Here is a 72089-nt window from a genome sequence, read left to right as displayed (position 1 = left end):
ACACCCGGCTAATTTTTGTATTTTTAGTAGAGATGGGATTTCTTCATATTGGTCAGGCTGGTGTCGAACTCCTGATCTCAGGTGATCCGCCCACCTTGGCCTCCCAAAGTGCTGGGATTACAGGCATGAGCCACTGCGCCTGGCTGCGAATTTTTTTAAAAATGAAAAACATTGAAGAGGATGGGGAAGGAAAGAACTGACCTAAGTTATTTTGAAGAACAGTTACTTTGACTAGATCTTATATGATGAAAGACACAAGAACCTGCACACGGGGCATAGGTGAGCAGTTCTGTAACTACTTTATGTTTATACTAGGAACAAATAAGTATGGCTAATGAGAACCAGGTTTCTCACTGTTTGTGAAAGAAGCCACAAATAAGGAAAGGAGAAATCCTGGAATAAGCTTTGTGTTGTTGGACTGGAATCAGACATATTGGTGTGAACTCATGTTTTTTTCAATGGATACACAGGTATAGAATGTGTATGTGTGTGTGTGTGTGTGTGTGTGTGGTTTACACTTGATCTTAGCCAAAAGGCCGAGAAGCGATTGTGTGTGTGGTTTAATTCTAACTGTCCACTGAGTGGAACTTAATAGCAATGAACATGCCTGATTTCCAGACCTTGGTTTCTCCAATAAAAGGAACCAGAGTTCCACAGGAAAAATGGTAGATTCCAGGGTTTGGGTGCAGAAAATACAAAATGAGCTTGGAACATCATATGGTACCAGAAAAGAAGGAAGTGTTTCCAAAGGATAGGGATATGTCAAAATGACACAGGAACCCATCTGAAGGAGCAACCAATGGTCAAATCTAAACAATTTGAGCAAGAAAAAAATAATAGTACAATTGAGTTATAACCTATAGACTGAAACAAATATCCATGAGTCCATACTGATCTAAATAAATAATTGAATAAGTAAATAGGAGAGAAGAGATAGCTTTTCCTTACACAGTATTTCCACATCTAGTAATTCAAGGCTACAATCCTTGAATTTCTGGTTGTGGTAGACGGAAAAATGTCCCCCACTCCTCAAAGATGTCCATGCTCTAATCAACATGTTACCTTACATGGCAAAGGGATTTTACAGATGCGATTAAGTTAAGGCCTTTGAGATGAGGAGATTATCCTGAATTATCTGTGTGGGCCTAAGGTAATCACAACCATTCTTGGAATTAATGTTGCACATTTAGGGAACTCTTCAAAAAAATAAAAAATAACAGATTACATAACTAACAGACTAATGAAGGAGGCCAGTGGAATGGTAACAAACAAACAAAAACTTGATTAATCCTAAAGAGGGCAAAAGAGAACAGAAAAAGAAACAGAAAACAGGTAGGACAAAATAGAAAGGTAGCAAAATTAGAAAAATGGTAGATTTCAACCCAAGACATGGAATGAAGTGAATAAAGCAAGAGGCTGAACTCTACATCATTTAAGAAATCATTTTAGGCCATGCGTGGTAGCTCATGCCTATAATCCCAGCATTTTGGGAGGCTGAGGTGGGCAGATCACCTGAGGTCAGGAGTTCGAGACCAGCCTGACCAACATGGGGAAACCCCATCTCTACTAAAAATACAAAAATTAGCTGGGCATGGTTGTGGCACCTGTAATCCCAGCTACTCAGGAGGCTGAGGCTGGAGAATAGATTGAACCCAGAAGGTACAGGTTGCAGTGAGCCGAGGTTGTACTATTGCACTGTAGCCTGGGTGACAAGAGCAAAAATCTGTCAAAAAAAAAAAAAAGAAATTATTTTAATAGCTTTGTCAATTCTGTGAATATCTCTGGAAGAATACACAGTGTTTCCCTAGGGGCTCAGATGACAGGAAGCCTTCTCTTTCATTGTTTACCTTTATTTGAAATTTTGACCATGTGAATGTATTACATTCCCATTTTAAAAATGTTAATTAAAATAAATATTTGTTGAATGAGTATACTGGATATGAAAATTCATAGAACAGACTTATCTTTTTGGTTTATATTTAGATTTTCTGGTCCTTTCCCCTCCACCTAATTTTCTCTCTTCTAATTCTCTCTTCCTTTTTCCTTTTAACATTTTGTGCCTAATGGGGGGTTACAATGGCTTACAGCAAATATTGCAATTTAAGAAACATAATACACTCCACCCTTTATCTGGACTGGGCCGTGGCCCCCTGGCTCTGGAACAGAATCTGTCCAGGGATTTTTCCAAGACTCTGACCTCCTGGAACTGGCTGTCAAGACCTAAGAAGACTGATGATGAAACCAGTCCTCTGGCTACCTTAGCCATAGCCACCACAGCATGAGGAAGTGCCCCTACTTCCCCAGGAGCCTTCTTCACAGAATGGGAAATCCAGAGAATCTAGTTTCACTTTAAGAAATTAGTGGAGAAGACCAGCTTAGGCAACATGGAAAAATCCTGTCTCTATAGAAAATACAAAAATTAGCCAGGCATGGTAATACACACCTGTAGTCCCAGCTACTTGGGAGCTGAGGTGGGAGGATTGCTTGAGCCCAGGAGGTCAATGCTGCTGTGAGCCATGATTGTGCCATGGCACTCCAGCCTGGGCAACAGAGCAAGAACCTGTCTCCAAAAGAAAAGAAAAGAAAAGAAATTAGCAGAGGAATGAATTCAGAAGCTGCTGCCCTCAATCCAGGTCAAGTGTGTGTTTCTAGGATGTTGACTGTGTTTCCCTGGCTGTCAGCAGCAGCTGTGGTTGGGAGCCTGCTGTGCTGGGATGATGTCTCTGGGAGCATTACTCAGCAACTGCAGAAGTGTGCAGTAATAGACAACAAGGAGACAGAAGGGAGGGTTTCCCGAACAGGTACCGGAAAACATCCTGTACAGCCTCAGAAATGCTTTTCCGTAGCGGATCCCTGGTGGCTTAGCACGGGAGGCTGCCTCACCAAGGAGTGGGCTGCGCCTCAGAGCAGGCAGAAAACACCCAGGCAGAAAATGGCTTCCTCTTACTTTAAGCTTGAAATGCTCCTGGTTTGCAGGGGTTGGTCTCCGGTGATCTTTAAGACCAAACTTAAATGTCTGTATATATGAAATTTTTTCATTCAACAAGCTTTTAGTGGCTGTGTACTGTAAGCCAGTACCCTGGGCTTTGATTTATCAGTGTTTGGAGAAGGATAGGAAGAAAAGGCATATCAGGGAGGAGAGAGTTTTATAACCTCAGCTTCTCACCAGTAGGCAAGCAATATGGCAGTAAGACAAGGAGGAGTCCCAGAATTAATCGCTCTCATTTCTTTTCTGTGAGACCAGTTATTATAAACCAGGGATGGGCAAACTTCCTCCTATGGCCGAATCTGACTCACAAACAAATCCAGCTCATGGTCACTCTAGTTCACTGCATCCTTTTATGAATAAAATTTTATTGAACTGCAGCCACATACATTTGCTTACATATTGTCTATGGCTGCATTCACACTAAAATGGCAGAGTTGAATAGTTGAAATCACAACTGTATGGCTCTCAAAGCCTAAGATATTTATTCCCCAGCCACCGATGGAAAAAGTTTACTGAGTCCTGGCTGGGCGCGGTGGCTCACACCTGTAATCCCAGCACTTTGGGAGGCCGAGGCAGGTGCATCACGAGGTCAGGAGATCGAGACCATCCTGGCTAACACAGTGAAACCCCGTCTCTACTGAAAATACAAAAAATTAGCCGGGCGTGGTGGCAGGCACCTGTAGTCCCAGCTACTCGGGAAGCTGAGGCAGGAGAATGGCGTGAACCCAGGAGGCAGAGCTTGCAGTGAGCCAAGATCGCACCACTGCACTCCAGCCTGTGCAACAGAGCAAGACTCCATCTCAAAAACAAACAAACAAACAAACAAACAAAACAAAAACAAAAACAAAAACAAATTTACTGAGTCTTGTTATGAGCTTACATAGAGCAAGGATGGGTTCAATATGTCATCTGAACACATCCAGAACTAAACATTTCTCAGTAGGGATTGGTAGGCAGGAGAAACTTAGGGCCACATAGACTGGTGGCCAGTTTAGGATTGAACCTTGACAAAACTTAGTGTGTACTTTTTCTAGGAGAGCTCATGCTTTATAGCTGTACACACGAGGCAGAATGAATGATGCAATTCAGCAGTGATTAAAGGTGGAGCAGGTTCCTCCCGCATCTGCTTTTCTTGGACAACTGAATAGCAGTCACTGTGAAAGGTGATGGAAAATGTCATGGATTCAGGCCCTTGGAGGCAGCAATTAGAAGCACTGGATGTGATGAACACCTAGCTACTACATGAATGGATCATAAAACAAAATGTTGAATGAAAAAAGTAGGAAACAAAATGAGATCTATAATGCCAAACCATTTATGTTGATTACAAATATATGCATGCAAATCAACAATTTGCATTTTTTATACCACTTTATAAGCACAAAGATACACATTGAACACATTAAAATTGCCTTGTGAGGGAAGACAAAGGGAGTGGCTTTGGGAACTAAGAGTGAATCAATTAATAAATAAGATAATGGAGAGGCCTCTCATGGACAGATGATGATACTGCGATAAAGTGGTGATAACAACGGAGGACTTTAACTGACAGCACCTAAAGTCCAAGGACAATAAAGTAACAACTGGGAAGGAAGGAAGGAAGGAAGGAAAGAGGAAAGGAAGGTAAGGGAAGGAGGGAGAGAGGGAGAGATGGGAGAAAAGAAGGCAGGGAGAGAGAAAGAAAGAAAGAAGGAAGGGAGGAAGGGATGGAGGGCAAAGGAAAAGAGGGAGAGAGAAGGAAAGAAGAAAGGATAGAAAGGAGAAAAGGAGGGAGGGTGAGGGACAGAAGGAGGGAGAAGGAAGAAAGGAAGGAAAGAAGGGAGTGAGGAAGAAGGAGGGAAGAAAGGAGGAAACAAGGCTGGAAGAATCTGGAGATATACACTGCTTCTGTTATAGCTTTGACAACTCCATGGGTTTGGGACCCGTGATGACCTGTAAGGACTCAACCTTCAAACAATTCAGTGTCTTAATGGAGGCAGTGGTGGTAGTGATGGTGATGTGTATGTGTGTGTGTGTGTGTGTGTGTGTGTGTGTGTGTGTGTGTGTATGTGTGTGGCATAAGCAGGGTAGGGGTCAGAGCTGGGAAACCCAAGCCAAATGAGTTCAGTCTAGGGCTAGGTAGGATGTGAGCGTCCCAGGAAAGTTGAGATTCAAGCCCCAGTTGGAACTGACAGCCCAGTCAACCTGCTGCTCTGGCGATGGCGGGTGAGTATGGTGTGGGTTGGGGAGGGCTTTTGTGCTTTGGACAGTCACATGGGCATGTTGAGAGTGAGCTCTAATATAACACTAGCTTCTGTGTGGCCCAAGGACTGAGCAGAAGCCTTGGGCAACAACGGGTTAAAGGACTTCAGAGACAATCACCAGAGTCTGTAGGTGAATGTTCTCATCCTGTGCTTAATTTCCACAACTTGGTTTAATAATTTCTGTTCTACAGACACATGAAAAAATGCTCATCATCACTGGCCATCAGAGAAATGCAAATCAAAACCACAATGAGATACCATCTCACACCAGTTAGAATGGCGATCATTCAAAAGTCAGGAAACAACAGGTGCTGGAGAGGATGTGGAGAACAGAACACTTTACACTGTTGGTGGGATTGCAAACTAGTTCAACCCATTATGGAAACAGTATGGCGATTCCTCAAGGATCTTAGGAACTAGATGTACCCATATGACCAAGCTATCCCATTACTGGGTATATACCAAAGTGATTATAAATTATGCTGCTATAAAAGACACATGCACACGATGTTTATTGCGCACTATTCACAATAGCAAAGACTTGAATCAACCCAAATGTCCATCAGTGACAGATTGATTAAGAAAAATGGGCACATATACACCATGGAATACTATGCAGCCATAAAAAGGATGAGTTTGTGTCCTTTGTAGGGACATGGATGCAGCTGGAAACCATCATTCTTAGCAAACCATCACAAGAACAGAAAACCAAACACCGTGATGTTCTCTCACCATAGGTGGAAACTCGAACAATGAGATCACTTGACTCGAAGGGACATCAATACCACCGGGCCTATCATGGGGAGGTGGGGGGAGGGGGAGGGATTGTAACGGGAGTTATACCTGATGTAAAATGACGAGTTGATGGGTGACGGTAAGCTGGATGGGTGCAGCACACCCACATGGCACAAGCATACATATGTAATGAAACCTGCATGTTATGCACATGTACCCTAGAACTTAAAGTATAATAATAATAAATAAATTAAAAAAAATAATAATAATAAAAAAAAAGAAAACTGCTAAGTACTTCAATAAATGCAAATTTTTGATAAAAAAATAATTTCTGTTCTAATGCTTATGGGGTTGTTTTGCTGGTCAAATGAGATGGCTATGCATAAAAGAACCACGGAAAAATAAAGTACCCCTTACTTCAGTTATTAATATATCTAAGCAGTGTCTTAGAATATAATTTCTTCTTCCTATCCACCCATCAGCCCAGTTTGCTGGATAGAAAGAAAAAAAGGGAGCTATAGTAAAAATTCCAAGGAGCCATTTTACTCCACGAGATGTGAGAAAAACATAATAGCTTTTATGTTACTTTAGTTACCTTTTTCAAAAGGAACATGTATTAATACACATAATTTTGTCTTTCAACCTCAAAAACTAAATTAGCCCTTTTCCAAGGTTTTCAAGTGTCTCTAAGGTGCATCTCAGAACTGCCCAACCTACTGTTAACATCAATCATGCTGTCCTAGCTGCTGACACTAGAACTTTGTCCAGTCATAATATATCAGCGCCGGAAAAGAAGAAAAATGGAGACATTTCTAAAACTCACAAGTCAGTGGATTTTAGGTGTCAGGAAAGAAAAGGAAAGCCCGCTGTGAGAATGGTTCTTGCTAACCCAACTAAGATTGTATTTTTAAGGAATATGATAAATATGGTGGTATCATTTTCTATTATCAATAATTTAGATATGTTTCTAAAATAGTCTTTATCTCATTGTAAAATGATTTGGAAATTATATAGGATCTAACAAAAAAGTGAAACTTACCTGTAACCCACCAAACATTCAGGGAATACACATAGATACACACATGTATATATGTATATATATGTGCATATATTGCATCTATTATACTCATTTTTTGCAACAACAGGTTGCAAACTATATACACAGTACTGAGTTCTGCTATTTTTAAAATATAGCCTTACATCACTAGCCCCTTTTCGTGTTACTAAGTTTTTCTCAATAATGTAATTGTTAAGTACCAAATAATATTTCATTATATGAATATGCCATGGTTTATTGGAGCTTTTCTATATTTAGTTTACTTATAATAGTCATTACTATTAGCAATAGTAATTTTCATAAACTTTCTTTTATATAAATCTTTAATAGCATTACTAATTGTTTCCTAGTATAGATTCTTGAAATTGGAATTACTGGGACACAGTATGTTATCACTGTTAAGTCTCGCCATATATGGTTCTAAGTTGCTTTTTCAAACCACAGTAATAGTGTACTTCAATCAGCAGTCTATGTCCTTCCACACCCTCACCAGCACTGAGTTTCATCTTTAAAAAAATTGTGGCCAATTTGAAAAGTACAGTGAACAAATTGCTTAGTTCTTCGCAGCATCCCTTTGGGGGACCTTCTTTCTCCATTCCATAATCATTCGTATCAGACCTTGGAAGCATAGACAGTATTCAGTGATGGCATGTATATTGTATGCTTCCATGTGACACCACCACATATTTTATTGCTTAAATTGTCTTTGCATTATAAAAAAGGAAAACTCCTACAATCCATGTTATTTTAGAAAATATCTTATGCCAACAGCATCTTGCATACATATTACTATTCTAGAGGAAGTCAAGCTTTATTGGGTCAGGACTTCCCTTTCAGTGATAAAGAAAAAAAGCTCCCTAAGGTCTATTTTCTTTTTGGATATTTGACTCTACACAGTGTCAGCCCTCTTGTAGCCAATGCAAATTAAGCTATTTATAGCCCAGAGTGTGACACCTTATGGAAGGCATATAGGAAGAATAGGGTGGGCAGCCAGGATGAAGTAGGGAGGGAGGCGGTGAAAAACACTGTGCGACTCCACCCAAAATGGCAAGAGACAGAAATAATAAAAAAAAAAAAAAAACAGTGTATAGAACAAAGCAAACACGACGCAGTAGGAGGTGGTGTTTTCCAGGGCTTGAGGTATAATTCACTTTTAAACAAAAGCAGAGTGCCTTACATAAATGACACATTGCTTTTTCGCTGTCTAGCTTTTATTGAGTAGAGAGGCAAGAATAAACTCTGGGAAAAGAAAAAAAAAACACCCAGAAAGCTTTGGAGAACAGGATGAAAAACCTATGTGCACAAAACCTTGGGCTCAGGGATTTAGGTTCCAGAAACCTCTAGTTAAGACTTTTATATCTCTTACTGAATGAAGGTGGGCTCCTTCCAGGAGGCACCTGTAATTTACCTGTTCACATATTACTTTGTTCTGAGAGTCAACAGCAGTAGAGTCAAATAGTATATATATCTATATCTATATCTATCTATCTATAGATATAGATATAGATATAAATTTTTTGCTTATGAGTTCGGGAGATAATACCCAACACGGTTGTTTTGGTTGTTTTACTAAAGAGTTATGATGTTTAGGGGGAAAAACACACTTCAGTTTGGAGGCAAGTGCTTAAATCTCTCTCAACTAGCTATTCCTGAAAAAGAGTTTATTCATAACTCAAGGCTCCATGACTTCCCTTTGGCAGCTCCTAGAATTGTTTGCATCACGTCCGGATGGAAACAGCCAGTCTCTGTAGGGTTTCCCTGGCAAACATTACAGAGTAGTTGCTTCTGAGTCATCCCTGAGAAGGGATGCTGCAGGGGAAAGAAAAAGGCATAAACTAACTATTATAGGCTAAGAGAAATACCCCAATTAATTTCTTGTTTTAGCAAAAGTAGAAAGTGTATACTCTTTTAACCCACTACAATGAGCTTTCCAATTATTCAGGTATTATCTCTCACTCCAAACCCACTCCCTACATAATATTTTGTGATACTGAAGGTGAGACTCTGCAAAGCACACTTCTGCTTTGCTGGACGGCTCTCTACTGTACTTTGCAACAGGGGGTGCTACAGGGAGACTGTGATGCTGAGGAGGCAGGGGACTTGCTCTTACTTACTTTCTGCTGCTTCTTTTTCCTATCAGGGTTATCCCAGCCAGTTGGGCACCTAGCAGGGCTGCTCTCTGCAGTTGCTACCTCTGTGATACCACAGAATTCTCTTACTGTTCTTTCAGAGGCCTAGATAACAATTGTATATCCAGTTAACAATTCTTTACCGTGTGCCCAGCACAGAACTAGACTATGGGGACATGGTGATGACGAGACATCATCACTGCCCTCATGGTGTAATCGTTTAGTAGCTGATGAAAGATGACGCCTGTCTTAGTCCATTTTGTACGCTATAACAGAGTACCACAGATTGGGTAATTTATAAAGAACAGAACTTCATTTTCTCAGTTCTAGAGGTTTGAAAGTCCAAGATCCAGGTGCCAGCCTCTGGTTCCAAGATGGTGCCTTATCGCTGCACCCTCTGGAGAGGAGGGACATTGTGACCTCGCATGGCAGGACAGCAGGAGAGAGAGAACTCACTCCCATACATCCTTTTTATAGCGACATTGATCCACTCAGTAGGGCAGAGCCCTCATGACCAAAACACCTCTTATTAGGCCCCACCTCTCAATACTGTTGCAATGGGGGTTAAAAATACCCGTGACAGGAAGTACAGCCCACATGTTTCTGGTTGAATGTTGCATGTTCCACTCTTTAATTACAGTTTAAAGGTCATCTGTCTATCCTATCTATGTATCTATGTATCTATGTATCTATGTATCTATCTATCTATCTATCTATCTATCTATCTATCTATCTATCTATCTATCTATCTATCTATCATCTATCATCTCATCTCACTTATCTGTCTTTCCCACTAGTGTGATATGATGAGAGGTTAAGAGCTCCAGGCTCTGGAGTGAGACCACCAGTGTTCCTGGCTCTGTTCCTCATGAATTGTATGTCTAAGGACATGCTGCTTACCCACTCTAAGCCTTGATTTCCTTTTCTGTAAAATGGGAACACCAGTGTCTACTTCTAGCTCCTGGGGCTTTAAGGACTGTATGAGATAATGCATCTTACATGCTTAGCCTGGTACTTATTACCCATTAAGTACACATCCAACTTTGGCTGTCAAATCTGAGGCTCTCCCAGACCCCCAGGGTCAGCTGGCTAACTTTTCCTTTTGTGTTAAGAGGCAGGTTGGGGGAAAACATGGTTGTGAGCAAGATAGGAGGGAGAAAAATAGAGATCTATCGTGTGGTTCTCAGTAACAATGACAACACTACCACCGCCACCAACAGCAACAACGCAACAATTTCAATACTGGCATTATTCATCAGTCAAGAAGCCAGCACAGAGAATAGAAAACTGGGCTGGCCTCTCCTTTCTTAAGGCATCGAGTGGACTGGAATTAGGCTGAGAAACCTCACAATCAGAGATGTTAGTGGTGGAAGGTCAGAGCTGAGCAAATGAAGCATTAAGAGCTGGTGGGGAATAATGGAGACTTATAAAACAAACAAACAAACACGAACTGGGATGTGCCTGTTGGTCATGATGTGCTCTAAAGAAGCTGAAATTAGGAGCCTTGGAGCGTGAGCCCAGCCAACAGCTAGGGAAAGCAGCCAGTCCCCAAAGAGGAGAGGCAGGCTACTTTCAGTCCATCACTGAAAAATGTAAAAAAAGTTTTTGAAGAGTGTTTTGAAATGTATATTGCTAATGCCTCAGAGCAAAAGTATGCAATTCCTCTCTCCAAATAGCTGTAAATCTCTAAATCTCAATTTTTGTATCTTACATGTTTGTCAGAGGGATTTTATGAGTCCATTTCCTTACTCTGTGCACACTCTTCTATCAAGGTTCTTTCAAATTCAGTACTTTGCCATTCTCATCACTATCTATTATAGAATGCCCTCTAGAGCATTTGGCAAACTCTTAATGATCAATTCTCATGGCATCCTGTGTTGTTGAATTGCCCTGATTTCCCAAACAGTAAGTGGAGGGTAAGTGACTCCCGCTAGGGCTATGTTAAAAACAGGTCTCAAGAGGTGCTGGAGCGCTGGGGTTCTCTGAAGATTACTTGGCTTGGGAGGACCTCAAGAAGAGTTCCAGGAGTCCTCTATGCATGAAATACATGTTGATGAAGGAAGATGTGGCTGGACAGTAAGTGCCAAGAGAAGGAGAGAAAATCTGACTCTCATGTTTTAACAGTGGGATGGATTGGAGGAGGAGTGTTTGCCCAGTGGTCTCAGAGCGTGGTCTCAGCATCAGCAGCACCTGGGGACTTAGAAATGTACATTCCTGGGCTCCACCACAGCCCACTGATTCAGAGACTTCATGTGTGGGGCCCAGCAGCTTGTTTCAATAAGTTTTTCAGGGGATTCTGATCCGTGAACATGGGAAACCATGTGTCAGTGCATGGGTGACTTTTACAACCACCCTGTAAAGTAGCTGAAAGGGACTCGAAGGGTGTGCTGGCCTTAAAACGAGGATGTGACGGGAAATATCAAGCCTGCCTTTCATAGGAGGATAGAAAGGAAAAGGAGAAAATGCTGTTTCTCATTGTCCTTGAAATTACAGCTTCAAACTATGGAAAGCAGAGGTGGAAGGAACCTTCAGTTATGGAACCTAACTCCCTTATTTTACTTCCTGAGGAAGCTGAGGCCAGGTTGATGGAAGGAGCTGCCCAGGGGAGAGCCTGAGTCAAGACTGGAACCAGGGCTCCTGACTCCTCGCCCACAGCCCTTTCCCAGCACCAGCTGTGGGGTTCCTTGGAAGGTCACCTGCAGGCTCCCCTCCCTGTCCAGTCCAGACCCACATCACCTCCATCAGGATGGTTTCCAAATCCTCCCGGGCTGCTCTTTTCTTCACACCTCTCCTTGCCTTCCATATTCCTGATGTCACTCTCTTCCGGGTGTCCTATAATGGCTCATTTATTTATTTCTTTTGTGTCAGGTTTCCTCAGCCTCCATAATCTGATTCCTCTATTTCTCTTTACTTTAATATCTCTTTGTAAGCTTGATTGATGCTCTTCTTCCAGCAGGCCTACCCCTTTCTTTTCTAAACCAATGGCCACTACATTTTTTCTATAAAGGGCCAGATAGTAAATATGTAGGTTTTGTGGTCATATAGATTCTGTTACAACTGCTTAACTCTGCTGCTAACAGTGCAAAAGCAGCTGTAGACAATATGTAAATACATGAACATGGCTGTGCTCCAATAAAACTTTATACAAAAACAGGTAGTGGTAATAAAAATGTTCAGCAAACCAGGGATAGAAGAAAACTTCTTTAACTTGATAACGAGCATCTACAAAAAAACCACAGCTAATATCTTGCTTATGCTTTTCTTCTAAGATCAGAAAAGATCAGAAACCAGAGTAAGATGTCTGTTCTCACCACTTTGATTCAACATTGCACTGGAAGATTCCGCCTGGGCAATTATGCAAGAACAATAAGTAAAAGGCATCCAGACCGAAAAAGAAGAAATAAAACTATCTCTATTTGTAGATGACATAGTAAATAGAGATATGACATTTGCATATGGAATGTCCTAAAGAATCCATTAAACATGATTAGAATTAATACATAAATTTAGCAAGGTTGTGGCATACAAGATCAATTTACAGAAATGAACTGTATTTCTATACACTAACAATGACATTCCAAAACCAATTTCATTTACAACAGCATCACAGAGGATAAAATGCTTAGGAATAAATTTACCAATGTAAGTCCAGGACTTCTGAAAACTGCAAAACATTGTTGAAGAAATTCAGAAGATCTAAATAAATTGAAAGACAGTTCGTATGTATGAATTGAAAGACTTAATATTGTGAAGATGGCAATACTTCCCAAATTGATCTACAGATTCAAAGCAATCTCTGTCAAAATACCAGACAGCTTTTTTTGTTTATTTTCAGAAATTGACAGAGTGATCTTAAAATTTATATGGAAATGTCAGAGACCCAGGTAGGTAAAACAATCCTGAAGAAAAACTGAGTTGGAGGACTTACACTTTCTGATTTCAAAACTTACTACAAAGCTATAATAACCAAGGCAGTGTGGTACTGACATACAATAGAATTGAGAATCTAGAAATAAAACCATGTGTCTATAGTCAACTAATTTTTAACAAGAGCGGCAAGACCAATTAATAGAGAATGAAAAGTCTTCTAAACAAATGGTGCTGGAACAACTTGGATAACCACATGCAAAGGTTGAAGTTGGACCCTTACCTCTAACCATATACAAAAGTTAACACTAAATGGATCAAAGATATAAATGTTACAGCTGAAACTACAAAACTCTTAGAAGAAAACACAGGGATAAATCTGCATGACCTTGGATTTAGCAGTGTATTCTTAGATATGACACCAAAAGCACAAGCAACAAAGGAAAAAAAAGATAAATTGGATGTCATCAAAGCTAAAAGCTTTGTGCTTCAAAAGGTACTATCAAGAAAGTAAAAAGACAATCCCCAGAAGGATACAGAATATTTGCAAATCATATATCTGATATAGAACCTGCATCTAGAATATATGAAGAACTCTTAACAAGTCAACAATAAAAAGACAAGTAATCCAATGAATAAAATGGGCAAAGCATTTGATAGACATTTCTCCAAAGAAGATAAACATATGACCAACAACCACAAGAGAAGATGTTTAACATCATGAGTCATTAAGAGAAATGCAGGTGAAAACCACAACGAGATACCATTTCACACCCACTGGGATGGCTAGATTGAAAAAGACAATAACAAGTGATGGCAAGGATGTGGAGAAATTTGAATCCTCTTACAGGGCTGGTGGAAAAATAAAATGGTGCAGCCTTTTTGGAAGAGTCTGACAGCTCCTCAAATAATTAACAGAGAGTTACATATGATTCAGGAATTCCACTTCTAGGTATGTACTCATATATACTCAAGAGAAATGAAAATATATGTTCACGCAAATACTTGCACATATAATTTCATAGTAGCGTTATTCATAATAGCAAAAAGATAAAAAACCCAATATCCATCAAATGATAAATGAATAAACAAAGTGTAGTGTCTTTATATAATGGAATATGATTTGGCTTTAAAAAGCAGTACTGATACATGTATAACATGGGTGGATTTTTAAAAATTATGCTAAATGAAAGAAGTCAGTAACAAGGGCTTCCTATTGTATGATTCCATTTTTGTTCATTCTTCAATTCAAATTTTTAAATTTTCAGAAAAGGCAAATTTATAGCGATAGAAAGTAGACTAGCGGTTTCCTAGGATGGATGTGGGGGGACGAAAGGGGAAAGAGAGAAATGGGGACTGACTTCTAATGAGGTTTCTTGTATAGTCAATGAAAATACCAAAATTAGATTGTGGTGATGGTTGCACAACTGTGTATATTTAATAAAAGACTGAATTTTATACTTTAAATGGTGAATTGTGTGGTATCTAAATTATAATTTTAAAAGCTGTTAACAAACAAACAAACAAACAGATGGCAGGCTTTATTTGACCTGTAAGCTCTAGTTTGCTGATCCCTGCTCTAAACTTACTCAGATTTTACCCATCATTGAAGATTCATGTAAACCAAGCAAAAACACCCATCTATTGAGGCCTATGTTTCCCTGCTGTAGGTTCTGCTGTCTTAACTAGTTTACCAATATTTATTGAGGTCTATCATGTGTTAGAAACTATGCTAAGTATCTGGAATACAAAGATTACTTGGACACAATTCTCTTCCTAAGGAAGCTTAGGAAGAGATTCTTAAGGAATCTCTGGGATTCCTTATGATCAAGGAATGTGATACAAATCTGACAGGCCAAGAGATAGTCGAGCTGGTAACAGAAACAGGTGAAACCAATTAATCAATGTAAAGTGAGGTGATATAGACATCTCAAAACATGTTCTTGGTAGAAATAAGGGATATGTAAACTTTTTTTTTTGACAGCTGGGTGTTGAGGGAGTGCTGATCAGAGAAAATGGCAGAGTGGTGAATTCTAAAAGGATATATAGGCATTTGCCAGGTGGACAGAAGAAAGGGGCATTGCAGAGAGACAGAGAGAGAGAGAGAGCAGTGTGAACAAAGCCTGGAGGTATGCATCAACAGTGTGCATCTGAGGACCAAGTGGCTCTGTAGGCTGCAGAGCTGGGGGAGGCTGGAGATGGGAGGCTAGGCTAGCATGGGCTCCCTCTTTTTTATCTTGACATCTTACTTCTCTTTTCTCTCAAGCTGCTGTTTCCCTTTTGCCCCCAGTTCCAGGGTAAACTTTTTTGACCCACAGTGTTCTCCTTCTCCAGGCAGCCACATTTTCTCCTTTTCTTCTTGGTATCTTCCCCTTGCTTCTTCACTGTGATGGATTCAATAGAAAATGCTATCTATTCACTAGTCTTCTGCAAATCTCACATTACCTTCTGTTAAGTCTTTCCCATTGTTCTCACCAGTTTTGCAAAGAGTGTCCTGGCTCATCTCCTTGACCCATTAGCTTTCTTCAACTTTTCGATAGCTAAAAATCCACAGGTCAGCATTATGCTAAGTTCTGCTTTCTGCACTTGACCAAGGACAAGTGCTTATCAGAATTCCAGAAAGATTCATTCCTGTATTTTCTTCCTAATGTTTTGCTCTAATCAAGAGGACAGAGCGAGGGGGTCCTATGGCCAGGCCATCCATTAGACATGACTATCATCTTGTGGTTCCTGGAATCTCCCAGGTCAAGTGCCTTTTGCATGGATACCAAATTTGTCAAGTGATTGATGTGGTCCCCCGGTCAAGCGCTTTTTAGATTCTGCCCACTATGACACTGGCACTTCATCGTTTTAGACACAGGAAACCACATACCTTGGCTCTGGAATTACAAAACAAACACATCTGGCCCTGATGTGCTGCCGCCAAAGTATAATCTAATCCAAATCTTATTTGTGACCATAATAAGAATATTCTGTGGAATTAAGAGAGAATAAGAAGAGAAGTGACGAAGTGGCAGAGAAGGGAAAGAGTCATGGTAATCTGGGGGAGAAAAAGAGAGTTTAGGAATGTAATGTAAAACAGTGTATGCCAAGACCAAGATGTCTGTAGGGGGAAAATGTTGCTTTACCATTCATTGCTTTTAATGCTTCATGCCTTCCTAAAGCTGGTCATAAAAACTCTTGGAATAATAGGAAGAAAAGTGAGGTTGATATTTGTTGGGGATGATGTTGGGGTGGGCTTGCTGGTGACAGTTCAGCAGATCCCCGGACCAGAAGCCCAGCTTAGCTCACCACAGGTGGCCTTGACACCACTTCAAGGAGGGAGAGGGTGAGGCTGCTGGTCACAGGAGTGCATCTCAGCGCTGCAACATCAGGCTTTTAAAAAGGTACCAGGTCAGAAATGTGCATTTAATAGCTTGCTGGTAATTCATTTTAATTTTTTTCAATAAATCTCCATATCACAATCATTATTAAAAATCATAGAAATTAAAGTTTCTTTTTAAGTTGGGTCCCCAGTGTATTTGTCAGCATTATGAAATGGTTTTTTTTAATGAGTTTTAAGAGGGTGGTGAATGGGTGATCTCCCAGCTTGGAGAGGAGGAGCTGGAGGCAGTGGTGGAGTCATTCCCAGCTGTGTGAGTAAGAGCTGATGGTTTGAGACTTTCCTTCCGCCAGCAGCACTCTAGGGCCTATGCTGACTGTCTCTGTTTCCTCTTTTTTTTTTTTTTTCCTGTCAAAAAGATAATGCTGATCATCTCAAATATCTCTTGGCCTGTCAGATTTGCATCACATTCTAAGTACAAAACCTCTGAGCCAGAAAGGGCATCACACCTTTCCCTGGCCTTCCTTTTACTTGAATCTCCTCCCCCCACCCCCTGGCCCCAACTCCCTCTTTTTCTCAGGAACCACAGCAAAGCCCTCAGTCACCAAGCAAGCACTCATGAGCTCTCATGGCGACCCGAGCTGGCGGTTGTCTACAGCAGCAGAGTCTGAAACCCAAATTCAGTCAGCCAAATGTTTTGCTGGGTCTACCATCTCTGATTTTACCTCCCTCTATCCTTAACCATGAAATAAACCACCCTGTGACAAACCCAGGCATGCCTCCAAATGTGGCATCAATGAAGGGATTTAATTTCTCCCACTGCCAAGCTGAGGGCCTTCCTGAATCTCTGAAAACTAAAGGCTCAGGGCCTCAAAGAGGTCATGTCTCTCTTCCCTGGGAGTTGTTGACATAATATTTTTTTCAATTATTCTGCAAGGGCTGCAGCCCAGTGTAGCCCACTGGGAGGGTGAAAATCTTATTTTTGAATTTCTAATTAATATTTCTTCTCACTTTCTAGGGGGCCTCCTCTGGGAGGCTCCATCAGTTCTGGTTAGAGGGCAGCTGGCCTCACTGCGTGAACACTACCTGGAAATGTTGTGATCCCAGAGCTGACTTTGGTGGAGTTCAGTGATGAGCTGCATCATGCAAAGTGCAGCCTTATCCAGGACGCTTCCCTACTCACCAAGAGCTGTAACTGAGGAGGCCACTGGAGCCATTAAAAGGAAACAAAGACAGGAAGCCAGGTTACTTACGCCTCCCTATTTCCAAGGGCTCTGGCAATGCCTCTAGTCAAATTCCCTGTCCTGCCCACCCCCTCAGTAGGAGGGATTCACAGGGCAGTGTGGTCTCATGAATATTTCTTGCATTAAGTTCATTAAACTTCAGATTCCTCAAGGTAAACAGCAAATGGGGAAGGAGAGTTTCCTGCCTGGAAGACGCTGAGGTTAAACATGGAGCAATAAAGCCATTCACTGATTTCAAACTTTTCTTGTTGTTTCTTTGACTTTTGCTCAAGACTTCCATATGTTTAATGCTAGATGTGGGGATGTGGGGATTCGGGGTGGGTGGTGTGTGTGTGAAGGTCTAGGGAGGGAATATAGGGTGGGACAAATTGGCAGGTCCTGGCTCCTCTTTTATTACAACCCCAAGACTAATTTGAGGCACTTCATGGGGAGCCATTAGTAGACAAAGCTGCCCCTAGGTCCTTCAGCTTCTCTCTGAAGCAGGGGCTGAAAGTTTGCCTACAGGTAACTGATCAAAATGAACAGACCAACACTGTCAGGGTGTGGCATGGATGCCAGGCTGACTCCTGCCTCAGATTTGCAGGATGAGGGCTGGACTGCCATCTTGTCCTGGACCCTGAAGCTGCTTTCCAGTGTCTAAGGCAGTGCTTAAGGTACCTCACTGCTCCACAGCTGTAAGATGTGTGGCAACTAATTTCTTATAACATTTATAATGAAATTTGTTGACTGTTTACTTAAGAAATGTTTTCCTTATTGTCCCTAGAATATTGTCCCTGATATTTACCCATATTTGAATATGCTCTCTGGCATAGGAGAGGGCAGTCGAGTCAAAACTAGCATACTAGGTGTCCGATGTGTGTGAGTAGCATCCATCAGACAGTGAGGCCTAATGATCCAAGATAGGCATTTCACCGTTCACTATGCAGGATACTGAAAAGGCTAAAACAACAACAAATGCAACTATTTGTTGCATGGGCAAAGACGGGCAAAGGTTGAACATGGTAAGGGGATTCTATCTCTTATACCAACTCTGATTGGTGGAGGCTCCCTGTAGAGAGGCATTTTGGGGCTGTGTCTGGGCTTAATGAGCAAGAACATCATGATCTATTGATGAGGGTGGTGGTCACCCTCATGTATTTGACATAAGCATAAGCAAAGTGTAGGGTGGTTTCCTAATCAACTTCATTTCCACTTGCCCTAGTCCCTTTTCTTAAACTGCTCCCCCAGGAAGAGGCAAGCAACAGCGAGACTCACAAGTGTCCATTTCTGTCTCCACCAGCCCAGGAGGAAGAATTTCCATGAACTTTGGCCCCCTATGCACTGCGGCAAGCATGACAAGGGCCTCTCAGGCAGCAAGGCCAGTCCCTTAGTATCCCTTCCACCCCATCTCCCTCCCACCTCTTGTGGTCCTTTGTTGAAATTAAAGCTTAGGAACAGGCATATCTTCTCTAGATCTGTAAAATCCTGAGGAAATTTCAGTAGTGGCACTGGTGACAGCTGTGCCAGGCTTGGGAAAGACATTTTGGTGTGTGTATATATATATATATATATACACACACACACACACATATATATATGTCTCATACAAATTATATGTTCATATTTTAGCTCCAGACTTTCTTTGGTAAATGCCTAGAGAGATAAGAAAAAGGACAGGGAGTGATAAATTGCTTCAAATACTCAAGAACCTCCAAATTCCTCACTAGCTGAAAAGCAAATTAAGGATCCTTGACAGGTTAAAATTCAAGTGTTTGGGGTTTCTTCACTGGAGCGAATGAATTTCCAGTTTAATCTTAGAATTCCCCCTGCTACTCTATACTGTGATCCTTTCAACAACATGAGCTTATTCCTGGTATGTGTCATGAGTTTTAAATATGACAGTGGCTTTTAATTAAATCCTTGTTTATCATGCAGTTAATGGGCTAAAACTAATGACCAAAGGAAAAACAGGCTTTCAGTGATTTTCTCGCCTATCATATGATAGGCGAGAAAAACAGTAAAGTTATTTACTTGAGGGTGAGTCCGTATAAATGTCATTTCCCCTATTTGTTCTTGTACGTGAGTTCTGGAATGATTTGCAACAGCCAATCAGTCTGCCTGGGTACATCAAGAAATTACTATAAATCTGTCCGCAGGAGCTTAGAGATTCAACATCTCCCTTTAGCCAAGAGCTGCTGCTAGGTCTGGGCATGCCGCCATCTGCAATGCGATCCTTGAAATTTGAGATGACAAATCATCAGGGTCACCTTTCTCTCTTTTCTCTTTTTCAGTAGTGGAAATAGAATTAAAGTGTTTACTTTAAGAACTTTGAGCACGTACCTGCTAAACACACAGTCACTAGCCTGATTTACCTGGCCTCATTTCTGTGTGTGTCTGCCTTCCGCACCCTTCCGCATCATTGACCCCTCCTCACCCACAATTTCTAAATACTGAATAGGATTTTGAATGTCGTGAGCACCGAGTTACCTTCTCTGCAGTATTGCTGTGTGACCTTGGGACGGTCACTCAATCACTTGGTACTTCATTGTTGTTTCCAGCTATAAAACAGGGATAATCATTCTGCTCTTGAACAACCAAAATGAGGTGTTCTGACAATCAGTTTTGGAAGTGAATGTTTAAAATGAAAGGAAGAAGCCACAAGTTCCTGACTCTCTTGGATATTCCTGGGTGTAATCCCCTGAGTCGTGGGCAGGAAGGTGCCACATAGACAGACACAAGGTAGATGGTGGGGATGCTCATGGTCATTAGCACGGGTACACAGAAAACTCATTGACTCCAGGGCACTGTAGTGAGAACGCACTAGAAGTAGCGTTCCCAAGTTGACCATGATGGCCATCAAAATGTTTCTAATTTTCCTTACTTAATCCAAGCCAGCAATCTCAAATTTCTTCATTGGTCATGGAGGAGGGAGATATGATTCAGTCCTGAGGATTTTTGAAGCCTCTAGACTGAGAGGTCTACGTGGGTGGTCCCATGGATTCCATGGATAAAATTAAATGGTTTGTGAACTTGGGAAAAAATGTCTTTATTTTTACTAGCTTTTAACTGAAATTAAGTATTTTTCTGTTACTGTAAATGTGGGCATAAACCCCACAATAGTATTAGCAGTACCTAGGTCTCTCTCACTGTCAGAAACTGAAGATATTTTCATGGCATTACTATTGTTGCACATACCTTCAAGTATCATTTACACCAATCACTGCTTTGAAACTGCAAAAGTTATTAGACCAGCTGCTAGATCGGGTTAATAAAGAGGCACATGTGTAACGGTATTTCACACATTTGATTAAAAATATTTTTAATTTCAATATAATTGGTTTTCATTGAAACCCTATGTATTTGACTTTGTGTATCTAAAAACATTACTCTGGCTGTGTGCAGTGGCTCACGCCTATAATCCCAGCACTGTGGGAGGCTGAAGCGGGAGGATTGCTTGAGCCCAGGAGTTTGTGACCAGCTTGGGCAACATAGGGAGACCCTGTCTCCACAAAAAAATTAAAAAATAAAATTAGCTGAGCATGGTGACACGTGCCTGTAGTCCCAGCTACTAGGGAGGTTGAGGTGGGAGGGTGGCTTGGATCCAGGAGGTTGAGGCTGCAGTGAGCCATGATTGCACCACTGTACTTCAGCCTGGGCAACAGAGCGAGACACTGTCTCAAAAAAACCCATTATTCTATAAGCGGTCATAGGAGTTCAAGGCATGGAAAGGTTGAGATTGCCTGTCTGCATCTATCTGCTGCCTCTTAGGAACTGAGGCAAAAGCTTTGAGCAGAAGACAGAGCCCAGGCCTCCCAGTCAGAAGGCCTGGGTCTGAGCCTTGGGTCCATTTTGGTCTAACTGGGGGCTCACTTAGCTTCTATGAGTTTCCATTCCCCCCACCTCATTAAAAAGAGACGGTAATAATTTCCCATATGGTTGATGGGAGTGGGGATTAAATGAAATAACAAATGTCAGGATGTTTTGTAAACTGTAAAGTCCTGTGCAAATGCCAGGTATTAATATTCAGTGGTTCCAGGCACTTTTACTTAGCATTTCTAACATCAAGCCAGTAATGAAAGGGAAATGGAAAAACAAAACAAAACAAAACAAAACAATCTGGAGGCCAGATGCTTTGTGTGCAAGAAACAGGAGGAGAAAAGTACATTTGTGGCTTGAATTATGGAACATTCATGTGTGTGGTTAAGGATATAATGAAATGAGATAGATCTGGGTAAAAATCATTTCTTCTGCTGAGTGTTTCTGGCAAGTTTTTAAAACTTCTGAACCTTAGTTTGTTCATCTGGAAAATGGGAATTCTAGCTATCTCATAGGGTTGTTGGTAAAGATTAAATAATGCTTATTCCTATGCCAGCACAAAGGGTTTAAGGGCCATGTTTGGATACTTTTCCAAACCCATCATTTTTTTAATTAACTAAAATTAAGCAAAATTTAAAATTCCATTTCTTAGTTGCAATAGTCACATTTCAGATGCTCTGTAGCCACATGTGGCTAGTGGCTACCACAGAATTGGAGAACATTTCCATTATTATGCAAATGTCATTGGACAGCACTGTGACTGTCTGTGAAGGGTTAAATCTGCCCTAAAAGCACAGCCTAGCTGACAGTGGGTTATTTATTTATTTATTTTTTTGAGACGCAGTCTTGCTGTGTTGCCCAGGCTGGAGTGCAGTGGCATGATCTCAGCTCACTTGAAACTCCTCCTTTGGGGTTCAAGCAATTCTCCTGTCTCAACCTCCTGAGTAGCTGGGACTACAGGCGCATGCCACCATACCCGGCTAACTTTTATATTTTTAGTACAGACCAGGTTTCACCATATTGGTCAGGCTGGTCTCGAACTCCTTACCTCAAGTGATCCACCCGCCTTGGCCTCCCAAAGTGCTGGGATTACAGGCATGAGCCACCACACCTGGCCTACGGTGGGTTAATTTTATAAAACAAGGCAACAAACAACCTGGGATCTACCCTTCTGACACCCTCCAACCTTCCCCACAAACCCTTCTAAATCTTAGCAGGCTCCAGGTATGGAAAGTGCCCATTCAAGGCCTGTTTGCTCAGAGCATTGAGCATGTCTCCAGTGCCCCCAACACAGTCTCTGGACCTCACGATGATTCTCAAGGGATGGTCAATGCAAGAAAAAGGAGCATTCTTTCTGTGGAATCCTGTTCCTCCTCTTCCACTCCTCCTACCCATGTCTTCATAACATCTCTGATTATTCTCCCAGCGTGGTGCTTTGTTCCCATCCTCTGTAATCTCCCCTACTTCTGGATTTATCTAATTAGAATTTAAATTAGGAAAGGATTGTAGGAAAAGTGGTGATTTCAGTGTGCCTTTTCTCTTTGTGTGCTTCATGGTACAGTAGTCCCTCCTTATCCACAGTTTCACTTTCCCAAGTTTCAGTTACCTTTGGTCAATCATTGTCTGAAAATATGCAATGAAAAATTCTTGAAAAAAACAATTCATAAGTTTTAAATTGCATGCCATTCCAAGAGTGTGATGAAATCTCTCACTCTCCCTCTCTGTCCCACCTGGGACTTGAATCATTTCTTTGTCTAGCACATCCATGCTGTACATATCCCCTCCTATAAGTCACTTAGGAGCTGGCTGTTATCTGATCAAGTGTCAAGGTATCGTACAGCTTGTGTTCAAGTCACCCTTATTTTACTTAATAATGGCCTCAAAGCACAAGATGTGTGATGCTGGCAATTAGGATATGCCAAAGAGAAGCTGTGAAGTGCCTACTTTAAGTGAAAACGTTCTTGACTTATAAGGAAATTTTAAAATTTTAAAAATCATATCCTGAGGTTGCTTAGACATTAAATAGGAATGAATCTTCTATCTGAAACTGTGAAAAAGGAAAGTGAAATTCATGCAATATATATATATATATTATATATATATACTATCCATGGTTTCAATCATCCAGACTAAACCTTAGGCACTTCAGACCGCCAGGATATGGGGGTCTTGGAACACATATGCCATGGATAAGGGGGATTGCTGTAGAGGAGAACCTGATACCTACTTCCTTTTTTTTGTTTGTTTGTTTTTTACCTACTTCCTTTTTTTTGTTTTTGTTTTTGTTTTTGTTTTTGAGATGGAGTCTTGCTCTGTCACCCAGGCTGGAGTGCAATGGCGCAATCTCGGCTCACTGCAACCTCCACCTCCCAGGTTCAAGCGATTCTCCTGCTTCAGCCTCCCGAGTAGCTGGGACTACAGGTGCACGCCACAATGCCTGGCTAATTTTTTTGTATTTTTCGTAGAGATGGTGTTTCACCGTGTTAGCCAGGATGATCTCAATCTCCTGACCTCGTGGTCTGCCCGCCTCGGCCTCCCAAAGTGCTGGGATTACAGGTGTGAGCCACCGCGCCCGGCCACCTTCTTCCTTTGATAGGGCAATAGCACCGGTCTTATTTGCACAGTCTCATTAAGCTGGTAGAATGGGGGTCACAAAACCAGCAGCCCTGATTTGAAGGATTTCTCAGCAAAGCATTCACCATGCCTCAGTTTCTCCTTTATAAGATGGTAATGCCACTTCTCACCACTCATCACTTTCCAAACATACTGGAAGCACTATAAAGAAGAGGCTTATAAAATCACTCTTACCAACTAAGAAGCTTAAAATCTCTTTCAAGATGCTTTTCATCTGCTTTTCTTTTCTCAACATATTCTTGGAAGAGATAACCTTCTCTCTCACTTAACTTGTGTGTTTTCTAAAACTAATGAACTAATTTCCATTCATTCCAAAAACATCTTTGTATATACAATATATGGGTCATTGGAAGGGAGGAAGAAACTATAACTTAGAGAAACCTGTCCCCTATTACTTCTTAAATATGAAGATTTATTAGTTAAGTAATGCTAGCTGGTTGTAACAGACAAATTCCCAAATATCAGTGGTTTAACACAACGGAAGTTTATTTTTTGCTCACACCTTGTGTTTCATGAGAGGCTTTCCATGATCAATCTTGCATACACAAAAGAACCTTCTTTAGTGTCTCTACCTGTTAGATCTTCTAATAGGCCAGCACATTGGATAAGAGAGAATGAAGGCTAGAGCAGAAGGTTTGTGCAGGTGAGGCTGGAAGTAAGGCACAGCACCTCTTCCTTGCTGAACACACTCTCTGCAACCTGTCCCACTACATGGGGACTTGCTGCGATGGGACTTATTAAAAATTATTCTAGGCAGATAGAGAGGAAAAGGGGTCCTTGGAAAGTTTTCATCTCTTTTAAAGCATTTCCAGAAACGTTTCTTGTCTAGCAGGAAAGCCCTGGTTCTTAGAGCCGGGCAGGCAACCTTTGATATGCAAACGTTGGCCATTAGAAACTGGGTCCAAGGAAACAAGGCCATTCCTGCCGCCTTCTTCCCCTTGCCCCACATGTTCCTGGCAATATGGCTGCCTCCACATATCCCCACGTGTGTAGAACATCATGGCGCCCTGTATTTGCATATTAAAAGGCTAGGGTGGGAGAGCCAGTTTTTTCCAGGGCTATGTGAATGACATGCCTGGTCAAACCAATCCTCTGAGCACTATGCAAATCAGACACTGCTTCCTCCAGCCTCTCCATATACCTGGCTGGTTTCTGCGCACCTGGGGTCTGGTCTCTCGGCTTTGGAACCGCCCCCCACTCCGCCTTCTCTGTACAGGGGAGCTGCTTCTTTCTTTCTTTTCTCTTCTTTCTTGCCTATTAAACTCTCCAGTCCTTAAAACCACTCCACGTGTGTCAGTGTTATTTTACCTAATTTGACTTGAGACGAAGAACCCTGCTGTTCTTCCACTCATCGGAGCCGTATCATTGCTATGGCAAAGTTTGACTTTCATGCACGACTTTCTTTTGCCAGCACAAGAGCTGGGAGGGCTTGTAAAACCCCACCAACCTCAATGTCTGTTGTTCATTTAGGCCAGAACTTCAAGTCTTAGCTGGGTGGAGTTGGTAAGATCCACAATTATTGACAAAGCTCCTCATCTCCACAAGAGAATCCTGGCTAAAGAGGATGGGAGGTCTCCGGCCAAGCACAGAGACCCCGTCCTAGATTTCATTTCTCTGTTGATAAAGTGATCATTAGGATCTGTGAGTTTGGAGAGACATCTTCTTCAGTGAGCCACAATAATTCCCCCTGAAAACTGATCAGTGACATCTTTGCCAGCCAGAAGTACCTTCTGTAAGAAAGGAAAGGAAAGGAGCCCCAAGTAACCCTCAGCTCTTGGAGTCCTCAAAGACCATCCCCCTACAGGACCTTGGCCCCAGATGTTTCATATCAGATCAGATTTTCCTCTCCCCAGGGCTCTCTCTAATCATCTCTCACCACCCAAGGCAGTGTTGGCTCAGGCAAGGCAAACTAATTTTAATCCAAGGGCAAGTAAAAATATAATTAAGAAGGTAAATCTGTTTCCCAAATAGCATGCAGTTCGCTGTTGACTGTGCATTTTTTAAAGTGTCTGTAAAGACAAAAGACATTCATTCATCAATACAGATACAGCTTCTCATTTGTGCAGTTTGCAATGAAATATAATCGCTTGTTTTTAAGAACCCAGCTTCTGCTGCCCAGTGAGATCTATTTTGGAGGGCAAGAGAGGAAAGAATTCTAACACAAACCATGGCGCAGAGGGAAATAAAACCCTGCGCAGGCACAGAATTCCTTTTAAATAGGAATGTGGATGAGAAAGACCTAGGATCTAAATTGTCCCCCAGGGTGGAGCTGCTTTTTGCTTGATGTTATCTCAGCACCTTCACCTCACTGATGAAGCCAACAGATCAAGATGAATAAGCTTTCTTAGTTGCCTTGTTATTTAAACCCACAAGCAGGCCCCTGCCCTTTCCTGGAAGGCTGCGGTGTAACACCTTAGCTGTCGCCTGGCATGCTGCTATGTAAACAAACCAGGCTCCAGATCGTTATTTCAGCAGGTGATTCACAATGAAGGAGCGGGAGGCTGGGTCCCCAGAGCACCGGGTCCTTTCCTGTCCATCCCCCTTTTCTGGAGGGCGGGAAGCTCTTTAGTATGCCCTGCTTAGCTCCAAATACAAAGAAGGTCGCTCTGTTCCCAAGAAGCCATTCAGTCATAATAGATATGGTTAGAATGATAGCCCAGAGGCTGTGGGTTAGGAAAACACATTTACTAGAGAAGGATCCCTTTCATAATAATTAAGTGACACAAATGAATGCAAGTTAATGAAATCTCAATGGGATTGAATGTGCTCAACCATGGCCCCCACCCCCTGCCCTGGGCAGCAGTAGCAGAGCACGAAGACTCAGGAGGCACAATGGGACCCCATTCTCTCTCTCTCCTGAAATTCTCCTCATCTCCTCCCAATGCTGATCTGAGAGGTAGACCCCTCAAACTCTCCTGGAAGGTGAATCCTGAAGGAGAGGGATGCAAGGACATGGATTGCTGCATTCTGTCCCCTTCTGGTGTGATTCTGGATGGTCTTTCTATACTTCAGCCTCAGGGTTTGCCAGATCCAGAATCCTCCCCAGGATATTTTGAAAAACACGAAGTGATTTTTTTTTTTAAAAGCATTGAAACAAAAATAAAAAGCACTGAAGATGACTGCAATAATACACTTACACAATTTTATCATCCATCCATCCATCCATTCAACAAAAACTTATTGGGTATCTCCCTATATCAGGCGCTGGGGTTATAGCAGTCAATGATAATAATAATGATGGTGATGATAACAACAATAACAATAATAGAACTAACAATTGCTCCTGATGTTTTCCAGGCACTGTTCTAAGTGCTTCACCTACATGTCACCCATTCATCCTCGCAACAACCCAATACTACCCAAGACAAGTAAACAAGGCATAGACCCTTTCGGGAAAGAGCACGTAGCCCACAGGAGAGGGAGAAAGCCAGGAGTTGAGCACAGGTGGGGGCCTTAGCTCTCTGGAAGGCTTTGAAGGTCTCTAGAGGGAGTGTTCCCAGCTGAGCTGAGGCAGCAGAAGGAATGGCTTGGAGCCCAGAAGCATGCTTAGAGGGGACTGCAGAGACCATAGTCCCTCTGGCTGGAGTTTAGGGTAATGGTAAGAGATGCTGTGGGGTGGAGAAGAGGCTGGGAAAGACTTCCTAAAGGAGGTGACAAGTGACCTAAACGATGTGTAGAGTTGGCTACGAAAGGGTTTGGGGCTGGGGAGGCTGAGAGCCCTGGGGGGTCTAAAGGGAGCTGGACCACAGGGCGTTCAGCCAATAGGTCCCATCGGGTGGTGGGGGCAAGAGAAGTGGCTGGGGGTGGGAGTAAGCCCACCACACAGCTTTGAAGCTGTATGCAGGAAGTTGGATATGATTGTGGAGAGCACTCTAGCTGCAGCATGGAGCATAAATCCCAGAGGGCTAAAGGGGCATCGACAGTGGGGAATGTGACTCCTAGGAGTCTGGGTGACTGTTGAGGGCCAGGGCGGTGGGAAGGCGGCAAGAGGGAGATGATGTGTGGGATAACCAGAAAGCAGGGTGGAGAGAGGATGGGGTCCAGGGCGATTTCCAGGAACCCAACAGATCTGCAGAGCGGTGGCAGGCACACCGCTGTGAGGTCTGCAGCCTTCCTGTCTGAGTTCAGGTCACACTTCCCTGACTTCCTTTACTTACAGGGGGAGGGCTTCTTCACCAAAGGGAAATGACTGCTGCTGTGGGCTGCTCTGCTCCTTCCCTGCTGTCCCCCGACCCCAACTATACCCCACTGCCCACTTTGGTCCTTGGCGTCTAGCACATACCACTGGTAGGTGTCCACATAACTCTATAGCCACAGGGGGGCCACTTTTGGATACACATTCTACATTGCCAGGCTGGGGCCTTAGGGCCCATTTGGCTGGGCTCAGTGTCTGAGCTTTATGCGCATGCTTCCAGATGGTCTCTGACACCAAGCCGTGTCATCTGTGGGCTTTTCCTTCTCCTATAAAAGATTCTTAATCTGGGATCACAGACTCCTTCAGGATCTGTGGACTCCAAGGGAGTCCAGGATCACCCTGGGATAATATCTAGAGTTTTATGTGAATGTGAGGGTTTTTTTTGGGAGAATGTTTATAGCTATCAGATTCTCTGAGGGATTTGTGATCCCCAAAAACTTAAGACCCATTGTTTTGGGCTCTGATTTTCAAGATTAAAATTTTCCTGGCTAATTTTCCTTCTTATTCTCACCATTGCCTCCCAATGCTAAAGCCCTTGGATAGCGTTCACCTCATCTCTTCACAGTATTGCCAGGAATTCAAAATCAGCATCTGCCTTTTAAAGCCTATCTCCATTTTGCCCTGAAAAGCCTCCTCTATTCTGCATTATATATTTTTAAATGCTTGGGTGGGCACAGTGGCTCATGCCTGTAATCCCAGCATTTTCGGAGGTCCATGTGGGGGAATCACTTGAGCTCAAGAGTTCGAGATAAACTTGGGCAAAATGGCAAGACCCTGTCTTTATCAAAAGTACAAAAAATTAGCCAGGCATGGTGGCATGCACCTGGGGACCCAACTACTCGGGAGGCTGAGGTGGGAGGATTGCTTAAGTCTGAAAGGTGGAGGTTGCAGTGAGCCAAGATCATGCCACAGCACTCTAGCCTGGTGACAGAGTTGAGACCTCATCTCAAAAATAAATAAATAAATACTTATTCTGCATATTTATAGTTTATTGTATTAATAGAAAAAATTCTTATTATGGGGTCCTTCTTCTTGCAGATCTCCATCACTTTTGAAGAGGGGCAAGCTTGCCATGCTTTTGCCTGATTTCAGGCCTTCTGACTTGGTAATGACAATGGCTAACATTGGCTGGGAGCTTGTTATAAGTCAGACACTATGCTAAGCACTTGCATTATCTAATTTAAAACCCTTAACAATGCCATGAAATAGACATTACTATTATCCCAATTTTAAAATAAGAAAACGGGGCACAGGCAGTATAGCAGGAAGGACGTGGCCGACCCAGAACTCAGAACCCAGAACTGGAACTCAGGTAGCAGAGTTCCAGAGCCTCATGTTAGCCTCCCAATCCACAGATTCACTTCATCTGTTCACTATTGGAGAAGGTCACTGTCTAGCTTGCTCCCTAGCCTGGAATCAATAACTTGGAGTCAATGTCATCTGAAGTCAGATCCTAACCCCTCTCACTGATGTCCCTTTTGGACAAGAGCTGTTCCACAGAGGAAGTGGTAGCTTTTGAATGATAGGAACACTGTAGCCAACATCAGTATCTCTTGTCAAGAGGTGATGTGAATGGCCAGGGAAGGTTCTGCTACTGTCTCTCAAATACTTTCCTAACCTAGAATTTCCTAGTATCTGAAATTCCAGCATTAGAGATTAACTCCTTTGGATTGGTTTTGTCCTACCCAATCCTACTCCAACATACACTTGAGTCTCTTAAAAAGTAGGAATCACCTGACATATGAATCATGGAGGCCCATGCGCTATGGCATTAGCCCTGAACAAGTTTGAAATCAGAGGATGTTCAATAAGTGAGGCAAATATGTAAAAGGATACTATTGAAGGTGTTGCCAACGACCAGCCCTGCCTCTGCACCATATTGGAAGGAGTTTCATGTACTAGGCTCATCACAGGATCTTCCGATACTAACTCCCTAGTGCCTTGGCTTTGCTTCTGCAGCTAAGAGAGACTGAAGAAGGACCACCCAGCACCGTCCAAGGCTCTTCGGGGGTAAGTTCTCTTGCCTTTCTCCTTTGTGAGGTTGGGGAGCAAGTGACCTGTCACCTCTGGGAAGTCAGTCAGTGGCCTGACATTTCCTGACATTAGAAGGATCAGCTCTGGTTTCTGAGAAAGGTGGTCCTATGATTATCACAGGGGCAACATTACCCCCGGAGGGTTGCAGTGCAAGTGCGTGTAGCTAATGGCATGAGGACAGGTAGAACCCCAAGATACTTCCCCTGGGCATCAGTGTCAAACAGCAGCTTCTCCTTTTTCCTGTAGGGGGATGTCTAGACTTTCATGTGTAAGAGGCTGTAGTAGGGGCTGCATTGTGTCCTTCCCCGCCACCACCAGATTCATATGTCCTTATAATAAAAGGAAATACAGGCTGGGCACAGTGGCTCATGCCTGTAATCCCAGAACTTTGGGAGGCCGAGGTGAGCAAATTACTTGACGTCAGGAGTTTGAGACCAGCCTGGTCAACATGGTGAAACCCCATCTCTACAAAAAATACAAAAATTAGCTGGGTGTGGTGGCGCATGCCTGTAATCCCAGCTACTCAAGAGGCTGAGGCGTGAGAATCGCTTGAACCTGGGAGGCAAAGGTTGCAGTGAGCTGGGATTGTGCTACTGCACTCTAGCCTGGGCGACAGAGCAAGACTCCATTCAAAAATAAGCTAACTAACTAACTAAATAATAAAAGGAAATGTGGAAACACAGAGAGACACCAGGGGTGTGCAGGCACAGAAGGAGACCATGTGAAAATGCAGCAGGAGGGTGCCCTTCTGCAAGCCAAGAAGCACAACCTCACCAGAAACCAACCCTGCTGGCACCTTGCTCTTGAACTTCCAGCTCCCAGAAGTGTGAGAAAATGATTTTCTGTTGTTTAAGCCACCCACTCTGTGGGATCTTGTTATGGTAGCCAAGCTGATTAATACAGGTTCCATGAGAGTTAGAGCAGGCATCTTCAGAATGAGATGGACCTAGATGATCTTTTGAGATGAAGGAAGAAAACATGGTAGGATTTATTTCTATTGATTTTTATCTGACTCTATGCTAGTTTCAATTTCTTGTATATGTTTTAAAATGTACCTAATAGATGAAGATGGAAAGACATGCATAAAATGTATAGACACATGCCACACTGGGGGATGTGTGCTGAAACAAATTTTACGGATGGGGTAAAAAACCCAAAGGTGTGGAGACCACTGAGCCCAGATAGGTGGCCCTCTGTGTATGTCTAAATCGTAAAGACAAATAAGAATAATTTCTATTTTTATAATTACAAGTGCCCTAAAGAGTTTATCATCTATTCCCTCAGCTTACTGAACATGTCCGAGGAGCTACTCCTTGCCTATATCAGGGGAGATTTATGTTGTTGTTACTCTAATTGTTATCTGTGAGTGCTCGTGAATAATGGTTCATAGAATTGTATTCTTTCGAACAGACTAGAGGCAACAGAAAATTGATCCATTAAAAACAGTGCTTCTCTTAAACTTCTCAATTTGACCCATCTCCTTTTTTCTTTCTGCACTTGAAGACAGCAATTTAGGATCCTAAAGTTGCCAAAATTACTGAGCACTAATAGTATTAGGGAAAGGCATTTGGCAGATCTCAGCAACTTTCCCTCCCAGTCCTACCCAGTTGTATTCAGGCCCAAATTCTGGTCTCAGACCAGACTTCAAAGAGCCTGGCCAGACTGAGGGAGTTGAGTCTCATTAACCCCTGTCTCCAACCACAGGGACTCTGCTCATGACCCATTGAAAATCTGTCAATAGGGAAGGTAAGTGTACATATCCCCATTTTTTTTTTTTTTAAAGTAATTGTGGATCTAAGACTCTGGACGTCAAAGAGAAATCCTATCAGGCCTTATGGTCCCCTGAGGAGGTCATGGTCTACTTCAGGCCTGACAGCATCTTGGCCAAGTTCACTCTTTGCTTGGTGATTAGGCAAGAACCATTTATCTCCATTTTAAGGGGGAAGATCCCCTGCTGGGATGCTGAAGTGGGCCAGTTTGTCCTGGCTCAGCTGAGCTCAGACTTACTCAATGGTCTTGTAATTAAGCAGGACTTAAAAGCTCTTTGGAGTGACTTCCCCTGGCAGATATTGCTGAAATATGAGAGAGTATTTCTGGTATACATGGTAGCCTTGCATCAAATTATGCCAGCAAATGTTTGAAATGGAAAAAGTCAATGCTATGTTGGTGACATTAAAATTGTCTCTTTGGCTGAGTGTTAATCTTCTTTCATTGTTTAAATGTGCCTACCAGGCCCAGGAGAGTCACAAATCTGCATGAAGGGGAACGCTGCTCTTAGAATTAGCTGGCAGATACATGGCTTTCCTGACTGCTGGTGAGGAGGCTGTGCAGGCTGTGCATTACTTATGCCATCAATACTTGGGAGTCACCATGACCCATGTCCTAAATAGGCGCCCCTTTGACAGGAGCATAAGCAGAATTGGCCCCCAAAGTCACATTGCTTTTGAGACCAATCAGGCCATTTCTAGTTTGACCTCTCCATGGTGAAATGGAACATAATATCATTTCAGGACAACACCGGTCACCCACAGAGCCATGTAAAAGGCCTGACAGCCTTGCTCAGACCACACATAGTTAGATTTGTTTCTCAGCTTTCTGGAATACATGGAATGTGACTATGTAGCAAAAGCAAAAGCAAAAAGGTGTGGGATACTGACTCTTCTTTTTTATGGATGTGAGATCTTAGGTTAAGTAACAACATTTCTCTGGGTCTTGGTTATCTATTATATATAATAGAGTTACAAGTATGTATATAAAGGTATTTATTATAAAGGTATTTATACATATATATACACACATATACGTGTGTGTGTCTGTGTGTGTGTATATATATATATAAAGGTATTTATTCTTTTCAGATTTCTTCCAAGAAAGAATATAAAAGTATACATATGCTGTATATGTATACATACATACATACATATATGTATACACATAATGCCTTTATATATGTAAATACCTATTACCTTTATATAGGTATATATAAAGATATTTTTTATATATAAAGGTATTTATAATATATATAAAGGGATTTATTATAAAGGGATTTATTTTAAAGGTTACAAAGATTTATTCCAAAATTTGACTAGAGTATATCATTGCCAAGTTATCTTAGCATAAAGTTTGAAACAATCTAGACCCCCAAAATAGTAGATTTTTAAATATATATGTATATACAAACATATGTATATATGTAATACCTTTCTATATATAAAATAACATATATAATACCTTTATATAATATACACTTATATATATATGTGTATATATATCTGAGTTATAAAACTAAGAATGATTTTTACTGCCTTTTCCTGTTTAATTTTACCACACATTCTAAGGAAAAATCACAAGAAAATAGAGCTTTCATATGAAAAGATGGTCAACATTATTAGTCATTAGGAAAATGCACATCAAAACCACAGTGAAATACCACTTCACATCCACTAGGACAGCTATTATCAAAAAGATAGATGATAACAAGTATCTTCGAGGATGTGAAGTAATCAGAAGCCTTATACATTGCTGGCACAGTCATCTTGGAAAACAGTTTGAGAGTCTCTCAAAAAGTTAAACATAGAGCTTCCATATGCCCCAGAAATTCCGCCCCCAGGTATGTATCCGAGAGAAATAAAAGCATACATCCATAAAAATCTTGTACACAAATGTCATAGCAGCATTATTCGTAATAGCCAAAAAGTGGAAACAATCCAACTGTCCATCAGCTGAAGAATGAATACACAAAATGTGGTCTACCTATACTACAGAAGATTATTTGGCTGTAAAAGGAATGACATATCAATGCATGCTACAGCACAGATAAACCTTGAAAACATTTTGCTAAGTGAAAGAAGCCAAACACGAAAGGCTCCATACTGTAGGATTCCATTTATATGACATGTCCAAATATGCAAGTTCATATAGATAGAAAGTAGATTAGTGATTGCCAGGGGCTGAAGGTAGGAAGAACAGCGGGTGACTGCTAATTGGTACAGAATTTCTTTCTGGGGTGATGAAAATATTCTTGAATTAGATGGTGGTGATGGTTACACAATTTGTGAGTATGCTAAAAACTACTGAATTGTACACTTATCCCCAAACCCCCCAAAAGTAGGGCTTTCCCCTCTGCCATTAACTCTTTCACATACTAACGAGTCACAGTCAAGGTTTCCCCACATACGTGAGACCAGTACCCCGGAAGCCCTTTCTCTGTCTTCAGAACCACAGGAAGTACAAAGTTCAAAATGTATGAACACTGTGTTTTTATTTTCTGTATTTGGATGCTTTGACATCTTGGGATTTTGCTAACCCTGTAGGGACTGCCTCTCCCAGGGCTACCTAATTCCTAGAGAGAGTAAACAAATAGCCCATGAGCATGCCTTTCATACACAAACCAGCCCATCCAGAGCCCACACCCCAGCCTCTTCCTTTATGGCTCTCACATTCTGGGCCACTCTCCCTTTCCCTAATCATCCCAGAGCCAAGTACCAAAATACCAGGCAAGGCTATTCCCCAGAGCCTGCTGAAATTATTCAAACTAGCCAATCCTAAACCTGCTCGCCTCGCCTTGCTTGTTTCTTCCTGCGAAAACCACAATAGAAGCTCTTGCCCACCGCGTGTTCCCTTGCTCCTGTTTCCTCCTGTTCCCCTGGTGCCTCCTGTTTTTAGAGCTCTGTGAGTATAACAAACTTCTCCCTTCGTGGCAGTCATTTCCATGTCTGTGTGTCTTACCATACTTGATTAAAACAAATCTTGGGTAACCTTAAGTCAATGTACTTCTGGATGCCTGTTAAGCCCTGGCCTGATACATTGCAGGAAGTCACATGACAATCATAGACATCAGTGCTTCTAGGAGATAAGTAACAGAAAAGGCAATAACTGGTGTTGTTGGAATCTTCCTCCAGGACTCCTGAATCCCATGGTTAGGGACTGATTTTTCACATCCACTTTGTCCACACATAGCAATTACACATTTCTACCCCATTATGTGTTACTCATGGAAACCCAGGTCTTAAAGTTTCCACATAAACACACACACACACGCGCATGCATAAATCTATCACACACATATATCCCAGTATCTTATTGGTATGTGTGTGTGTGTGTGTGTGTGTGTGTGTGTTTCACATCTGTGGTGGAGTAGGAAGTAGGAAATGGTTGATTTGGGTTTGCTCTGAATTACCACATCTAACTTGACAAAATTAAAACGGTCCATCTTTCATCCTCTTCTTTCTCAAAGTCTGACTGGCCAACTAAGACATAAAATGGGATTAACCCTTAAGGTACTAGAAACAATCCCCTGACAAAGGTGATTGTCCCTGCAAATATGTAGCACACTGCCACACAATAGACCCCAGCTCCCTTTCCCTCAAACAACACAAGAAGTTTCATTTTTATGGAATACTAGTATATAATTAAGATACAAACAACTAAATTGGTTGAGCACAGAAGTTGTAAAAGTGCCCCCAAGGTCTTGAAGAAGTAAATGCAAATTGTGTACCCTGGGAGACAGGGAAGAGAAGAAAATCAGCCTTGAGAAGGCAAACCCAAACCTGGCATGAGAGACAGTCATTCCAGGCTGTTTGTGGTCTGAATTCAGCTGATAATACATGAGTACCCTGTACATCCTGCCTGTTTTTTCCATAGCCCTTGGAGAATCATCCTTGCCTGACCAGATCCACCAAATAGGAATAAAACCAAATCACACAAAATGCAACACCAAAACTGGATAAGCCTGTACTGTCTTTGATGAAGATCTTTCTTCTCAGACTTACTAAATGAATGTGGATCAATGGAATCAGAAACAGTCACCAAGATCTCACAGAATTCTTCACCTGAGGTCAATATAGTAGGTCTTCGCTTGACATCCTCAGTGGGTTCTTGGAAACTGTGACTTTAAGTGAAACAAGATATATTAAAAACAAACTTTTTTTCCTCATCAACTTCATGATGAAACCCAATGACATTATTGCAGGAAACGACATTATTCGATGACCTACTGTATCTTTTGCTTTAAGTCACATTTTACGAATAAGGATTTACTGTATCTTTGTTTGGAGTATGAGCCTCCTTATCTCTTAAATAGGGGTAGTAATAATAACTATTTTATAGAAATACTGGGAATAATAACAAGGTAGTGCATCTAAAACCTTGACACATACCGAAGGAAGGAAAGACAATGTCCTAAGCTCATACGACCTGTTAGAAAACTGAGACTCATTTCTGCTCCTTTAAGAAAAAAAAAGATAAAGGAAGAAGAAGGTACAATCTATTTCAAATGATTAGTCGTCACATCATTTTCCTTCTAAAGAACACTTCTCCTTCTGGTTTTATTTTGGATCCACTACTAATGTGCAATTCCAATCCAGTTTCCCTTCAGCCACTCTCCAGAAGTGCAATATTGGTTCTTTGTCTTAGGGATATTTCATTTCCTCAATCATGTTAAATCAAACAAACCTTCCATACCAGCAAACAGAAAGGAGCAGCTCTGGGCCTCTGAACTAATTTGCACTAGCAAAACTGATCAGGTCCTCCTCCAGTGTCTTAATTAGGAGTCTTAATCCTTTTGATTTAAAACTGGAAGAAATACAGGACATGGTAGGAAATTCTTAGCATATTTATTCAATACAGACAAACAGGGCTTAGAAAGTTCACTTCATATACAGTGTCAACAGAAATATATGTCCCTTTCTTTCTAATAATTCTTCCAGGATAAAGTGTGGCTCACTCTCAGATTGGAACCATCAGTTTTCATGTTCTCTTTCATTTAAAGAGACAGTTATTTCCAAACCACTCCGTGTTTCCAGAGATTTTTGACTGGTTTGCTTTAATTTCTCCTCTGACATAAGGAGAGAGTGGCTCAGAGAATATATGCAATATTATTCACATTGAATTTTTAAAAATGTGATGAATGGGTGGTGGTTGATGGAGGTTGAATGCAAGAAAATGAAAATAGAATAACAATGATTATGAACTATCTCTGCAGACTCGAATAAGTCTTTCAATACAGAAGCCAAAATGCCTCGGATTTGGTATAAGGTAGGTTCTACTTGAACCCTATCCAAGCTGGTTCAGTTCTGGAGGAAACAAAAGGATGTTGTCAAGGTACACTGATATGGTGCTTCCAAGGGAGTGGCAACATGTATGTTCAGTAAATAGGACAGCAGGGGACTCAGGTCAGCATCAGTGACATCATCCATTTACATAATTGTTCAGGCTTCTGGGCAGCTTACTTTTTACAAGACCATGTGCATATGGGTATTTATTAAAAACTAGGCAAGAGTGTTGATGACTGCGTGAACTGCAGACAGTTTCAAAAGGTTTATGTGAAAGAGATTCCACGGCTGTGTGGTTCCAGTGCCCTGCCCAGGCCGTCAAGCCATTTTCTCCTACAGAAAAGTGGTCAGATCCTCAGAAACCACAGCTTCTTAAGAAGAGCACCCATAATTTTGGATGCATCTCAGCATTGAACCCAAGGGATAGTCATTCATGGAATCATTCCTAGGATACTCTAGAGGAGCCTCAATACCTTGATCTAGCATAGTCTCTAATCATACTTAATAATCAATGCCCTTGGTGCAAACTACCTGGGCTCAGGTTCACATTGGAATCAGTGGCGTCACGTTCCTTTTCATGTAAAAAGGCAGTCTTTTCAGATCTAATTGTTCATGAATGGAAATATAGCCTAAGTTAATCTATGTTAATAAATCTTAAAAGAATTAATTTGATTACTTTTAGGAACATGGGGAGTAAGCCTAATAGGCAAATTGTAAAAAATAAAATAAAATAAAAAATTAACCACAGGTATTTAAAATACTCTCTTTAATGTGTAAAATAATGAGCTGACACACTACTTTTTACATTTAAAAGCTACTGTCATATCTTTTATTTCCTCTTATTATTCTTACAGTACCCCTAGGAAGTTGACAGGCCATATTTCTATTTTGCAGAAAAACAAAATAAAACAAAACCGACTCAGAAGGAAAGCTAAGTAACCTGTCTAGGGAAATACAGATGCAGGATTGGAGTTTTTTCTTTCTACTATCAGACTCTAGAAGGATTTGCAAGGAACATATTGGCTGTCTGTGTGTCACTGGGCACTTCTAAAAGACTGACAGGTGATACTGAAAAAATGTAACCCTCTGAAATATCTTAAACATCCACCCCTGCAGTTTTGTTTACGACCTGAAGCTGCACCATCCTTTAGGCAATGATCTGCTTGAGAAAAGACAAACTTCAAAAATTCACATTCCATCCAAGTTATCAGTAATTCTGAAACTGGTAAAATCTAAGCCAATAAGATTTTATCGTTTACTGCTCCTTGGCACATAACCACTACACACACTCTAAAGCCTGATATTACACAATTATCCTATAAAGTGGGCATTTTTTGGTCTCCCAAAAGTGCTGCTCGGCTCCACATCAAGTGGGTGAAAGCAGGAACATAAAAAAGAGCCTCATGTAACTGTGGGTAACATCTCACCTGCAGAGATGGGGAGGGCTGAGCAGGTTTGGATGTTGGCAAATACATTCCCCAGTTTCCCCAACGATGCTATTGATTAGTCTGCTGCAGACCCCAATCATGGGAAGAGACAAGCTGCATAAGCATATGAAACAATTACAGATCAGCACACCCAGCCGGCTGTCAGCACAGAAAACTGCAAGCACCGCTGAATAATTATGGCTTGAGCTATTGATTGAGACCACGGAAGAGCTTCATCCAAATGCTTTTAATTTGCCAAACAGGGAGAAGTGTGCTGGAGAGAGGTTGCTTCCAATAACTGGTATTTCTTCCCACTTAAGGGAGAACTAACAAGGTGGTGTGGGATTGTTTTAAATCTCGCTGCTAAATCAATGGTCATCAGAAAGGCAGGTGAAAGAGAGATGAAGGGCTTGCCTTACATGGCTTAAATCAAGTGGTCTGGGATGAGTGTGGATCCTATGGAAGGCCCTAGGCTGGTCAAGAACCCAAGACCGTCACTGGTCAGAGTGGCCTGGGCGCTCGCCTCGGTAAAAGAGATGATGGCCCTAAGGCTGAGACAGCAGCTGAGATGATGGCCCTAAGCTGAGACAGCAGCTGGAGATGATGGCCCTAAGGCTGAGACAGCAGCTGGAGATGATGGCCCTAAGGCTGAGACAGCAGCTGGAGATGATGGCCCTAAGGCTGAGACAGCAGCTGGAGGCTGAGCAGAGTCAAGGTCTCCTCCTTGGGTTCATACACTTTTGCTTCCCCACTGTGAGGTTTGTCTATCCCTTAGTCTCTTCCATCCTTGGGCCTCATCCTTGATGAAGAACATTATTACCCAATTGGAGCTGATGGGTGATTTAAAAAAAAAAATTATTATTAACTGAAGTTTATAATTTATTTAGACTGCCTTAGTTTTGACTTAAGGTCCTTATTCTGTTCCACTCATCCAGGATGCCACAGTACATGTAGTCATCATATCTCCTTAGGCTCCTCTAGGCTGTGACAGTTTCTTTGATAATGTTGGCAGCTTTGAGGATTACTGGTCAGGTATATTGCAGGATGCTATTGGAATTTTTCTGATGTTTGTCTCATGCTTAGACAAATAAAAAGCACAGGATAAAGTTGGCATAACCAAGGCGAGGAGGTAAAATTAACTATGGATAACAAATGTATGCAATAATTCCCCTTCCTCAAGCATACCACCCCCTTCCCCTGACACACAAACATTTTGTATTCCAAGTGGTTTCGATAGCTGGATAATTTTTTTCTCTACTGCCACCTCTCCTACTATTCTTACGTATTAATATCATTTTAAGTCTTTCAATGGGTATTAATCAAGTTTTTATTATAACACAATAAAACTCATGACAATATGTCTTCACTTTTGTTTTAAGCGCTTCACATGTGACCCCACATGGTCATAATTGTCTTAAGATCCCAGTACTACTGGGATTTTAAGATTTGAACAAACTCTTCTCAGAGGTTACAATATACTAAGCTCCTAAGACAACTCCACCTATTTGTACCTCTCAAGAACAGCTTTTAAACTTCAAAAACTGTCAGATATTCTACCAGATGAAGTGCCCATCATAAAAAGAATAAAAAGTTAAATAGAGCTGGAGTTGCTTAATGTAGAGAAGAAAAGACTATGGGTGACCTAACTACAGTCTTCTTGAATTATGGAAGATTGAAAAGAGTCACACAGACTTGGGTTCTAGTCCTGGCTCTGCCACAAACTAGCTGTATGACCATGGACAAGTTACTTGACCTCTCTGTGCTTCAGTTTCCCATCTGGAAAATAAGTAATGTAATGCTTACCTGGGAGGGCTGTGGTAGGTTTACAGTATGTAATGTATGTAATGTGCTTAGCACAGTTCCTGGAACAGGCTGTGTTATTCAATAAAATTTAGCTTCCACCTCACCTGCTACATGATATTATTACCTATGATGAAAACAAAACCACTTAATATTTTTATGAGACTTGATAGCTTAGAAAGCACTTTCTCATAATTTAGGGTGACAAACACTGTCCTAGCCCTTCAAAGCCCAAATAAGAGGAAGTGGATTTTAATTCAAGGTAATACTGATTTTGGTTAGACAAAGAACATTTTTTGGCCATGGAGATAATAAAACTCAAGAACAAGTTTTCTGGGGGCTGTGGACTCTGTCCTTGGGGGAGATTCAAAAGGGAGTGGGTGTCTCAGGGCACGCAGCCTTGATTTCACCCCCACCCAACTGCTATCACATTCCTGGCTGGCGGGAATAACATTGTGAAGTTCTGGGATGCAGAGGAGGTGAATGAATCACTCACTGTGCATCCTCTGGACACTCTAAACCTATTTCCTGCCTCTGGGAATCTTCCAAGTTCTGCCTCCTAAGCCCACAGTTTCCTGGAGTTACATTTGTGTGGTGGAAATAAATCTTAGTGTATAACCCAGTGTGAAAATAATATCTTTTTTCTGTATTTAAAAAAAATAAATCTAAATCCAACTCTGATCCTCCTAGCCGGGCTTGTGAGAAACTCAGTTTCAGTCATTTACAGGCTGCTCCCCAGGGTTGCGCCAAGACTCTGGGGTTCCACCTGGTGTTAAAGCACTGGGAAGGCTCTCTGGTCCTGCAAAACCTCCAGGCTGTGTTACGGGTCCCTGGCCTTATCACAATCACAGTATTAACCATGCAGATTGCAGTTGTCTGGTCAGGTGTCTGTCTCTCCTTTTAAAGAGTGAGTCACTTTGTGGGAAAGGGTGGTGTCTTTTATCATGAACCAGTCCCAGATCCCTGGGACTGGTTCATGGACTATTAGGTAGCAGGGTGTGGTGAATGAACAAATGTTTCCTTTATAGGGGTTAGTCCATTATGTGCTACTGTAACAAAATACCACAAATGGGGCAATTTATAAAAAGAAATTTAGTGACTCACAGTTCCAGGTGCTGGGAAATTCAAGATCAAGGTGCGGGCAGCTTTAGTGATTCTGATTCCAAGATGGCACCCTGAATGTTTCGTCCCCAGTGAGGAGAGGAATGCTTCATCTTCACATGGCAGAAGGAGGGAGTGCAAACAGGCAAAAGAAGGCTGAACTCCCCCTTTTATAATGGCATTCATGCCGCCCATGAGGGAAGGTAGAACTTTCACGGCTTAACCACCTCTTAAAGGTCCTACTCAACCTGTTACATTTTAACGTGAGTTTTAGAGGGGACAAACATTTAAACCATCACAAGCACCTAGTACATTTGATGGCTTTTTCCCCTAACACCATGACCTTCCCCTAAGACCTGACCATGAGGGAGAGGACGGTACTATTACATCTATTTCCTTAATGCGTGTAGGCCTTAATAAGTGTTCCTTGAGTAAATGATTGAATACTGCTACTTTTCCTGCCCAGTGCGTTGTCGTGGTTTGTTGGTCTGCACACTGCATTGCTCATGGGCAGGGCTCTGTCTTAATCACTCTAACAGACTGTCAACTGTTCCCACACCTGTTTTCTCTTTCATAGAGCCCGTGAATTTTAGCTGGGCACTCTTACAGAGACAGTGTTTTCCAGGCTTTCTTGAAAGGTCACATGACTAAGTTCTGGCGGAACAGATACCAGCAGCAGTGATGGACACAGCTCACGGGATTCCTTACGCCCACTGACTAGGGTGCAGATGTGATGGGAATTTGTCCTTGACCAAATTCCCCTTGTCCTTGAGAGGAACACCCTAGGAATAGTAGAGCAACAAGAGAGGAGGAGGCTGGGTCCCCAGCACTTTGGGTCTTCCATGTTGGATCCAGGCTGTTGGGTGCAAGAGAAATCACTTCTACCTTATTTAAGCCACTGTACTTGCTGTCTCTATGAGAGCAGCCAAATCTTAATCCCGAATAATACCTTCATCTTGGTACCCTCATTGCCCGCAGCCCAGTGCCTGCCAGCAGCAGGCCACCGTGGCTCAGGACCCCTTCCTGTCCTCCTGTTCACTTTCATGTTTTCATCCCACCATGGGGAACTCCCAGGGAAGGCTGCACAGAAGCCAGAAGGCAGCACCCTTTGCAGCTCCAGCCTGAGTCGGCAACAGTTTTCAGTTTAATGAGATGACACTAATGATTGTGCCTTTCTGGGATGAGCGGGCCTGCCCTCCCTAAAGACCTGTGGAAGGTCTGGCATTTTTATCATTCCTGAACTTGAAGGTCAAGGGAAAGGCAGGCATCTCAGAAAGGAGCAGGACCCACAGAACATGCATTTGCTGCCCTAGAATCAAGTCTGAACTTCAGTGAAAGGGGTTGAGCAGTACCTGGGCCTGCTTCACTCTGGCAGGCGCCACTGAAAATGCTCCTTCTCCATCCTCTGCATTTGCCAGGACACGCCACACAGGACACCTGAAAAGCGCTGTTTGCTTGGCCTCTAATGATTCTTATGGCTTTATCAGCACACGGCCCATCGACTTCTAGCCCTCATGCAGCCTCCACAGCCCTGATGCCCTGGGGGTGACAGCTGTAGCTCATCCTGATTTCTTCCCTGCTCTGGGTTCTCAAGGGAAGCCATAGACCCTACTTCATGGGTCCCTGCCCCACAGACCCCTGCCCCAGAGGTCCTTACTCTCCAATCTCTACCCAATGAACCCCCATTCCTCAGACTCCTTCCCCAAGGATCCCTGCTTACTCCTCAGCCACACTGCAGCCATTCAATTCATGGACCCTCCATGGAGCTCTGCTCCTCCTTTCTGAACCTGGGTGCCCAGGACAGAGAAAGGCACTATTATTCTAACCATTTTGATTTTGTATTTTTGGAGGTGTGGGGAGTAAGCATCCATTTCTCATTCATGAAGATCAGTAGGGTCTTGGGGGGCTGACTTTCTTATTTTATCCAACATCTGTTGACCACTTACTGTGGGTCAGGTGCTTTGCTAAGCACTTACATTGTAAATCAGCTCAGGGAATTCTCTCAGCTACCTTGTGAGGCTGGTGCTATTATAATCCCCATTTTACAGATGAAGAGGTATAGGCTGGGGGAGATTCCGGAACTCACCCTGGTAATCCAGTTCATAGCAGATAAACCCCAGGACTAGGATTCAGACCCGAGGAGTCTCACCCAGGCGCCTCCTCCTTTCCCGCTGCCTCAGGTGCATCCCCGGCATTCTAAAGCAGGCAGTCTCTGTCACAGATGCAAATGATCTTCAGTGAGGGGAGTAGTCTGGGAGGGACCAGCTGATTAGTATCATGTGTCAGCTACACCAGACAAGCGGTAGAGCTGGACACAGAGCGTGAGATCAGAGGTCAGCTTCCAGGGTGACCAGGAACAGGTTAGACTAATGGAGTGCAAGGCATGTGGGACAGAATGGGGCGGGAGAGGGCAGGATATAGCTGAGAGTAAGGCAGGAGGTTAGGCACTCTCTGTTATTGAGTTTTGGCCACCTGGGTCAAAGAGAGGCCATGTGAGTCGGGGAGCAGTCACCTGGCTTACAGATACTGGTAGGGGCCTGGCATGGGGAAAGGCTGAGGGGTAGGTAGAATGTTAGCACCTCTTCCCGATAGTGAAATTAGCTGCTTCTTACTGCTCCTCTCCCTGCAACCCCAACCTTCAGATTCCAGAAGCAGAAGAAGGTTCCGGGGTGTGTGACATCAGTGTCTCCTCCAGTGAGGACGGAGGAGGCCTGAGGGTATGAGTGTGACCCCCATGTGAAGCCCTTCTCTCTAACCTTGTCTTCGCTCTCTGCTGCAGCGTCCTGCAGTGTCAACGCTAACTCACAAGCAGCAGTCCTTGCCAAACCAGCCTTCCTCTGCCACAGCCTTTCTCCATTTATTTTCAGATTTTATGTGCTTTAAAATAGCCTTGCTGATAGGTGCCAAAACCCAGCAGACCTGAAAAACGCTTACCAGGACGAGAAAACTGAAGGACGCCGGCTTCTCAACATGACTCAAGGCTACACCCACTCTCTCTGATGGTTCCCTTCTCTCTCCGAGAACACATCTCAAGGCACAGAGATCCTTGAAAAAAACCCTTTCCCAACCAGGTCTACCAGACGCTCCCTATTAACACAAATTCTTGTAAAAAGTTCATTTAAAGTTGTCCAGGCGCGGTGGCTCATGCCTGTAATCCCAGCACTTTGGGAGGCCGAGGCGGGCGAATCACCTGAGGTCAGGAGTTTGAGACCAGCCTGGCCAATATGGTGAAACCCTGTCTCTACTAAAAATACAAAAATTAGCTGGGCGTGGTGACAGACACCTGTAATCCCAGCTTCCTGGGAGGAGAATCGCTGGAATCCCAGAGGCAGAGGCTGCAGTGAGCTGAGATCACGCCATCGCACTCCAGCCTGGGCGACAGAGTAAGACTCCATCTTTAAAAAATAAAAATAAAAAAAGGTTCATTCAAAGTTAATAGAAACAATGGACCCTGAGGGCTGAAAAATGGTCTGGCAAGAAAGAAAATGTCATTTTCATCATCCAGATACTGAATAGATTCACACTGAAGTTGGATTTGCGCTGTATTGGGGCACAGAGGGAGGGAGGCAGGATGGCCGCCAAACACCTGTTTGTTCAGCCTCTCCGCTCCTTTCCTCTTCCCCATCAGCCCCTCCAAAGTTTTAGGTGCCCAGGGTGGACTGCCTAAGGGTATTTATACCTGGGGAGGTCTCGGCACACTTTACGTCACAGGCTGAACTGGCTGCTTCAACTATTCATTTCATCAACAAGTGGTATAGTAGCCTCAGATACTTATACCCTTGAAAGACAGAAATATATAAAGTTAATATAAAACATGGTCTTTGACTTCAAGGAGAGTTAAAAAAAAAAAAAAACCCATAGTGCTAAGGGTGCACATAGCAGGGGCACCCAGTGCCTTTGGGGGTTAAGGAAGACTCCCTGGAGGAGGTGACCTTGAGGCTGAGACTGGGAGGGTAAAGAGGAGCTGGCAGTCAAGTGGCGGGGATGATGCATAGGGAAAAGATGCTCCGTGCAGAGGGAAGGGCATATGCAAAGTACCAGAGGGGAGGAAGAGCAAGCTGTGTTGGTGAGACGTGAGACGCAGTGTCTGGAGTGGAGAATGCCAGGGGAATGGGGGGAATAAACAAGGCTGGGAAGCAAGGAGGGCCCAGACACTGGTGAACTTTCTAAACAGCACTTGAAGAGTTTGATCTTCACGAGGGCAGACTTCATTTTGTTCACCACTGTATCACCCTGGCTGCAATGTCAAGAATTCAGGGCAATCAATGATGCTGGAGGCTGGAGGCAGGAGGCAGGGAAATGGAAGAGCTCTACCCACAGAGGGCAGAGGGGAGGGAGAGAAGCAGACGGTAGAACCCACAGAGGGCAGAGGGGAGGGAGAGAAGCAGACGGTAGAACCCACAGAGGGCAGAGGGGAGGGAGAGAAGCAAATGGTAGAACCCACAGAGGGCAGAGGGGAGGGAGAGAAGCAGATGGTAGAACCCACAGGCTTGGTGATTGGTTGAGCCGGGTGGGAGGGAGGAGTAGTCAGGATAAAGGGGATCTCAGGGCCCTTTCTTCAGCAAGCACCTGGTGAAGTACAGACTCCAGCCCTGAGGCAGAGCAGCCCCCACAGGCACAGTGCACTGTGAGCTCTGGGATTGAACTCAGCTCAGAGACTGGGCCCCGGTATTGGCAGGTCTGAGGAGCTCCCAAAATGGGTTTTAATTTACTTGAAAGTGTATGTTGTAGAGTATTTGAAAGCTCTGCATGTGTGTGTGTGTGTTGGGGGTGGAGGGTTGGGACCCAAACATAGGGTTTCCACTTTTTCAAAGCTTTATGTAGATGCAGCAATCAAGTGATGTCCTTCCTTCATTTTGTTCCTTCAGCCTTTAAAACATTTATTGACCAACCGTCATGTGCAAGGGAGGAGGAACAATCATTGAGTGCATACTCATTTGCAAGCTTCATTTGTTTTATTTCATTTTGTTTTCCAATGATCCCATGAAGTGTAACTCGGTTTTGTGACTTGCCTAAAGCCACACAGCCACCAGAGTTGAAGCCAGAGTATGAAAACACTGTTGTTCTTAAAGGTGGTCTTTAGCTGGGCGTAGTGGCATGTGCCTGTAATTCCAGCTACTCGGGAGGCTGAGGGGAGAGGATCACTTGAGCCTGGCAGGCAGAAGGTGCAGTGAGCTGAGATCGTGCCACTGCACTGCAGCTTGGGTGAGAGAGTGAGACCCCATCTCGATTCAAAAGAAATTGAATGAAAAAGGTAGAGGTCTTCCGTCTACCCACATCTCCTTCATCATACCCCACACTTCTAATAATGCTATACATCCAGAGAGGTGCCAGTCTATATTGAGAAAATATGGGAGGAATTCAACTCATGCATAGGCTTGGTTATGAGGGAAAGTCAGTTGAAGGAGCAGGTAGTATGGGGTTGTAGAAAAAATACAGGTTTTAGCACCACCTAGATCAGGATTCAAATTCTGGTTCAATCTCCTGCAAGCAAAGTGGACTTGAGTGTGTTACCTAACCTCCTTGATGCTCCATTCCCTCATCTGCAAATGGAGATAGTGCTACTCACTTTGCAGGGAAGAGAGATTAGAGAGTATGCAAAGCATGTGGCATGGTGCCTGGCACATACCAGATGCTTAGTATAAGGCTTCCAGGATTATCTGAGCTGGACCCCGAAGGACAGGTGCCCTTTTCATCAGGAGGAGATGGGGTCAAGAAATGACATTTCAGGTAGAGAGAACAGAATGAGCAAAAAAATGTGTTTGCAAGAAACCACAAGTAGTAGTGAGTCATTTAGCTTTATTCAAATGTAGAAAAACGTACATGAGAGATGGAGGCTGCAATGGCAAGTTAGAGAACAATGAGGACCTCAAATGCCATCTACTTCTCTCCACTCCCAGTGTGCTTCCTTTCCTCAGCCTCCAACAGCTCCCCAGGTTGCTCACCCATCTCCTCACCGTCAGTCTTGTTGCTTGCAATCTGCTTGCAATCCATTCTCCACATTGCAGCCCAGGTTTGCATATAATTTGGACTTCATTCAGCAGCCACAAGAAGCCCCTGAAAGTCTTGAGCAGGGGAATGACTAGGTCAGCACTGCGCTTTAGTTATGTTATCCAGACAGCAAGTCCGTGTAGTGAGGATCACAGTGCAGCTTAAGCAGCATAGTCACCTTGTCTGGGCAGGCTGCCAGGGACTCTCCTCTACCTACCGAGTACAGTCCAAACTCATTCACAGGCTCTGTGAAGCTCATCACTGTGTGGCTCTGGCTGCCCGGCCCTGATCAGCCACTGAACTATCTCACACAACACCCTGATCCCCAGATTATATGTAAACCAGGTTTCTCTTCCTTTCCTTCAGAATACCCCAAATGACAGATGAAAGAGACACAGACCTCGGGATGTGGGTCTGTAGCAGAAGGCAGAACCCCCACCACCCTGCTCGCATACAGCATTTTTTTTTTTTTGAGGGCTAATGCTTTATCTTAAAAATTAATGTCAGCTAGGTGCAGTGACTCACACTTGTAATCCCAGCACTTTGAGAGGCTGAGGCAGGAGGATTCCTTCAGGCCGCATACTAGTGTGGGCAACATACCAAGACACTATCTCCACAAAAAAATTTTTGTTTTTTCAATTAGCTGGGCATGGTGGCACACGCCGGGAGTCCTAGCTACTTCGGAGGCTGAGGTGGGAGCATCCTTTGAGCCCCGGAGTTTGAAGATGCAGTGAATTAGGATTATGCCAGTGCACTCCAACCTTGGTGTCAGAGTGAGACCTTGTCTCTAAAAAAAACCCCATCAAACAGAAAACCCAAAACCAAACCAAATAAAAAAGTTGTCAATTTTGTCTTCTATTATGTAACATTCATGCTTGTTTTAATTTAAAAATGCCTTTACTTCACTTCTTGTATAGCTTATTTTACCCAAATATTTAAGCAAAATTAACATCCCTGAAAAGGCACATCATCCTTATTTCGCGGCTTTGAGTGTGCCTTGACCCCCAACAGTGGTTTCTTGAGCATATCTAATTTGGGAAGCACCATCTTAAATGGTAGTTGTAGCTCCAATTTTCTCTCTGCTAGGGTGCCATTCTCTTTTTGACCTGAAGAATTCCTATTTATACTTCAAGATCCAGCTTCAACGCTACCTCCTTATTTAAAATTCATCAACTGCTTATTTCAGTAAAGAGTTCATCAGACACTCTTCCTGCTAGCCTGCCTGGCCCCACAACTCCCGTGATAACTGACTCAGCCTTCCTAGTATTTCCATAGCATTTTGTAATATCTCCATTGTGGTTCTTCTCCCACGGTGTTAAAACTTACTTTGTATATGTCTGTCTGTCTACTCTACTAGTGCTGCAAAGGCAAAAGCAAAACACAATCTTAATTTTACTCTTTGGAGCCCATTACAGTACCTGGCACGTAGTAGCAGCTCTTTTCACCACAGAGGATGAGGCCAATAGAGTTTTGAATGTGTGCTGTTGAACTCTGATGGTGACGAGATTCACCTGAATCACTGTGTGTTTGGAATTCATGGGTTCTTGGTCTCACTCACTTCAACAATGAAGCCACAGACCCTCACGGTGAGTATTATAATTCTTAAATATGGCGTCTCTGGAGTTTGCTCCCATTTAGATGTTAAGATGTGTCCAGAGTTTCTTCCTTCTGGTGGGTTTGTGGTCTCACTGACTTCAGAAGGGAAGCTGCAAACCTTTGCAGTTAGTGCTACTGCTCTGAGTGTTACAGCTCATAAACGCGGCACAGATCCAAAAACCGAGCAGTAGCAAAGTGTACTGCAAAAAAAAAAAAAAAAAAAAAAAAAAACAGAACAACGCCGCCACTAAGTGGAAAGAGATCTCCACAGACGGCCTGTGCTGGCTTGGGCAGCCTGCTTTTATTCCCTTATCTGGCCCCACCCACATCCTGCTAATTGGTCCATTTTACAGAGAGTTGATTGGCCCATTTACAGAGTGCTGATTGGTCTGTTTTGACAGGATGCTGATTGGTGCATTTACGAACGTTGAACTAGACACAGAGTGCTGATTGGTGCATTTACAATCCCTTAGCTAGACACAAAAGTTCTCCAAGTCCCCACTAGATTAGCTAGACACAGAGTACTCATTGGATTTACAAACCTTGAGCTAGACACAGGGTGCTGATTGGTGCATTTACGATCCTCCAGCTAGACATAAAAGTTCTCCAAGTCCCCACTGGACTCAGGAGCCCAGCTGGCTTGCCTAGTGGATCCTGCGCCAGGGCAGTGGGCGGAGCTGCCTGCCAGTCCTGTGCCCCTTGCCACACTCCTCAGCCCTTGGGTGGTAGATGGGATCAGGCACCACGGAGCAGGGGGTGGCGCTCCTTGGGGAGGCTCGGGCGGTGCGGGAGTCCACTGCAGGGTTGACGGGGAGGCTCGGGCATGGTGAACTGTAGGTCCCGAGCTCTGCCCGGCAGGGAGGCAGCTGAGGCCTGGCGAGAATTGGAGCACGGCCCCAGCAGGCCGGCACTGCTGGGGAACCCTTCACACATTCCGCAGCTGCTGGCCCTGGTGCTAAGCCCCTCACTGCCTGGGGCCAGTGGCGTGGGCCGGTGGCTCCCAGTGCAGGACCCCTGAGCCCGCACCCACCCGGAATTGGCGCTGGCTGGCTAGCCCCGCACGCAGCCCCAGTTTTCGCCCACACCTCTCACTCCACACCTCGCTGCAAGCAGAGGGAGCTGGCTCCGGCCTCGGCCAGCCCAGAGAGGGGCTCCCACAGTGCAGCAGTGGGCTGAAGGGCTCCTTGAGGGCGGCCAGAGCTGCCGCGGAGGCAGAGGAGGCGCTGTGAGCAAGGGAGGGCTGCTAGCACATTGTCACCTCTCAACAGCAAAATCACCGGGTTGGCTTGGGTAAAGCCTCCCACTCTTGCCTTTACTCAGGCTGAGGATGTTCTCAGGCAGTATCAGAACCTTTCCTCTAATCCTAATTAAACACACCTCTGCTGCCAAATATATACCAAAAGCCAGAAGCTGGGAGGAAGCAAGTGTCTTTCAAAGACATACAGAGTGATCTACCATTGAGATGCCGTCCCCCTTCCAGGGGAGGATTGTGGCTCTCTGGCAATTTTACCATCCTTCATGGGGGGTAGGGGTGGGGGTGATGGGGAAGGAATCTACTCAGCCTCCAGACCACGCCTGGTCCGGTGGTTTTCCAACTGCTCACATGTCCCCTCTGTGGGGGTCGTGGGAGGAGTGGGTCCAGGAGTCTTGCTTGGAGAAGCAGAGATGTCAGTTGCAACACTCAAGATTCAGCTCAGGGACACTCCCTCCTCGGTCTGGCTTCCTTTTCTCTCTTTCCGCAGGAGTTTCCCAGATCTGAGATCTCAAGGCCTGGACTCCTGGTTTCCCACACTTGAGGAGCCTGCCTTCAGCAGTTTCAAATGAAGACAGTTTGGCTCCACTGCACCTTCAAGGTCTGGGTTTTGACCTTGAAGATACTTATTGACTGAGGTTATCCAAACAAGGATTTCCGAAGGCTGTAGCATCCAGTGGTTTTTGTGAGTGTGACGTCCCTGCTGCTGCCTCTATTTATAAAGTTTGAGCTCTGGTTTTTGATGGTTCCAAACCTAGGGGGTGGGGGTGGCAGTCTTTTCTTTACCTTCCATTTGCCTGTTGGCAGCTCCAAGAGATTAAAATATTCTCTTCCTACAAGCAGTCTACTGAGACTTTGGAGCACAGAAAGAGTTGTTTTAGCCAGAGCGGTTATATGACAGGAATCTCTGCCCAGAAAAGAGGAGATAAATCAATGTTTGCTTAAGGAATAAAGACCAAACTCCTCTGAAAAAACAAAATGTGATTTTTAAATGATCAAAGCTGGCTTTAGTAATCACTGAGGGAACTGAACTCCTTGAAGCTCTCAGTGGGCGCCTGATGGTATCCTTGCTGTTAAATACCAGATTTATTTGGCCATGATTAATTGCCGATGCCGGATTCCTCTCTTCCCCTTGGCGACATCTTCTTCCCAGCTAACCCCAGTCTCTTGCTCCATTTTCATCTTTATGCTTTTATGACATTTGCATTGGCTACTGTATTATCACTTATATATGGGTACAGTGGAGGGAAAAGGAGGAAACGATGAAGCCTCATTTTCAAGACATATGTTCATGTTGCATTGAATAACATGATATATATCATTTTTTGCTTCAACCATTAAAACGGCAGCTCTCAACCAACCAGCTATTGGTCCTAATACTTCTCTAAAGAGGAGATTTGAGCCTGTTTGGTGCTTACTACAATAAGTGGCATCATTGTCCATGCAGAGCCTCCAGAATTTCACCCTGCCTCTTGTTCCTGCCATGTGATCCACCACCAAAACATCCAGTGTGATGTGGACTTCCTCCATGGACCCAGGTTTCCAACACCATGCCAGTCTCAAAACTACCCTCTAATTAGGCCTTCCAAAAGGGGTAAGGTCTAAGTCCGAAAGTAAATAAAAAAGGGAAAAGAGAAAAAGTAACCAAGAAAGGATGTGCAATGGGAGGTAATAGAGGGGAGAAGAAATTTTCCTTTTCTTCCTCACTTCCCAGGCTACACCTAGTTGGATGACAGCAGTGGTGGAATTAGAAATGCGGGCAAATTATTTTTTTCCCTTAAAAAAGGTTTTTGAGTTGGTTGTTGATGCCGAGAAAGGAGGAAATAAATCACTGTTTGCTTAAGGAATAAAGACCAAACTCCTCTGGAAAAACAAAATGTGTTTTTAAAATGATCAGGAGTTTAGGGTTCCTGTGAGCTATGAAGTGCCATTGCACTCCAGCCTGGATGACAGAACAAGAACAAATCTCTAAATATAATAAAATAAAATACATTTTAAAAGGCTGTTTTGGAAGTATAAAATGCATTCAGAAATATGCTCAAATCACAAATGTACAGCAGAAATAATGTTTATAAACTGAACACACTCATGTAACTAGCACCCAGATCAAGAAACAAGACATGATGGGCACCTCAAAAATCCTCCTCATAGTCGTTATCCCTTAAGGGTTACCATATTAACTTCTGACACCCTAGAGTATGTTTGCCCACTTTTGAACTTCCTATAAGTGTAGTTATATAGTATATCCCCTTTCAGCTTCTTTTGCTCAACATTACATTGGTAAGATTCACCTATGTACAGGTAGTTTGTTCATTTTCATTGTTGTATAATATTTAATTTTGCGAATATGCTATTACTTATTTAGCTTACTGTTAATAGACATTTGGGCAGTTTCCATTTTGGGGATGTTCTAAATAATGGTGTTCTCAGCATTCTAGTTCACGCCTTTTAGTGAACACATGTATGCATTTACGGTGGGTATGTACCCAGGTATAGCACTATTGAGTGATGGGATATGTATATATTCGGCAGCAGTAGGGACTGTCAAATGGTTTTCTGACATGTATGAATTGTACCAGCTTCTAGAGTGTGAACTCAGTGTCCTCTATTTTAGCCATTCCAAAGGTATGAGATGGTAACTCAGGTGGTTTTAATTAGAACTTCCCTGGCATTACCAATGTTGAGCACCTATTGATATGCTTATTGTCCATTTGGATATTGTTTTTATGAGGTTCCTATCCAGATGTTTTGCTTGTTTTTCTGTGGGTTGTCTTCTTCTTATTGATTTGTAGGGGAAGCCATGTCTTTCTGAGTAATCATCCTCTCCACTTTGTCCATCTCACATCCTTTCAGGGTAATTCAATTTACCCTGAGTGCTATTTGCATGACCATATTTGGTAATTGAGATGACAAGAGGAGTGAAGCCCAAAAGTCAGTCTGCCCTCAAGCTTGATCCTTGCCCTTGAGGATTTTGGAATCTTATGTCCCTGTGCTGGCCAGAATTCTTAGCTGCACCTCAGCCTCTTCTCTCACTCCCATCCTATCCACACTTGGCCAGATGGGGGCAGGAGTCAGATTGCATTTCTGGAAGGTCGGTGGTTAACTCTTCTGCAGGTTTTCATAAAAGGAACCAAGAGAGGTGATCAAATGATTTGAGAGAGATGAGGTATGATTGACTTTGTCTAACTCCACAGATCCCAGCAGGGAGCCACTCTGTGGAGCAGTCTGGCTGTGTCTCCTTTCTTAGGAGGGGACAGCAACAGTAAGTAGCAACAAATTGATATTAATGTTGCCTTACTTCATGGCTTCCAGTAATAGCCAGTACTTTGTTTGGCTTGGAAAACATGAGCTTTCTATGTGGTGCCTCTTTTGGAATTCTATTGCTGTGTCTTCACTGATGGCTTCTATTTATACAGACCCCTGGTATTGTTAGACACAGACATGTATCAGCCATAGAAGTTGGCTAACGGCTGGGCAGAAAATTCTTTGTGGAATCACTGAGGCCTTGTGTTGACCTCATTTTGTGATCTGATATTGTTCTGAAAGATATTGTGCTAGAACGATCAATGAACTGGTTGATCAACGACCTGGGTTCTGACAACCACCTGACCAGGTTGCTCTGTGACCTTAGGCAAATTACTTAACTTCTCTGAGCCTTTCTCCTGCTCATCTGCCAAATGTAAATCCTAACCCCTGCTAAGACCGGTTGTCAGGTTTCTGAAAAAATAAGGTGGTTATATATGGAAAAACATTTTGAAAACTGTAAAGTTCTACAGAAAAATAATAACTAAAGTACTGCTGCTCACTAGATTTTATTCCAATACAGCAATCAGAGCCCCAGGTCTTCTTTTAACCATCAACTTCCATTTTACCTGTATTAGTTGGTGTTTGGACCTGTTAGTGACCTTTAGCTGGAATTCTTTCATGTAAAAGGCACCTCTTTGGTCTCAATAAACTCTTGTACTTTGGCATTTCACCACATGGCTATTTACTCGGTGACCTTTTTCTTTCTTTGTTTCTTCTCAGGGTCTAGCAGACCTTTTGTCACCTGGACAGGATCCACTTAGGCAGCCTCCAACCTACATCAAGGGATTTTAATTTCCTCATGGCTTTGTTAACATTTCACATTGTTACAGGTCAAAACACAAGGTTATTTACTAGGAACTAAGAAATGTCACTAATCTGAGTCACAGGAGCTCCATGAGTTCCCCATAGGTAGTCAGAACAGCACATGGCACCCGTCATCCCAGTGAGTTGAGCATGGGACTGACTCTTCTAGGCTCCTGAGCCCAGTGTGCTTGACTGAGTTTCCATGGGAGGGCAGCCCTCCTAGGCTGGGAAGTGCCAGCGCACATTAGATTTGTTCAAGGAGCCTCTACCTTTACTGGCTGCCATTTTGTTAAGGAAAATTCTTTAAAGAAGATTCAAAATCTGTTTCCTAACCAAGAAGTCAAGGGAAATGAATATCCTCCTTCACTTATTCAAAAGTCACCCATTCATCTTTTTACTTACTCCTTTAACACTGAGTATGTGAATACTAATGAGAGTGACTGTAATGGCTGTTGATGGATGTGTTTTTATCTTTCGCTCATCTGCTTTATCTTTCTATCATCATATGTATAGGAATAAGATAAGGTAAGAGAGGCTGTGATGAGGAGGGGCCTTACAAGCTCTCAAGGAAAAAGGATGTATTTGGTAATTGTCAGAACTAGAACTTTTTAACGCATTCCCATCTTTTGGCTTGCACAGCACTGTTCTTGCTTGTTTTCCTTCTTTGCTGCCTCCTCTTCTAACACTGAAGGGCCTCAGGGATCCACCTCAGACCCCTTTCTCTTTTCACCACGAAGGTCCCAGCTACTCTCATGGCTACAAATACCTCCCATAGGACTTCGACCACCTGCTGCCTTCCATTTGTAGCCCTGGCCTCTCTTCTGAGCTGCAGATATGACAAGTACAGTCATATCTTCTGGTTCCAGGACCCTCGTGAGTACTAAAACCTGCGAATGCACAAGTCCCCAATACAAAATGGCATCGTATTTGCATACAAGCTGTATACCTCCTCCCATATACTTTAAATCATCTCTAGATTACTTACAATACCTAATACAATGTAAATGCTACTATGTAAATAGTTGTTGTGTTGTTTTTTATTTGTGTGATCTGAGGTTGGCTGAATTCATAGGTATGGAACCTGTAGATATAGAGGGCCAACTGTGTATCTCCTTGCTCCCTTGAGATGTCCACTCAGTGGTATAAACAGCACCTCCCACTTAACACGTCAACAACTGAAATGTCCATCTTCTCCCCAAGCCTGCGTCTCCTTCATATTTTCTCTGCTCAGCAAAGCCAGAAACCCCAGCGCTGGTCCAGACACCCCTATCTCTTGTCCCTGCCCCATCCCCTAGCCCTTGCACAGGCTTCTCCAAGCTGTGCTCTTCTCACCATTCCCTGTTCCCAGAATGACTGCACTGCCTTCCGAAGACTCCTCTCTCTTCCTCTTCCTCTTGCCCCATCCACTCTGCAGGAAGAATCAGCAAGTGTGAGCTTTTAAAATGAGAATTGGATCATATTCCCTCCCTTTAAAAACCCTGTGGGAGCTTCCTGCTGCATTTGAAATGAATGGGAGCTGCTCACAGGCCTGGCCGAGCCCCCCTCCTACTCACCACCGGCCCCTCTCCTGCCCCAGCTCAGGGTCTTCCCTCAGGAAGTTCCTCTCCTCTCTGCTTCACCTGGCAACTCCTAGTGCTCCTTTGCATCTCAGCTCAAACCTCACTTCTCAGTCTGCCTCCTTACCCCTCGATTGATTTTTCTCTGCTGTTACTCTCCTTTTCTTCATGGCCCCTCTGCTTTGTAACGATTATTTATGTGTGAAGTTGCACATTGGTGCGATGTCTGCCTCCCCTGCACAAGCCCCATGGAGACAGGGATTATGCCTTTTTTCCCTTTTTTTCTGGCACCATTTTGTATCCTTTAGTGCCAGCACATACAGGAACTTGACAAATATTTGTTGACTATATAAATGCCCAGACTCCAGAAAATCAACTATATAAATTGGAAATATAATATTCTATTTATTATTTGAGAGCATGTAATTGTCATTTAAAAACCATAACTGTCCTCAGGCCCTGGGCAATGTAGCCCTGACCTTACAGCCTGTGCTTTAGAGGCCCCGCTCTGGCCTTGCTCAGCCTGTGGCCCTCCCCATGGGTAAGGAGTGCCCAGGGCCAATGGGACAGTCCTACCCTCTGCTCCCACCCCAGCTAGCATGGGTGGATTTAGCAAGTAAAAATACATGATGGACAGTTAAATTTGAATTTCAGATAAACCATTTTTTTTCTTAGTATGAGTATGCCCCATGCAATATTTGGGACCTACTTATACAAGTATTCAGTTTATCTGGAATTCAAGTTTAACTCTGTGTCCTGTATTTTATTTGGCAGTCTTAGCCCCAGCTTTTAGACTACATGCCTACAAACCATGGCCTGTGGTCCAAATCCATGTATGTTTGTACTTAAAGTTTTATTGGAACACAGCCACACCTGTTCATTTTATGTATTGTCTATGGCTGCTTTCGTGATACGGTGGCAAAGTTGAATAGGGCTGACAGAGACCGCATTGCTCACGAAGCCTAAAATAGTTACCATCTGACCCTTTATAGAAAAGTCAGCTAATCCTTGCTCTAGGTGACTTCCCCTCACAAGTGCCTGAGCAAGCAATCCTGAGCATACTTCCAGATCATGCAGGACCTTTCCCCTGGTCTGGCCTTTGAGGATGGCCCAAGGCTGAGGGGCACAGGGATGTGGATGGGGTTCAGAGGCACGCGTGCAAGGCCATCACAGTGCATGATGGGCTGACGAGGGTGCTGGATGCTGACCCTCCCTCAGCCATCTGTTCTGCCTGCAACATGAGCCTCAGCTTTTGCAGTTTGTACCTCGCCTTCCAATTCATTAGGAAGGTATGTTTTTCCAGATAGGAAACATATTTTATTTACTTTGTGTGTTAGATTGACTTAACTTTTAAATAATTAAACGTGGTATTTAGGCCTTCTTTTTCCCTCTTGACCTGGACCCCTCAAATGTCAGGTCGGTTTTAATCAAGGCAAATAAATGTCATAAATGGTGCCATCTTGTGGTGAGATCTACCATGATCATCTTTAAACTGTCTTGCTCCCCTGAAAACAGTACCGAAGTCATCTAAGTTTAGGAGCTTGCGAACTCTGCCTACTGTAACAAGGGAAGTTCAGAATTATACCACCAAAGCATTGGGAGGTTTTAAAATGCTTTCTGAGACATTAAAAGGATATTAAATGATATTCAGCATCGTTTTCTTCAAAATTAGTAATTTATGGGTGGTCCATAATAATAACTTCTCGTATTTGTACAGTGCTTTACAGTCTCCAGAGCATGTTCACACACAATTTCCTGTGCCTCTATTAGCAATGGAGACTCTTATAATCATTGACTTGCCCTAGCTGTCCGTCTAGTCCAGTGCTGTGTCATATTAGAGCCATCTGCTATCAACCACAATGAGGGTTCAGCAGAAAATCAACAGAGAAGTTACACTTCAGCAAACTGGAACCTTGATGATGACCTTCCCTTAGTGTTGCCAGGCCAAGATAATGGATGGGAAGTTTCTAGAAGGGTATCGTGATCCATCCTTCAATATCAGGGATTTGTGCTGATTGCTTACTATCCGTAACATAGCATTTAGCAACAGAGCGACTCTATGACATTTCCATTATTCCTCAAACAACTAAGCCCCCTCTGCTCAGCAGGCAGAGATCATAGGAGATGCCAAAGAGGGCTCCTAGGGGTTAGCTTTCACTGATGCCTTCACTCCAGCACAGCCAGGGGGTGGTCTGAGCTGCTGGGATAACTTTTCATTCCAATCTGTCAGAGATTAGCACCTTGTCCAGGGAAAGCTGTGAAAACAGCTTTCCCCAAACAAGCCAGTGTCTGAGCTAGGGAGTTCACCGTCATCGGGGCTGACACACAGTTGAATTTCACATTACAGCTGGAAACACATAGAGGGAATTCAGGGAACAAGACAAGAAGCTGGAAGAAGCACTTTTATTCAATTATACTTTTCTTAAAGATCAATGGATGCTTCAAAGAAGTCCACTGAGGAGGTCATTGTGTAGCTTTGACAAGAACAGTTGTGCGTCTTGCTTTGGGGAGAGCAGATCTGAACCACCCAAGAGATGCTTTGCCAACTTTTCCATTGTGCATAATGTGATTTGAGGGAAAACAAGTTTACTGTGCCTTTCATTGTAGACACCTGGGTTATGCAGTTAGCTAGGGGACCAAGTTTATCAGATCCAGGCTGGCCTGCTGAGCTCCAGACTTATTCATTTATTCATGCATGCACTCAATAATGTTTATTGAATCCCATCAATGCCTCAGATGCTGTGATTCAGTATCAAATTAATAAGACTTGACCATGCCCACGTGGCATTTATAAGCTGACACTGCTGGGTACCCATATTGCAGGGGAACAGGAAATGCTTTCTCAGGGGGAGACACTTGCACCAGGCTTTGAAGAACCAATACCAGTTAGCAAGACAGATGGGGGTGAAGGAAAAGAACTCAGGTTGGCTGATGCCAAAGCCCATGCTCATAACTGCCAAGCTGCGTAACCTTGCAGAAGACATTTTCTGTTTTGACAGAGAGCATCTCAAGAAGGGATTTTACCAAGAGAACCTCCGTTCCTAAAGACCCCATCTCCTTGAAAAGTACTAAGACTGTGTGTTCCACAAATGGCAAGACGGGGAGGGATAGAGGCGAAAACCGAAACAGTTACTCATGGAGAGATGGAAGCAACCCGGGGAGAGTACAGCATGTTCTGCTGACCTTGGCCAGCAGGAGGCAGTGCAGAGCTCTTGGAGGAGTTGTTAGACTACACTCTGGGTGGGAAGGTCCATAAGGGGAAAGCACCCTCTGCAGGAAGGCTGCACCCTCTTTTCGTTGTCTTCACAGTGCTTATTACTTTCTTAAGTGTTATTAGTCAGTTTCTATACTCTTATCATCTCTCTCTGCCTCTCCAGGACATAAACTGCACCGGCAAAGGCCATTTCACTCTTGCCTGTTTTGTCCTCTCCTGTGTTCTAAATGCCTGCATTAGGGCCTGGCATGTGCTAATTTCTTAATAAATATTTTAAAAAGTAAGTTAATGTTTGTGTGAAGCTATTTGGTATTGAGAAATGGGCATTGTAGAAAAACTAGGGCCTAGGTGTTGCCTTCTACTCCTGAAACAGCATCTTGATTAAATGGTCTATTCCACTTTTGCAAGGTGGGTAGTAAGCAGCATGGGGAAACCAACCACAGGAGAATTTCTTTGCTGGAAAAATAGATACCCTTTGTGTAATCTGGGCTGAGTCCTGCCGGAGCCAAGGTAGGCTGCCAATGCCTAGCCAGAAAGCCAAGGCCAAGGACCAGTGGGCAGGGAGGAGTGGGCGAGGTCCCGAAGCATGGCAGTGGAGAGAATGGAAGGCATGGTTTTAACATGAGATGCCCACTCCAGTGAGGGCAATGCCGAGACCAGCAGCAGGACAGTCTGAGGCTCAAGACAGACGAGAGTGATAAATGAGAAAGTGCTAAAGCACTTTAGCTTTGGGATGGGCAGGACAACCTCCTGGGACAGTGAGTGTCTGTGCCTGAGAAACTTTGAAGGCCATGCTCTCCCTTGCAGGTGAGCCTGTGTTGACTGTAGGGTGAGATTTCTGATTCAGACTCCTACTGTAATTTTGTGATTTGCTTTTAGTGTTAGCCTCATGGCCTCATTCAATTAGGGGCACCACTTTGTCAACTAGATTTCTATATAATCCAAGAATGAACAGCTAGGAAGAACTGCCTATAAAAAAGTTCTAGTCCAGTCAGTCAGAGATACATATTGGTCAACCTTTGGAGTATGCTGGGAGCTTGATCTGTGAAAACAAAATGTTCCCTTTAATGGCACTTCAGAGAAGTATGAAGAGTGAGACCGTGACAGCCTTCAAAGTTGAGCAGCCTGGGCCGCATCTATGGCATGCTGTGGGATCTGCTTCCTGGGACCAGGGTGGCAGAGTCAAAAGAGGCGTTTTCAAATTTTAAACGTAATCGGCCCCAACGTGATGTCAGGTTGCTCTTCAGATTCTTCCCCACCTGCCTTGCATTATTAAAGCCCACCTTGGACTACCTACGGTGATCAACCATTCTGGTTTGCCTAGGACTAAGGAGGGTTCCCGGGACATGGGACTTCCAGTTTCAAAACTGGGAAAGTCTTGGGCAAACCAGGATGAGTTGGTCACTAGGTTACCTGCATTGCCAGAGCTTTTGATCCATCCTTCTCTCGTTTGGCTGTATTAGTTATTTTTATTATTTATTATTTATTTCTTCCCTGATCCCTCAGCCTCCTTTTACCCTTCTCTTGCTTTCAGACTTGCGTCTCTGATTCATGGAACTGTTCTGTCTCTCCAGGTGTCTCAGGCAGCACACTTTGACACCATCTGGGTTGGTGACTGATGAATGGAATGTGCCTGCTGGGTGCTTAGTTACTGCTGAGGATCTTGCAACTAAATTAGTTTGGGACGCATCAAAACTGCTGCCAACTCAGATGAGGCAAGAAAAGGCTATTTCGTAGTCCTTTTTCCTATGATGTGAGGTCAGGCAGAGGCAGGGAACAGCTTCTCTAAGTGTTTGTGTGGTGCTTAAGTCTAAACCATCATTCACACTGTCAGAATTCTGGAAAAGCAGGTTGTTAACTGATGCATAAGTAGGGCCAGGCAAATGCAGCCCCACAGAGGAAGCTCAAGTTCTGCCCAGTGTTACTGATGGGCTGGCATACCCATTTGCTGACTAAGCAAATTAATGAAATGACAGCAGGCATGTCTGTCTAGCAAATCTTCTTGCTGAGATAAGCAAACATTTAGAAAAGCCATTTAAGGTGCAAGTTTCCAGAGAACATTGCTAGTCTCTGCCCCAAAATGTCATACCCTGGAGAGGATGAAATCTATTTTGCTTTCCCCACCCAGGATATCAGAATCTTTTCAAAGAAGTATTTGACCTTGCCCTTCAGGGAAAGGGGAATGATAGTTCTTGCCCTATTTATATGTCAGAAATAAGAGAGAAAGGCAAAGATGTTGGACAGACCCAATAATCTGTGACTGAGAGTTCATTCTGCAAGTCTGGGTTTGAAGGTGGCACTTCCACGGACAAACATGACACCTTAATGAGAACAGAAAAGAGCTACAAAATGAAATTCAGCCAGGGTTGGTGGTGGGAGCGGGGTGGACTTTGAAATACACTTTAGGTCTTCCTTTAACAAATTACTCAGAATACCCCATAGTTCTAAATACACCTGAATGTGACACATATCACTTTTTTGTGTCATCTAAGGGTCTTGTCCTCTACATTTCTGACTTAGATATGTGAATAAAAAGGAGTTGGAATTCTTAAGTATAGTCTTCCTATAAACCCTATTTGAATGCACTTTCTTCTAATATATACATTATATATATATATGATTAATTCCTAGCCCGAAGGAACTCCTAATTTAATGTCTTCAAAATCAAAGCCATCACGTTTGGATGATCAAGTTTCTGTAGGTGGAAATAGCACCTTAAAAAGTGTTATTTTCTTTAATAATAGAAACATATTTCTTTTCTTTGATAATAGAAACGTAGTTGCATTTATGGAAAGCTAGAGAAATGTTGTGAAGATACCTGCTCTCTGTGTCTGTCCAGTATCTCCATGGAATTCTGGAAAGGTGTGTGCCAGTCACCTTGCTCTGCCATCCCTGCCCCAGACATGGCCTGACTCTGCAGGCTCAGTTTCTATGGGTGTTTCTATGGGTGATTGGTCCAGGGGTGGATTGATCCAAGCACAGCCCACTCAGAATCCAGTTGTTTGGGGAGGGGCTTTCACCTCTTTTCTGGGAAATTGCTAGGGTTTCCTGAAGTTATATTGCTGCCACTTACAGGAAGCCTGAATGAAAAAAAGCTGAACAAGCAAAGGGAGCCAAGAGATTGTACCTGGTTGAATGGACACACACACACACACACACACACACACACACACACATATCCATGTCCATCTGGAACGTCAGAACACAAACTTATTTGGAAATAGAGTGTTGGAGCAATGCCTCAACAAGCCAAGGGAAGCCAAAGAATGCTGGCAACAGCCTGAATCTAGGAAGAAGCTGGGAAGGATCCTCCCCTGGAGCCTCCAGAGAAAGTGTGGCTCTACTGACACCTTGATTTTAGGCTTCTAGCCTCCAGAATTGTGAGAATAAATGTCTGGGTTTTGTTGTTGTTTCTATGTTTAAAATTACTATAAAACATACGTAACACAAAATTTACCATTTGGATTCTTTTCATATGTACAGTTCAGTGGCATTAAGTACAATTACATTGTTGTGCAAAAATTTCTATTGTTTTAAAGCATCCCAAGTTTGTAGTCCTTTGTTACAGCAGCCCAAGGAAACTGACAAAGAGATGTAGCAAGAAAGTCCTAAACAATAGTTTGAATCCATGGGTCCAATCATGCCTGAATTCCCTTGACTCACTGATAGGAGGCAATAAATGTCATTTATTTGCTTCTATTATTATTATTTTTTTTTTGAGTGGGTTTCTGTCACTTCTGTCACATAAAGGAATCCTGACTAGTACAGATGGGGCAGGTTGGTGGCAAATGTTTTTATTGCTGTTCTTTAAATGAAAGTCCTAACACTGCAAGATGAACTCAGGGATGCCTCATTCAGAGTTACACCAGCGCTTTACTCCCACTCTTCTCTCTTGATTCCAGTTCTCTTACTCTGTGAGCCTCCATGCCCACTGTGACATTAACAAGTAATAAAATGTTTTGGAATGTGAGCCAAGCCCAAAGACACAAATTAAAGAAGAATTTGCAAAGTTGCAGCCTGATTACAAGAAGCCTCATTACCATGCAGGGTAGGGAGATGTAGAAGTGAGGTAACAATCACTGAATAAGGTGAGAACATCATGTGTCTCAGAGAACTACCCAGGAAGCTCCTCTATGCACACCGCTGCTCCAAGGCAGCCCTAGGTCTTAATTCTATAAGATGGAATTGATGATGCATGGCCAACAATTAATTTCTGTTAAATACCAGCTAGTTAATGAAAAATATTTTTAAGTCCAGGATGATCCAAGAAGCATGTACTTATAAATGGCACCAATATTTAGTCAACCAACCGTGTCAGTTGCAACATTTGGATTTAATGGGACTGGTTGCTTTATATTAATTAACTACAGATTGATTGCTACCTAGATTTGGTGAGATTTCATACAGGTGATTATCCAATAATAGGAGAGCTGTTAAAACTCGTGCCATGATTCCTCTCAGAGCCAAGTGTTATTAAGCAGGAAATGAACAGCTATGTTAAGGCACAGTCAAATGAGGAAAATAAAATGAGGTTTGGATATATGTGGAGGAAGGATGAGGGTCACCACCTGTAGTTAGGTCATGGCACAGGTGGAGGATGAGTGGCCAGAATGGGCTATATCCTATCCTCAGAGACACTGTGGCCTCCCAGATCTGGGTGGGATAGGTGAGATCAGAAATAGGGTAATGGCTAATCATTAGATCACTACCGAGCAAGACTCTCCTTCAGCCTGTGAACCAAGGGTAATGAATAGTTCCAGCTTTCCACTGAAGCTAGATTGAATGGAACATGGTATGGATACAACCAAGCTCACAGATCCAATGTGGGATATATAGGAAGGGATAGGACAAGACCAGGCTCCACAACTTAAGAGCTGAGTGGCCTCAGGCAAGTCTCTTATCTTTATTATCCTGCGGCTACAAAATGGATACGAACAGTAGGTTTTCACAAGGCTTGAGTATCATAGTGGAGGTCAAATGCTTTGTGAATTCTCAGGTCCTAAGCACAGAAAGACTGTTAAGCTTGTTCCTGTGGCCAGGTGGGTTTGCTCTGACCACAGACACAGACTGCCTGTGTTGCCTTGGCTTGCCTCCTGCAGGCATGGCAGTAGAGTGACAGCCCTTGCAGCTGGGTCAACAGCAACTTGGTGAGATTTGTCAAAGCTGCTCTAGGTTGATGACTCCCGTCTGCTGTGACTTGGCTCACTTCTCATCATCAACTGTGGTTTCATTCTGTCCTCCCCTGGCTCTGGGCTGGTCCCATTTGGTTTCTGATCCACTCCACCTTGACTTTGGGTTTCTGGCTCTCTCCTCAGGATGGCTGACATACAGCCTGACTCAATTCTGTCCCTTGGACGAGAACCATGTCCAGTGGCCAGCCTCTCACTGATAACCCAGAAGAGCCCTGGACTCTGTTTCTGCCAAGTCCCATCCTATGTATGGACAGACAAGAGCACGTGGAAAACTCGGCCAGACCTAAACCCTCCTTGCGGCTAGAGAGGTAGCTCATTGTTCATCTCTCTGTGGAGAAACAGAAGCTCCGTCTTCTGACATTCACTCCAAAGCCTACCATATGTACAGTAATGACCCCAAGGACACAAGAGGGGAGGTGATGGGAACAGGGGCGGGAGGGGGTGGTGGTGGTGAAGAGGATAGCAACATGGTGGTGGAGTGGGAGGATAAGAGGAAGGTCCCTGGCATCCTAGGGAGCACCACGACCACCTGTACCTCCAAATGAGTTACCCTGCAGGACTGCAATGAAACTAGGAGGCTAACCCACATTTCCTGACCCAGATTCTGTAGCCAAGAGTATCTGTTCACTTGGCTGAATGAAGGCTCAGAAAATGACATCCATCCTCATGTAAGGGTCTTCAAAGGAAGGCACGTGTCAAAGCCCCCAGCCCACATTCTTACCTTCCCCAACCAGGTCACACTTCCTGTGTCCTTGTCTCCTCCTCTCCAATTCCTGCAACCCTGCTCCTCCACCCATGGGAAAATGTGACTTTTCATCAGACAGGAAGGCTTGAGTCGTCAACTGTGAAATTACTCCCTAAACACCTTCAATGCCTAGTCATATGCACTGTTTAATTTACTTTTAATATTACAGATTTTTTAAAGTGCCACAAAGCTACAGCTCAGCTAAAGATGAGTTTATGTCAACTCTTGTTTAGAGTGGATTTTTGCAAAATTACCTTGACTATCTGAGCAGCTTCTCTCCAGACAGCTGCAGGCTCTGTTGTTTGATGCTGAGCAGTTTGCTGTAAATTAATGCAACATTTTACTCTGCTTTTAGGTAATTCTCTAGTTATCTGATATTTGTATTCACTTGTGGGTTTTAAGATCCTTACAAGGAAGGAGAGGAGATCTCAGTTTATATGAACACCTATGATATTGGTGCTATGCAAGGTCATTTACATATCATGATTCCTAATTCTGATCACAACGCAGAGAAGAATTTTATTGTCCACATTTTGCAGATAAGTAACTGAGGCTCAAAAAGGTTAAGCAACTTAACACTTGGCTACATAGTCAACCCAGGTCTGATTGACTCAGGCAGCATTCTTTTTATTATTTATTTGGTTTGCCTTTTGGTGCCTAAAACACATTGCCACCCAATAAATGTGGGTCAAATGAATAAATTCAAGAAAATGCTCTTTAACAGTTCTGTCCAACACCTAGTGAATCCCTGGTTCATAGAGCTTTCAATTGCAAGATTCTGCAGGGAGTGCAGGTTTGCCACACCCACCCACCCACAGAAGAATGAAAACTGGGCCCCTATTTGAGGGCCCTGGAGGACCCCAAAGTGCTCCTAAATTCTCAGAGTCAATGAATTTCAATTTGATTTGCTATTTTGCAAATTTCTGGTGATTGTAAATCCTGGATAATATATTGGGAAATTCTCACTGAATTTCAAAAAAGGAAAAATATTGTGTGATTGTCAGCCATGAGTTATTAATCAAAACTTGCCCATCACTTGTTTCTTATGCTGCGGGTTCACAGGAGCTGCTACTTAGGTAGAGAAGAGCCAGAGCCTCACCTAAATCTTGAGGAAATTAACTGAGCCCATGGCTGGGCAGTGGAATTGAATCAGGACCAAGGTAAGGATCAGCATCAAGTCTAGGCTAAACTCTATGATTTAATGCCATATCATCTTTAGATTAGAATTGTTCACTTGTGTGATTTTAATTGGTGTTTGTGTGTCTACAACATATTAGGAGTAAACAAAATGTTCACATGATACTGGCTGCCCCCCAAGTATATATTTTAGGCAAAATGTATAGATTAATCAATACATTTGAATTCACCAATCTTCAATGGCTTAAACACAATGCAGGACACTGTTCTTGAGGCTGAATGGAAGAGCGGTAGAGAGATCTGTAAGATGCAACATTTACCCTCAGTGCTTTATGGTGTTAGTGGAAGATAAGATGCATTCAAGGGAGCTCCACTAATAAATAGCAGGCTTGCAAATGTCCCCGTCTATACTTCAACACAAACACTCCTTACATTGCTGGAGCCCATGACCCACTGACCATTCTTTTGGAGAATATGAGAGCACAGAAGTGGAGAAAAAGGCAATTGGGGGAAATAGAAAGGCTTAGGAAAGCTTGGATGACCTTGGTTCTGATGTTCACTATGTCTCACCAAGGCTATGCAGTGTCCTCTGCCTGGACTCTGCCTCTGGCTGCTGCATCCGCAATCCATGCCCTCTGGTCTGCAACTGGACTGGATTAATCTCAGCGTTTCTCTGCCTGAAGTGCCTCCATTACCTACCGAATAAAGTCCCAGGTCTTTCATGCCTTGAAGGCTCTCGGTGATTGCTCACAGAGCAGAACCTCTGGCTCCCCTCTACCTAAGGCCAGAAGCTTCACTCAGCTCCCTGGTCCCCAGGCACTTCCCTTCTCTGCCATCTAGATTGTACAGCACCTCAGGCCTCTCTGTTTCTCATGCTTCTGCCAGAGTTTCTTCCTTTCCAATCTTGCTGCCTGGCTGAACTCTAATTCATCTTTCAAGGGCCAAGTGTGGTGGCTCACACCTGTAGTCCTAGTGCTTTGGGAGCCTGAGGCTGGAGGATCACTGGAGCCCAGGAGTTTGAGACCAACCTCGGCAACAGAGTGAGACCTGTCTCTACAAAAATATTTTTAAACGTTAGGTGTGGTGGCAAATGTCTGTAGTCCCAGCTACTCACAAGGCTGAGGTGGGAGGTTCATTTGAGTCTGGGAGTTTGAGGTTGCAGTAAGCTATGTTTGCAACACTGCACTCCAGCCTGAGCAACAGAGTGAGAACCTGTCTCTAAAAAAAAAAAAAAAAAAAAAAGTTATTTATCTTTTAAAACCTTGCTCAAATGTCACTTTCCCTGGGAAGGTTTTGTGACTACCATCAGGGTAAAAATTTCCTCCTCTGCCTCATCCTGTGCTATCATCATTTATCTGTTCTGGATCTTGAGTTTCCTTAAAGACAGGGCCTAATTGCTGTTTTATTTCCAGCGTCTATTCTAGCACCCAGCACATAGTAAGTTTTTAATGCGTGTTGGCTGAGTCAAATATGATGGTTTAAAAATAAGATTTGTGGACTAGTATAGGCAATGACAGCCTTTATAACATTTTTTTTCTGTGACCAGAGAATATTCCAATGAACTTTTAGAATTCATTTGAAAGTTGGAAGGCAATTTCAGAAAATATATGAATAGGACAGATTGGTACCCTGAAACTTCAGAGAAAAGACAAATTACCATGGCCTCAGGTTCTTAGAAATGACTTTGTAAGGCAATGGGACAGAATTCACTTACCATTTATTGAGTGTCTATTGTGTACTGAAATTTATGCCAGGTGCTTTGTTTAGGAAATGAGTAAAAGATGGTTCCTGAAGAAGATGCCACAGTCTGGTAGATGAGAGACAGTAAGGAGACATGTAATTAAAATACAGTGTGATAAGTGCTCCAAAAGTTGATATTTTAAGTTTGGAGAATTTGACATAAAACATAAAAAAGCCATTGGAATTGCGGAGTTATATTTCCTGCTTAGGACAGATTTAACCTACTCTGGCTAAAATTTCTTTTCTTTGGTTTCTTAGCATTAATCATCCTTCAGTCCTTGCATGACATTCATTAACCGGGGCCACCATTATTGTTCACAACTGACATGCAGGCTCTGTCATGTCTGACATGCAGATGAATTCTGATATTCATCTGAGCTGTGAGTATCAACATGAAGGAGCAACCAACCAATCTTAGTTCTGGGATATCATAGTGCAGCCCTAGTCCCTTCAGACTTTTGGGGCAGGTGTAGAAGCTCAGAAGATGCCAACAGCTCACCAAGAAAAGATGGAATGGAAAAGAAAGTCACTGACTCCACCTGTCTCATTTGGTAATGTTCCTTCCCCACGTACTCCCTGCTCCAACCATTTGCAATGAATCTACTCCCGTAACCCCATCTCCCTTATCTACTTGTAAAACTGTACTCAAGTTTCAAGACCCAGCCTAAAGAATTTACACATAACCTTGTCAGTGTGGAAAGTCCCCAGATATTTTTGAGCAGGGATCTGACTTGATAAAAGTGGTCTTCTGGGAAGAGGACTCTACTATTAGGGAGACTCTACTATTAGGGAGAAGAGTCTAGGTACAAAGTGATGAGAAACTAGAGGAAGGCAACAGCAGTTAGGAGCAGAAATGGTATCCATTCTTGTGAATCTTTGGTGACCCAGGAACTACTTTTTGGATATTATTAATTAGACTGTCTTTGAGTTACATGACTTCTCCACCTGTTGTAATTGCTCATTTATTTGTCTCTACCACTAGAATGTAAGTCTCCTAAGGCCAGGCTCAAGTCTGTCTTGCTTATTATTGGCTTTTCATGATCTCACACTACGTCTATACCGTATATGCTCAATACATGTTTGTTGGATGGATCATTGCCTATATAGCAGTGTTAAGAGTCCTGGAAAATTCCTCATTTGGAAATCACTTCTAAACTGAAAGAGTAAGCTAATTTTAGAGATGCCCTCAGCCCATCATGCCATCCCATCTCCATCAGTGAGCTTCAAGCCAGGCCCTCATTAAACCAAAGTAAAGGACAAAGTCAGGCACATTTGGCTTTTGTGTTTTAATTTTCTCTTTAGTGATTTTAGCCTTGTGGTCATTTGGAGATCACAAAGTTTGACAATTCGTCTGCCTGCCTGTTTTGGATGTTAATTATATCTTTGTTTCTAATGACTTTACAATTCCCATGGGGCATTGGCAGGGTTCTGGCTAAGGGTCAAAGGCACAGGCTGGCAATCAGTGTTATCATCATAATTTATGTCCTGCTTTGACTCTCAGAAAGTTCACTGGTTTCCCGAATACACAAAATCTCCTTACTAGAAAAAGGAAAAGGAAAGAAACCACTTGACTCACATTGATGTCATAGCCAAGTCCCTTCATAGATCTAAGAAAGTGGCATTTTTAAAATACGGTCTTCATCAATTGATATTTCTTAACACTCTACGTCAAGACTGGCTATTCTGTGGCTGTAGAAGCAAATGTCACAGGTTTCAGGAACTGCATAACAAGAATAGCCAACATTTATTGGTTCCTTACTGTGTGCCAGGTCATTTGCAAGCAAAGGCTCATTTAATCATCAAAACAACACTAGGAGATAGGTACTATTATTACTCCCATTTTATAGTTCAGGGCACTGAGGGTAGTTGACTCCGCAAGATTCCTCCCTCTCTTCTGTCTGGGAGTCTCCCTAGGGCCACACATTAATTGGTCAAAATGTGGAAACTTCCCTGGCTGAGGCTCACTCCTACCTGATTAGCTGCTGGAAACAGCCACTTAAGAATACCCTCTTGTTTAGTATAAACACCGGCAGAGAAGCCTCTTTCACAGATCTCTTGATTAGGGTTGCTTGGAATCCTCTAAATAGTCCTTGTGGGAGGCAGAAGCATAATCTGCTCTAGGGAGAAAGCACCCCAAAGCATAGGCCCATGGGCATTTGCCTCAATAGAACCAGCAGCTTAATTGGCCTCTTGGTTTCAGAAATTAGGATGTCAGCTGTTAAGGCCTACCTTTAATCTGCTAGGCACTCTGCTTTATCTCATGGATATGACTGCCCTGCACACAGCCCTTGGGGCTTCCTGCCACCTATTAAAATGCCCATATTCTTTCTTTTAAACATTTTAAAACTGTGATATAACACACACAAGAAATTTCATGAGACATACACATTCGGGTTGTCAAATAACTCCAAAGCAACCATCTGCATTCCTATGGTAATCCAGGTCAAGCAATAGAGCATTGTGTCTGGAAGATGACCATTAGCATCTGCTGACCTCATAGAGAGAGGCCATTAGGCATTATGAACCCCTTGATGGAAATGCCCAACTCCACCTACAAAGCAGTCTTGCAAAAAACGTTAAACCCAAATCTGATGAAGCTCTAGATTGAACTGCAGTTTATACAAACTACAGGGAGCAGAGGCACACATTAAATGTTCTTGAGATGCAATCAGCAAAATCCAAACTTGGCAAATTCTATAGGACAGATGACGTAGTTTCTTCAACAACAACAAAATTGCAAGGAAAAAAAAAGGAGTAGAAAACTATTTAAGAGACCCATCAATCTAGTTTGTATCCTGGTTTGAACAAACCAACTATGAAAAATATTTATGAGACAATTGGGTACTGATTGGAAATTTGATGATATTGAAGAATTTTTTAGATGTAATAATTATATTGTGCTTATATTAAAATTAAGTCTTTATCTTTTAGAAACACATATTGAAGTACGTTCCTATGAAATGATATGCTTTCTGGGATTAGTGCATTCCAAGAACACTATTCACTCTTACCAACACTATGTCATCATCATCTGCTTTTCATTTTCATTATCATCATCACAGTCATCATTGTCTGCTATTTCTCAGTGTCATCGTATGCATGTAAATGAGCTCAGTGTCACACAACAAAAACAGGCATTTCTGGGGAGAAAACGATCTGAGAATCACAGTGAAACAGCAGCTGAATTACATTAGAAGTGGAGTTATGTAAAAGCAAACATGAAATTTGGGGCAGGGTGACAGAAAACATACCTATACTATTGGAGGGGGTGAGTACACTTAATCTTGGGTCACTGTATTTTGAGAAGAAGGTGCAGCACCTGCAACGATCCTGAGAGGAGACATGGAAAATAGAGGAATGGCTTCTAGCCTTAAGCTTATAAGGGTATTTTCTCTTGGAGAAAGAGGAGACCCCATTAGGAAGGCTGGTAAATAAGAGCAGGAAAGTGAAATGGGGAAATCTAAATTCAGTTTCTAGCCATAGCCAGTGCCTCTCTATCAACTCAGAAGATTAAAGAGGAAGAAATGGGCCTCATGAAGAGAGAGTTCAATTTGGAGAAAACTGTGCCCATGATCACAACGCAGAACAGGCTCTCAAAAGAGGTAATTGAGCCTCCATTGGCTCATATCTCTTAAAATAGAAAAATTCCCCATTTCTCCTACATGAACAGGTGCACTTGGGAACATTTGGCTGGACCAGGAGACTTCCAACTTTAACTCCCATCACTCCTAATGTCTCTTTCCTAGAGCTTACATATCATCCAAAGGGAGCCTTTCAGCCTCCCTCCCCTTCTCCCACAGGAGTGCACCTGGAGTTATTTTTATAGGAGCAGGTGTGATTTAGCAGCCACTTGCTGAGTTCACAAATGATCAGCCCAAATCTGAGGCTGCTGGCTGCTGGGGTCTGGCCCTGGGACAGAGCAATTGGCTCAC

The 72089-nt window shown here is 43.1% G+C and overlaps 1 long non-coding RNA gene across 1 annotated transcript; it reads right to left on the bottom strand.

Moving 5' to 3' along the window:
- Positions 1-39255: 39255 nt before the first annotated feature.
- LOC103886314 lies at positions 39256-44841 on the bottom strand. Its single transcript, XR_649825.3, has 3 exons — positions 44204-44841; positions 43711-43836; positions 39256-39553 (listed from the first exon to the last, which is right to left on the bottom strand). It is a non-coding gene; the product is annotated as an uncharacterized LOC103886314 (long non-coding RNA).
- Positions 44842-72089: the final 27248 nt, after the last annotated feature.

The sequence above is a fragment of the Papio anubis genome, chromosome 7, assembly GCF_008728515.1.
Source record: "Papio anubis isolate 15944 chromosome 7, Panubis1.0, whole genome shotgun sequence".
Classification (NCBI taxonomy): domain Eukaryota; kingdom Metazoa; phylum Chordata; class Mammalia; order Primates; family Cercopithecidae; genus Papio; species Papio anubis.
Note: the sequence above shows the minus strand (reverse complement) of the source record. Positions and strands in the feature narration are given on the sequence as shown.